This window comes from Simochromis diagramma, unplaced genomic scaffold (genome assembly GCF_900408965.1).
Source record: "Simochromis diagramma unplaced genomic scaffold, fSimDia1.1 OVJJ01000293.1, whole genome shotgun sequence".
Classification (NCBI taxonomy): domain Eukaryota; kingdom Metazoa; phylum Chordata; class Actinopteri; order Cichliformes; family Cichlidae; genus Simochromis; species Simochromis diagramma.
The window spans coordinates 24,025,730-24,097,818 of record NW_024386801.1 but is presented as its reverse complement, the minus strand read 5'-3'; the positions used below and the strand labels follow the sequence as shown (position 1 = coordinate 24,097,818).

General features: G+C 39.7%; 2 protein-coding genes and 1 long non-coding RNA gene across 3 annotated transcripts; 1 reads left to right on the top strand and 2 right to left on the bottom strand.

Annotated features, from left to right (window-relative positions):
• Positions 1–2,712: 2,712 nt before the first annotated feature.
• Positions 2,713–9,422, bottom strand: il17c (interleukin 17c). Its single transcript, XM_040026695.1, has 3 exons — positions 5,046–9,422; positions 4,676–4,911; positions 2,713–3,097 (listed from the first exon to the last, which is right to left on the bottom strand). The coding sequence occupies exons 1-3, from the start codon at positions 5,058–5,060 to the stop codon at positions 2,854–2,856; spliced, it is 495 nt and encodes a 164-aa protein (XP_039882629.1). The 5' UTR covers positions 5,061–9,422; the 3' UTR covers positions 2,713–2,853.
• Positions 9,423–13,009: 3,587 nt separating this feature from the next.
• On the bottom strand, positions 13,010–66,085 carry zc3h18 (zinc finger CCCH-type containing 18). Its single transcript, XM_040026694.1, is given in 21 exon segments — positions 13,010–14,166; positions 15,886–15,973; positions 17,462–17,561; positions 19,172–19,273; positions 19,275–19,387; positions 22,725–22,930; positions 23,020–23,028; positions 23,244–23,360; positions 27,681–27,947; positions 30,500–30,592; positions 30,775–30,900; positions 32,590–32,769; positions 41,709–41,983; positions 42,599–42,713; positions 44,411–44,440; positions 46,741–46,883; positions 48,919–49,014; positions 49,215–49,363; positions 60,423–60,507; positions 64,092–65,047; positions 65,648–66,085. Coding segments are annotated over 20 exon segments (3,420 nt in total). The 5' UTR covers positions 65,007–65,047; positions 65,648–66,085; the 3' UTR covers positions 13,010–13,955.
• Positions 27,931–31,926, top strand: LOC120730348. Its single transcript, XR_005695089.1, has 3 exons — positions 27,931–28,279; positions 31,291–31,292; positions 31,915–31,926. It is a non-coding gene; the product is annotated as an uncharacterized LOC120730348 (long non-coding RNA).
• Positions 66,086–72,089: the final 6,004 nt, after the last annotated feature.

Here is a 72,089-nt window from a genome sequence, read left to right as displayed (position 1 = left end):
CTGCTATAGATTTAGGCTGCTGGGAGCTTAGAAGTAGAATGGGAGGGAGAGTCTTCAGTTTTCAGGCCCTTCTGCTGGCGGTTACTTCCTGTCAAATCAGAGTTATTCCTTCCTACTGTTGCCATTGTGCTTGCTCATAGGGGGTCATATTGGGTAGTTAGTTGTATGTATTATTACTGAGTCTACCTTTCAATATATAGCGTCTTGATGCGACTGCTGTTCTGATTTGGCACTATATAAATAAAATTGAACTGAAACATCTGTGCTTCGGAAGCTTGATCCAGTCTCGAAACATTAGTTTCGAGCTTCCCATCCCTACTTTTAACTTCTTTTTTCCCCCATATTGTCCACTTTAGATATTGTGTTAGTGATTTAACCCTGGTCCTGCTGTTATCATTGGGGTTTTCTGGTAACAGCCGGCAGGTTGATGAAGTTTTGTGGTGGAAACTGGTGTGGTAGTGGAATTGTGTGTAGTCTGTCTGGTTGATTCCCAACTGAATTCATAGTAGAACCAGTGGACACGTTTCTTTGTTAATTGATTTACATTTTTTAAATACTCAATAGAGTTGCTTGTAGCAGCAGTTGAAATGGGCATTTCCGACTGCAGTGTTTGTCTTAACATTAAAAAGAGTGACCACCTCTCTGCAGGGCAAGTAGTGTTGTCAGTACCAAAAGCTGAAAGGTCACAGTCTCGTGCAACAGCTCCTGATAGAGTGGTCTATACTGATATTTTAATATTTAGATTCAAAGTGATGCAGGAGAATGTTCTGTTTTATTGGTGTTGTACTTTACCTTCTGCATTGGTTCAGATCATAAAATGATTTTCTAAGTAGGAGAGTAAGAGTTCCTCATCTATTTCTCTTACCTATGGTGTGCCACATTTGGCTCTTCTTGTTTCTATTATGTCTGCTCCCTCTTCTGCATATTCTGAGCACCTTCAAGGACATTTAATATCACTGCTATGCAGATGAAATTCAAATATACATCTCTTTTTAACCCCAAGATGTTTCTAAGCTGCTGATCCAAAATAAGTTCTTAGACTCTCTTCAAAGTTGGATGGTTGACAACTTCCTGCAACTTAATGAAGAAAAAACAGAAGTTCCTGTGTGTGCCCTGACAGATTTCTGCCAAAGGTAGCTCCTTTGTCCCCTTAAAACATTTGGTAAATCATCTATCAGGAACCTTAGAATTTTGACTCTTTGTTCATTCTTGATGTTCATGTGTAATCTCTAGTTTGCTCTTTTTGTTTTCACTTGCCAAGTTAAGTCCCATTGTGTCACGCTCTGAACCTGAGATTATTATTGATGCATTTTTTCATCTTGTGTAGATTATTGAAATTCATTGTTCACTTGTCTAAGCAGAAACTCCTTGGAACACCGGCAGGTTGTTCAGTGTGAGGGACCAAGCAGCCCAGGCACAGAGGACACAGGAAAAAATGGTTTTCTTTCTTTTAACCCTCAAAAAAGTTCAAAAGACAAAATTTAAAAACACAACTAGCAGGCCCATAAAAGAGGTCAACTAAATATAACTCTACAAAAAGTATTTTCCAGAAACTTAAACAAATCGGACACAACTTAACTCACAAACTGACCTAATTACAAAGACACAAGAGGGTAGCTTTTATGGTGGTTTGGCCAAACCATTTAAAAATGATTAATGAATTATAGTAATGAAGAAAACTGCAAACCAAACTAATAAAGTGAACAAATGGACTGATTTACCCATGTGTGGCTGATGCCATCACATTCAGAACACTATATACTGTGAGGCTTCTGGCTTATTGTTCTAAGTACTTTCATACCTCACCATTGCTGACCCAGCTCCACACTGAATTCTGGGTCCATTTTAAGATTCTGTTTTTGACTTCCGGAGCTCCTCCATACATTCCCAGCAGCTCCTTGAAGTCATGTGATCAGGGACTACTTGTTTTGAATAATACGAGACTGAAAACTGGAGCTTTGCCACAGTGTCCCCCAGACTCTGGAACCCCTCGCTCCGAGCTTGAGATCTGTGGACTCAGTGGTCTCTTTCAAGAGGCAGGTAAAAATGCATCTTTTTAGACTTACATTTGGAAATTTTTTAACAATTTTTAAAATTAAGTTCTGTAGTTTTTTTTCTTTCTGTTTTTTTATTGTGAAGCACGTGGTGGCTATAAGACTATAAGTGGAAATTCCAACATTAGAATAAATACTAGAGATGTGTTAACAATAGTAAACATGTTTTACGTATTCAAATCACTGAAACCTACTGACACTGGGTATTTTGGAAGATTGTGTGGTTGTTTTACACGATCCAGTAACAGAAACACATACTCTTTTTTTTTTTTGAAATGCAGACATTTTCTTTATTTTGCTTCAAAGAAGCTAAACTTGAAGTCTTCACTAGACTTATATAGTCCCACTAGGACAAAACCTTGAGCATAAATAAATACAAAGTAGAGTAGCAGACCAAATAAATAGATCATTCTTCAAATACCATTTGAAGTTATTGTTATGTAACAAAACTATATAATAGCTTTTTTCAATGAGAAGGTCATCAATATGAATTAAATCAAGTAATAAAATACCCAGATTACATTTACTGCACTATGCAGGAGTCTGTAAACAAAACTAAGAGAGCAAACATCTACAAAACATATTATTGATAAATAAACAGTAAATAGCTAAGTGTATAAATAGGCTTGTGTGACTTTTGAAGCCGCATTAAATATTCCCAGCGATGTTCCTTCTAAGTCACAGCCTGCTCACTATGAGCATGCTGCAGGACTTCACACCGCTGATTAGACTTGGTGCATTTCATGAACTTCATGCATTTTATGTGTGTCATGTGATAGCAGGTCTGGATGGTTCTCCCCTAGGAGCTCTGGGGTCTGACACAGGTACACCCCACAGCTACTTCCACATTCACTGGCCTCAGACGGTAAGTCTTCTTATCGTCACAAAGCTCCTTTTTGAGAAACACTCTGTTCTGAACGATGGGAACTGAGTTGTAGTCATAGTCCTCAATCATTTTATTGTCTTTGAGCTGGATGCATCCTGAACACAGGCACTGAGCACCAACATATGTCGAAGGAAAGTGATCTTCCTTGATGTGAGTTCTGTTAAAAACAAAAGAGGACTCGGTGAGTTACAGTTTATTCAGACATGTGGAGTGTGTGGTTCTACATGTCAGTAACAGCAGATGGTCTTAGTAAATACAGAAGCCCCGTCCAAAATGTTAGGAAAGCAATCCTAAGAACAGGGCACATTCATCCTGTGCTATTTTCTTTCTTTTCTTTTCTTTTCTTAAAACAAAACAAACAAACAAACAAACATCAAGCTGTCAACAAAATTTAATCAAACCATTCACCACAAGATGGCAGCGTTTGGCTTGAAGGTTTTAGCGTCATTTGAGTCAGAATTATACTATTTTGTTCTTTTGAAGTGACTTTTTTATCGTTACCTGAAGAGACGACTCGTAAATCTCATTTATTTATCTGTTTTCTGTTCTCTCCAGTTATGGTTAATGAAGACACAGGATGCAGTCATTCCCGGCAGCTATGTACCAAGAGACCTTCAGTCGCAGTAGGTGACGCAAGCACTGGATGAATCGGGGAAAATCCCTGGTTCATCCAATGCTTGCGTCACTTGCGCTGGAAGGACCAGCGCCAATTATCACTCAAGGCCAGTGTTGCCAACTTAGCGACTTTGTCGCTATATTTAGCGAGTTTTCAGAACAAAGTCGCTAAAAAAAAGACGTGAAAGCGCGTATCGCTTTTACTCTCAACAAGCAGCGGGTGCTGTAACGCAGTCAGTTCTTTTACTCTTTTACTCTTATGCTGTTTTGTGGATCACAAGGTTTAAAACTGCTTATAAACACACACACACAAAGTAACTCCACCAGAGTGCCTATTTCGGGTCACTTTTGCCGGTCCAAGCCCGGGTAAAGGAGCAGGGTTGAAATTGTGACATTAAAAAAACAATAATTGCTAAATAAATTTAATTTGTAGTTCTAAATAAACTCTAAATGCATTTAGGACGTTTTTTACTCACTTTATATCTCTTCCACGATGTTATTTCTCTCTCCAACAACATAGGATTAGTATGACCAATTATGCAAATTAGGCGATGACGTCATTTGGCGACTTCTAGCGACTTTTAGGACAACCAATAGCGATTTTCCTTACTGAGGAGTTGGCAACACTGCTCAAGGCACGCAAATAAGCTCGACTGTGCGCTGATTATGGCTTTATTTTACCGTGTAGCCGTGTGATCCCCGAGTTATTTATTCTCTTATCTGTTTAGCTGTTATGTCTCTTTCAACATTCAAAACAAGAAGTTCTAGTTTCTAACTGCTGTTCATTTATATTTGCGCGCAGTAGACCGGTTTGTAATTAGCTGTTGTTAAGGATTTTACTACGTCATAAAAATGAAAATCGAGCTTCTAGTTTTTGCGCCTCACTCTGTGTAAAGGTTTGACTCAAGTCTGACGTGACAAAGACCCCAAACAAAATGTAAAGATGGAATTTTTATAAAATCTCTTGACACTTTATTATCTTTCGGGAACTTCTCTCACCCGCTGTTTGTGCGAGGTTAGAAAGGACTTTTATATCCTTTAAAACATCATTTGCTTCATATGCTGCATGTTAAATACTGAATAACATCGGGATTTAAAATGTGCTGAGGCTGCTGCTTACACGAATCTCCAGGGGGACAGAGACCTGTCTCGCTGCTCATCTGACAGCGGCGTCTTGTAAAGTTCCAGGGGACAAGAGTAAGATGAGCTGCGAGCCGTTGTCCGCGGAGCCTCTGTGGGCCGCAGGTAGTGCGTCCTCAGCTTCCTGTCCGCCGCTGCCTGTAGCTCCTGGTCGTTATAGCACCGGAACATCTTGGACGACCACATGGGCACGATGAACAGTACGAAGATGAAAACCTGGGGAGACGCAGGCAAACCATGTCATTTCATTCATACAGATGTGAAAAAAGCAGTAGTCTGGAGGTGAAAGCAGAAGCAAAGGCAAAACAGTGATGGAGGTAGCAGAGGCAGATGTCCCGCATTCGACTCACCGGTTTATAGTCCATCCTCCGACTCTGAGCTCTGTCTGACTCTTTCCAAGATTAACCGGTCGGTTCATGACATCCAGTCATTCATCTCTTATTTATGTATACAAAAGATGGGGGCGTGGGAGGGGAGGGGGGGGGTGCTTTAACTTCCTTGTTTCCGGCAGTGAAGCAGCTGTAGCACCGGCAGTAGGTGAGGATACTGTCATAGAGAACACAGACCTGGAATTTCTTCTCTCTCTCTCTCTCTCTCTCTCTCTCTCTCTCACACACACACACACACACACACACACACTGACAACTGAATCACCTGTGTGGTGCCTGTTTTCACACCTTCTATTTAATGTTATAACAGTAAACATTAGAGAAACACAAACTAATCCTTCGAGCAGGGGTATCCTACTATCAGATTACTGTCGAAACAAATAAATGTTATAAATATTTATAGAAGATCTTGGTGAAAAATATCAGCAAACATGTTGTCACTCAAATGCATCTATAAATGTTTATACCTGCGCAGGGAGAAAGACTCTGACCGGAACTGTACAAAGAAAAACCATCCCAGTTCCTGTGATGGTTGGGTGTAGTTAGGTTTTAAAGACATTGTAAATTACTCAATAGAGTTATTCACTTATACATTTTTAATTTCAGAAATTCACGTCCACACACTAGGGGGCACTACAGGGATTAAACAAGTGGGTCAATCCGACATTCCCGTGGGGCTATCCACACCAACTCACCTGGCGATAAGTTGTAACTTTTTCTTTTGAAGTTAATGCGACTTTATAAAATCTCAGAGCTACAGTAGACACAGTGGACATTTGTGTGATTCCCCTAAAGCTTAACCAGTAGCTTAATTTTTACATGGGACTGAAACGTGTTTTTACTCTAACAAAGTCTAAATGATAATTTACAACTAAATTCTTCCTAAAGCTTTACAATGATAAATTAAAAATCCCCTACCGTAATGAAGAATCTTTATTTTTCTCCAATTATTAGCAAAAATAATAGAAAAGAAATAAATGAAGAAAGTTGACTCTTGCTATAGCTTTTAAGATAAAAACCCTAAACACACACTGCTGATCCAAAGTGCTGTAGTGAAGTGTCAGACTACCATGCTCTGCCAGAGTAGCTTCTAGTACTGATTCCAAGTCTGACTCTACTGAAGGGATGAACACTATTGTTTCAAAAGACATTTCCTCATGTGGGTTTTTGATGATGCTGCTGGAGAGGACTTTCTAATTTGTCATAGCTGGGCTGAGATCTGGTTGTTGTCATCACCTTTTGTATGCTATGGATGTGTGCAGTGTCATGCTGGAAGAGAACACTCGCATCAGGACATACAGATGAGGAAAACCCTGTTAGCCCACATCTGAAATTCAAAGTTTTTGTCAAAAAGTCTTTTAATTTTATTTAATTAATTTTTTTTGTTTTTTAACAGAGCAAGGGATTTTCAACACAGAATTTCTAAACATAGCAGTTTTATTTAGAAAGCATAAATTACTCAGTTTCATACTTTTATTAAGACAAAGCACAAACCACTGCTGTGCAGTGAAGTTCTTTAACTTTGTAACGTCCAAAGCTTCTAAAATCAAGTGAACACGCTTTGCTGACACCCTTTTTGACAAGGGGAACCACCCCAGTCTACCAATCCAGAGGCCCTGTCCCTGACTGTTGCAGTCAGTGTTGCAGAGGTGCGTCAGCCATGACAGCCCCACAGCATCTAGAGCCGGGTGAATCTCATCCATCCCAGAAGCCCTGCCACCATGGAGTTGTTAACTGTCTCTGTGACCTCACCTCCATTGATGGACAAATCATTCCTTTCACTGCCTGATATAGTTGGGCGAGTGGTTGAAGGAATAATATCTGGAATGACAGAATAGTCCCACCCCCAATATACACAGTGTAGAGAGGAAGCTGCTTTTTCTCCTGGATTGTCTAAAGGCTTACCAGAACCACTTCGAGCCCTGCTCAATTGCTTCACCATATTTGTTGCATTCTGCTTGGCCTGCCAGTAGCTTCCAGCTGCCTCTAGAGTCCCACAAACTAGCCATGCTTGATGGAACTCCTCCTGAAGCTTAGCAGCTCCTTTCACCTCCATTTGGTTTGAGGATTACTGTCATGACAAGCACTAGCTGCTTTGGAGACACGACTCAGCACAGACCCAAAAGCAATGGAGATGCAGAACATGGTCCATTCAGATTCACTGTCCCTAATTTCCCTCCCTTGTCCTGTGTCTCAGGGATTCTGACAGTTAGTATGATTTATGATGATTCATTTACATTAGCATATTACAATGTTGCAATCAGGACTTTGTAAGGCACAATAATTAAACACTTTGATCAGTTATTAAATAATTTATTTAACAAGAACTTAGAAGTGAACAACATAATGTTTAATGATCCACATTTCACTGTTTACTACTCTTTGCATCTGGGGATTTTATATTGTTCTGTCTATGTGAGTTTTTATGCTTAAATTGTTTTTTGCTAATTTGAAGTCTCTGATCACCATGTTGCTTTTTCCTTTGTAAATGCTCCTTAAAGATTGGTATTTTGTCTGTCGCCGTGTTGGGTAACCAGGAGTGGTAACACTAGCAACCTTGGTTAGCAAGCGGCATTCATAAAATATGCCAGTACAACACCTAGACAGACATACTAAGTTCTGAGCAATCTTCTTGTAGTGTCTGTACTGCACAGCAAGACATATCATTTGTCAGATAATTCCATTGACAAGTAGAACTGGTCATGCCCATGCTATAAAATTGGGTATTTAACACAGGAGTCTATGGAAATCAGCTTACTTTTTGAGAGTAATTTAAGTTTATGCCACCTCCAAACTGACTTCAATTACTAGTCCCATAGGTTGACACATGCACCTACCCTTTAAGCTTCAGTACTAAACTCTGTCTAATTATTCTTAGTAACATAAAAAAGAAGGCTCCCTGGAGCTGTCACTGTTTGGACCTCTAATAAATAAGGCTCTATCCAATCACAACCAGCAATGAAAGCTCCTACATTCTCCTGTGTATTATGCTGATGTACTTTTGATTTCCACAGTTCCTATTTGCCTCAGCACAAACACTACCAATGATGTCTTCTTGTTTTTCAGGAAATGTGCAATAAATGTAAGAAAGCACCTGCCAGCCTAACCACAGTGTCCAGAGAGCACATGGTACCATGCCGTTATGTCCATGTAGATTCCACTGTTCCCCTTTCTTCCCTCAAGGACATTCAGTGTTTTCAAACAAACCCCTTTCCAACACATGAATTATAAAACAAAACAAAACAAAACAAAAAACAAACAAACAAAAAAAAACCCCTCCATTTAAACTTCCCATTAAAAGATGTAAATATAACAAGTCATTATATCTTGGCATGAATGAGTGTCAACAAGAAAATGGGAAACTATCACTGCCCTGCCCCATAAAAGTAAGTGTGAAGTATCTTCAGTGAATATTTTTGCTCGCATCTTAGCATCATCTCCTTCTCATATTTCCTCATATACTCTTATGACATGTCATGAATGCTACTGTAATAATTGTTATTATTACCCAAATAGTAAAGACAGTAGAACAAGAAAAAAAAGTATTCACCTTCACCTTCTCCAGCTGACCTTGTTGCTCATGTTGTCAGATTTGGCACGAGTCACTTTTTCACGAGTTATTTTGTCTTTTGATGTTGTTTCTGTCCTGTTCAGTTTCTCCCGTAGATGAAAGGTATGAAGACATGGATGCTGTATATTAGCAGTAATATTGAGTACAGCATGAAAATAAAAAAGTGTAGTTTCATGTCCAGTTTAAAGAGATTTAACAAAGACTCCAAATGGCTTAAAAAAAAGATGTGTGTGGTTTCGTTTTGTTTTTTTAAATTAACTATATCTACTCTACAAGAGTACTCAAAATTTGTTGTATTTTGCCTGGGAATCTTACTGTCACAGTGTCTGACCGCATTGGGGCATTTTGTCGATATGCTGGTTCATTTATCAACATAGGGGAATGTCCTCTTATCTGCACAAGTGTTTCAGGGGCATTTGCAGGTAACTTTCCAATGGTCATTCTACTTAGAGGCCATTCAACATCCCACATAGCAAGCAGGTCTGGCCCGGATCTGGTATCAAGCCGGCACTGCTGGCTGACTTCTGGCATGATAAGGCGTATGTCATCCAGATATGGGCCAGGCCTGGCATAGATGGCACTGTCTATGTGATGACATGCCACATCTGCCTCGATTGTGGTTTGGTTCATGTGGCCCAGGCTTATAGAAAACAGGCCTGGCCTGGATCTGGCATCAAGCTGGCACTTCTGACTGACTGGTGTCATGGTAGGGTGTATGTCAACCAGATGTGGGCCAGGCCTGGCAATGATGGCACTATTTATGTTCCTATTTTATTTAGAAGACCCAAATGTCATGTTGCAATACTATACTGCTATAGTAACCAACGTTTCAAATGCAGGTTTGACAGGTTTGTGAGTGTACACTTTATCCAAAACCTAGTTAGGGTTTACTCGTGTTTTCCACTGTGTGGCTGTAGCTCAGGAGGTAGAGCAGGTCACCTACTGATCTGAAAGTTAGTGGTTCGATCCCTGGCTCCTCCAGTCTGCATGTCGAGAGTGTGAATGTGTATGAATGTAGTTAGGAAGCACCCAGTTAAGAGAAAGTGTGTGATTGGTGACTGTGGCATATTGTATAGAGTACTTTAAGTGGGAGACTAGAAAAGCGCTATATAAGATTAAGTCCATTCACTGTCTGAACAGTTTCGTCATGTTCCGACACATGTTGTTATTACATGGCTTGATTAAGGTACACATTAGGATGACATCTTGGGCCAGCACAGGACCACCAGTTTGTCTACAACTGGCCCGTGGCTGCCCACATACTGCAAAGAATGACGGCCCTTTGGTGGCCCAGATCAGGTTTGCCAGAGGTAATCCACACATGGGCCAGCACAGGACCACCAGTGTTTATGCAGCTGGGCCACCAAAGGGCCGTCATTCTTTGCGGTGTGTGGGATAGATCCGGGCCATACCAATTTTGCTATGTGGGATTGAAAAGCTTTTGCAGATGCAAACGTGAATGTCTCTAGACATCTGCAAATTACAAAGAGCCAAAGAGACTTCACTACTAGTGCCTAGTGACTTCACTAGAGTTGGCTGTTTCACTGACTTAATAATCCTGTCTGCACCCATTTAAGTTAATGTTATAAATGCAGGCCTATATAGCCAACCTTGCTGCATAGTTTGGCCATGCACACTATTATTACTGCAAACATTAAAATATCTCAGCTGGCAGGCACTCAGATCTTAATGTAAATGTTTGAAGTTCATTATGTTTTCAGTTTTACAACCATTCGTTATATATAATTTGCTACCAGTTCTAAACATATTATTGCTATTGTGAATTTTTAATTGACATGGTTAGTATGTAAAACAATGAAGAATTAATTGTAGACTTTAGTAATGACTTAAAACTTGACAAAAGACTTTGGGGTCTTAACTTTGGACTCATAAGTCATGATTTGAGAGTTAATATCTTGATTTGGGACTTGATCACCTTAACTTGTGTCCTCTAAACAACAATGCATGACATCACCCTTCAGACAAACTTCAAAGAAGTATAACAGGAATAGCGACTCTTCTGTGGTGTTGGCAGCAGTCCATGTCCAAAAACAATATAATATTTGCATAACAGAGCTGCAGCCAAGGAGACTCACAGGTTAATATGGACATCCATCAGCCTAAATCCTTAAATTCAATGACAAGTCATAACCATGTTGGAAGCATCACTTACCTGTTGACAGATTTGTTTGTTTATTGTGGTCTGGTATTTCCCCTAAACTATGTGCTCTGGGTGCTCAAAGTAGTTCCTATTTATGACTTCCTCCAGGATTATTTCTTGAGTCTGTAGGCAACTTTTTCCCATGACTGCAAAGTTGATGTGGTTCATTTTTCTAAAATTTCTCCAAAAGTGCAATAAAAGTGTTTCCACTACATGCCAAATGGGGTGTTCAATGTTAGAGAGTTGTTTATTCAGTTATGTCGACGTTATGGAAAACTAAACAAATTTTTTGGTTCAGATACAGGTCACATGTTTGGAAGAGGAATTCCTAAATGCAAAACACTTCATGCATCCAGAAAATACCCCACATAGATCACATAGCTTTGAATATATCTATCTATCCACACACACACAAGGTACAACACACCTATCTATCTATCTATCTGTATGAATAAATAAAATTCCCCTCTCGCCCCTGTGGGCGGTCTATCCTTCAAGCTCGAGTCCTCTACCAGAGGCCTGGGACTTAAGGGTCCTGCGCAATCCGGTGCAGTATCTTTGCTGTTCCCAGGACTGTGCTCTTCTGGACAGAGATCTCCAATGTTGTTCCTGGGATCTGCTGGAGCCACTCGCCTAGCTTGGGAGTAACCGCACCAAGTGCTTCGATTCCCAATGGGACCACTGTTACCTTCACCCCTCACATCATCTCGAGCTATTGGTACTTCTCTAGCTTCTCGTGTTCCTTCTTCCTGATGTTGCTGTTATTCGGTATCGCTATATCTATCACTACACTGGGATGTCGTGCTTGGAGAAAACTCCTGAGTTTCTCTGATTGTCATCCCCTATGTAGCCGGTGTATCAGAGAAACTCAGGCGAGTTTTCTCCAAGCACGACATCCCGGTGCATTTCAGACCCAGCAACACGCTCAGACAAAAACTGGTTCACCCGAAAGACAAAACTCCAAAACACAAACTTAACAACGTTGTGTATGCTGTACAGTGCAGTGAGGATTGCCCAGACCTCTACATTGGAGAGACCAAACAGCCACTTCACAAGCGCATGGCACAATATAGAAGAGCCACCTCCACAGGACAAGACTCGGTCCATCTGCATCTAAAGGATAAAGGACACTCTTGTTCACCAGTGTTCACATTTTGGACAGAGAGGACAGATGGTTTGAAAGAGGAGTGAAAGAAGCCATTTATGTCCACTGTGAGCGACCATCTTTGAACAGAGGCGGTGGTTTATGACACCAACTGTCTGCCATCTATAATCCAGTTTTGAGATCCCTTCCCAGACGCCTTAACGCCCACTCACATCCTGGGCCATCTGACCTCAGGAAATCACATGATAGGGTGGGGCCAGGTTTCACAATGAGCTCACCTGAAACCCTGGCTGACTGTGACCCACACCCGTTTTCACACCTTGGCTCATGTGATTAGGTAGAGGATCATCAGGGGGTCCTTTGTCCCTCTTTGGGGGGTTACTCCCACTGGGCTTAAATCTGGGTCTCTCCACCATTTGACTCTTAGAACTGAAGAAGCTTCTCGGATGAGAGGTGAAACGTCTTCAAGCAACTTAAAGAAGTCCACACGCTTTTCTTTGCAAGCTCCTTTGACTACGATGACCTGGAACACTGAGAACCTTCACAGACATATGGTGCACTACCCATTAATGCAGTACACCATAGTGTTTGCATCTATCCAAAAGATCGACATAGCCAATGTGACATCAGTCACTGGTTGTTGCACGACTGGCCACTGGCGAAGTTTAGACTTCGATCACTAGGCTCACTTTTCCTCCAGCACCAGGTTTTTCTCTTTGTAGAACTGGTAGTTGCTGAGAAATTGCAGTCAGGACCGCAGTGGTGACTGACACTGCCCTGTCAAAAGCAAAACTATGATAAGATCAGGTATGACCTCACTGTGACCTTAGGAGCAATGCAACGGCTTAACAAAGAAATCGATAGTGACTTTATTAGAGATGGCAGATGGGAATTTCTCAACACTCAATTGTGATGGTTCAATGCTGTGAATAGATTCATGATAATGCGCTAGCTTAAAAAAACATGGACGTTCTTAACAAACATCTGTATGCTGTTTAAACTGAACAATGCCCCTTTGAAATTATTATACATTACTGTGGATCTGTACTGTAACACATCTTTTTTCAACAGTCGACAGCACACAAAGGAACTTGTCTTATCAAAATAGTTTATTTAGAGGCTTTTCTCACAAAAGCAAGACATACGTTGTCTCTAAATGTTCCCATTCCACCTCAGACTCCTCCAACAAAAAATGTGACAGAAAACATTGTTTTATCACTTAAGAGCTAAGAAAACAAAACGTTGGAATTTTTTTAAAAAGCAGTACTTCACATCAATGTGGTTTATAATGATATGCTTGAAAGGTTCTGAGCTGTGAAAATGACCACTATCCTAAAACACAGTAAGGAGGCGAGGCATTGGTTAAAGAGGGAGCTGGGCCGAGTATGGATGCTTGTGAACTTGGAGATTTGTACAAAGAAACGCTCTGAGGTCCTGTGGGCTGTTGGTACCCTGTAGAGCTGAGCCAACAGTCACACCACTGCACATACAGGAAAAAGGAGAAAAAAAATGCAAGAACAAGACAGTAAAAGAGATAGAAACGGCTCAGTGTTCATAGATCTATTATTCACCACACCATGAGGAAAATGCTTCCATTCTAGTGAGGGAACAAAGTGAGCAGCAGGTAAACACAGTACCCCTTTACTATCCTGTCTCTGCATTATGAAGTCTAAACATATTGCACTCCATTCCTGAGACGTCCCTTTCCTTGCCAAATGCCCAGATGACCTCTTCTATTTGTGAGGTAATATGTGGCTGAGACATTAAAAGGATTTTAACGGGAGCAAACTCGGGAACATGGAAGTGATCAATGTTCGAAAAATGAAGCAGAGCCCATCAAGCCCAAGGTGGTTTTTGTGGCAATTACTTCCTGTTCACTCACACAACAGCCTTTATAACCAAACCATACAACATTTTTACATGTCCATTGGAGATTTGAGAAAAAACAAAACAAAAAACAGTCCACCCTGTGACCCTCATGGTTGCCCAGGCAGACTTTGCATGTGGATGAACAGGTTAGGGCTGTGCTGCCATTTATTTGGCAGGAATCTTTGCTCGTTTACGGGCGATGGCATCTTCCACAGCCTTCAGCTGTTTCAGAAGCTCCTCGCGCCGGGACAGCGTGTTGCTGGGTTTGCTAGAACCCGATCCGGCACCCGATGCTGGACTCGGTGTGACCAGCTTGGCCGATGGAGCTGCTGGGCTTTTCCCAGATGATTTGGGAGGTGGAGACAGAGGACGTTTTCTAAGAAGACAGACAGAGTTAAGCGTTATAATTACCAGCCAAGTGCAGATGAGAATACATGACTAAAAACTGGAAAAGAATGTCTGAGAGCCATTCCCTGCATTCACTACTTCCACTGCTGAATCAGCCTTTGTTTAACAACACTTAAGTTAGATGACAGCACACATCATGTCTTCTGTTTTAAACGGGATGTTATGTTGATTCATCAACTATTATAAACCCATTCAGTGCTTATCTACATCTGGGTCTGTTTTAACTGTTAAACTCTTTAATCCTAGTTGTTAAAGCTAGTTATCCACTACCTTTAGTTATAACTAGATCCCTGCAAGTTTCAATAAGTTCAATATAAAACTTGTCAGCTTTAAAGTAATTACATACAATTCTTAATATCCCATATTTAATAGGTTAAATATAGAATCAACCAACCAAAATCAGCCATCTATGAATTAATCTTTTAACATTACAATGATTCAAATACTGTTTAGTCTTTAGACTGCTAACCAAAGTAAAGAAGTTTAAGCAGTAATTGTGAGCTAAAAAAGGAAAACGCAAACAAAAAAAACCAAAACCCTCTATTTGCATATCAGTCAATGACAAGCAGAAACAATTCTCAGTTTTCAGAAACTAGAAGCAGTTTTGTGGAAGCTTTTTTTCATTTCTGGTTAACTGTGCAGATTGAAAACAGCACCTGCTGAGCATCTAATGAACTGTTGACACTGTCCCTGAACCATTTTAAAAATCTTTTGATCAAAAGCCTTTTGGTAAATTAGACTACTGAACAATGTTGATATTGTTTATGATACTGGCCTTTCAGTTAATTAAACAATTACTACTATTCAGGTATACAAAAGTTTAACAATGCCTATAGCATAGTACAGTATTTGATGCTTATTCACCACATAGTAAAAATGATTACCTTTTGCATTTGGGACTGTTGGTCAGACAAAACAAGGAAATGGAAATGGTCCCTTTGATCTCTCGATTTTCACAAGTCTGTTCAGAGTTTCACTAAGGCAATTCCCTGGCCCCAACATAACCCTCTCTGTTATTTCTAACTCATGTGTGTCTGCTGACATGCCTCAATTTTGCTCATCAGCTACTGCAGGCTAAAATAGTTAACTAGTGTATATGACCCAGGTTAACCTTGCTGTGTTGCTGGTAAAGTAAACATTACTATCTCTTCATGTTGGAAAAAACCAAACTTGCCACTGTCTCTTCTTTTTGAACTTTCCTATTTCCAAAACCAGGAAACAACCTAACGGGAACATTTATACTGGATGTCCAAAGTGGTATGACATGAATCCAAACATTATTCATAATGGAAGTCACAATGAGAGTTTCATGGTGGACAAAACAAATTGTTATTTCAATTCTCTCATTGGTTCTGCCTCTGTGTTCAGTACAAAACAGGATGCTTGATAACACAACGGAATTATTTCATAGAGGGGATTTTGCACGAGAGACAATGCATACTACAACACGTGCAGGGAAGGTTAACTATCTGTGGCCTGTTCCTCATTTTGGCTTATGAAGTTTGCCAGACCACATGACATGACAGACATGTGTTTGGCCTGAGTCACCATGATCACTGCTGCCTATACAGAGGCTGTACAACATAGAGAAAGGTGATTTAAGAAATTCCACAGTTCTAGCTGAATGTCTTTTGTGTTCAGTGAAGGTTTAAAAACCACAGGCCTTCAGCAACAATAAGCCACCAACCTGTCTCCCTGTGGGGGCATGGGTCGCCCTCTGGGTCGATCTATTCGAGGAGAAAGTGGGAGTCGGCCAGGTATCCTCTTATCGCGGCCTAAAAAACACCAGATTAAGAGATAATGAGGCAGACAGACTAAACTACATTTAAGCTGTTCATATGAAAACAGTAGGGGTGCAACGATACACAAAATTCACGGTTTGGTTCGGTTCGATACTTTGGTGTCACGGTTTGATATTTTTTCGATACAAAAAAATGTTCATGCATTTTTAATTTGTCATTTATTAAAATTATAAATATATATTTTAACTCAAAAGTACAGTTTTTAAATTTAATGTTGCTGAAACAACAAAGTAATAAAAAATTAAATCTATCTGATCGAGAAATCACTCATCTTTGGAAAAGAGAGTTTATTACAGAGAAATGGCTCTTTCCAAAATAAAAGCTATACTATACGCTTCTTCTGGGCTATATTCTCAGCAGCATATTAAACATATCAGGTCCCATAAGGAGAATCATGTGCTAACGGCTGTCTAAATGACTCGGGTAAAGTTTGTAGCATGCGTGCTTGTTGTTTTTGTCTGCTTCCACTTGTCTTTGCACTAGGATGATGTCGGAGTAAATGTGCAGCCATATTCGTTGTGTTCCCACTAGTGCTGTCAGCGTTAATCGGAAATGACGTTAACGCAGATCCACTGAGCTCTCAACACAGACGGCATCGACAGAAGAAAAGTTGATAAAATAAATAAAAAATGTTGTATTGTTCACACATATGCGTACCGAACCGAAAGCACTGTATCAAACGGTTCAATATCGATACGAGTATCGTTGCACCCCTAGAAAACAGGTGCAATTTTCTGGAGCTAATAATGACTGGGCATTCGGGGGGATGTGCAACGATGTGTCTTGTCCTGACTGTTAGATGGTGAACCAGCCCGGCATTCCAAAAGCCCCTTCATGCCCAATACTTCTAACGGAGGTCCCTTTTGAGTGTATGGACCTCATTGGGCCATTTCACTAGAGCGCACAAATCATGGACTTTAAAATCTTATTCGGTTGCTCCACCAACCCGTCAGTCTGAGGGTGATAGACGCTGGTCCAAAGAGATTTAATGCCCAATAATTCGTATTGTTGACATGAACAGTGTGCCCTGGTCAGTCAGTATCTCGGGGAGATGACCTGAAAACTGCGCTTGTACTACACTCTTTAAAGAAATGGTGCGCAGCGGCACTGCTTCGGGATATCACATTGCACCAAAACTAATACAACGCTAATACAAAGATTTTAAAGTCCATGATTCGTAATTTCATTCATGAAGGATGAACGCAATTGGAATCGCTGGTTAGACTGGTTCCCCAGTTAATGTTTGGAGTTTTAGACCAAATTGAAGAAAACTGGAAGGAAGGAATGAAATTCAGTATGTTCTGGACCTGAGAGCAAAGCTAGACACACTGAGTAGGTTTTCCTGGGAGAATTTGCTCCAGGCCCAGGAATGTTGGCAGCTCCTGTACAACAGAGGGGCTAGGCTCAGGCAAATTTCCCTGGGAGACAAAGTGCTTGTATTTAGTCAGTCATGTTTCTTACCTTTGTCTGGAGACATAGCCATTCTTTTGTTGAGGGGGGAACCTGGCCTGTCTTTGTCTCCAGGCAGGTACCGCTTCCTGTTGCCTTTGTCTCCCTGCTGCTGAAATTGAACAATTAAAACATTCAGGAAAAATTACAGAAACGCAAGAAATGGGTCCATACTGGAATGGAAATGAAGCTCAAGTAAAGAGTCAAGTTGTCTATTGTTTCATGCAAAAATGCAAATAAACTTGCTGAGATGACACTTGCTGGGAGCATAGATACTCTATCAGATACAAGAGGAGTGATTGAAGTTGATCAAATTTTTAGGTTAGTTCCTTATTAAGATTAAAATATTTTCATTTATTCTAATTTTAGGATTTAAACCACAGGCCCAAAAGTGCCACTAAATACATTACAGTTGGAGAAAAATCAGTGTGTTCAAAATGTAAATTTTTGGGTAAATGTGGAGCTCTTCAGTGTGCAGGCTGCAGATCTTTGGCTTTTAAAGAGTTGTTTCAATTCTTCTGATGAGTTTCAGCCAGGATTTAATTCATCATAGCACAGAAACAGCACTAGTGAAGGTTACTAATCTTATGGCCTCTGACAATGGACCGGTCTGTGCTTGGTTTCACAGTAACACCTGACACCACTGAACATTTTACTTTGGAGACTGTAACAGACAGTGAATTAATTCAATATTTATTTATTTTTTGCGTATTTGTTAGAAACATTTTTTTTTAAATTTTCCTTGAACTGCATACTGTGAAGATGAACGTACTTTCTTCTGTTTGGTTACAATTGGCAATGAGGTGCGTTCAGTGTGTCTCTGTTAGTTTGAGTTTCCATGTAAAAAGTGATAAAACAGGAATTTATGTATGTACACTCGTATTTGCTGCGTTAATCTTGGTAACAATGTTTTTTTTTATTTTTTTTTAAACCATGTCTCACGTGATGGTGTAAATCATTTTATTTTCACTGAGTATGTGAGACAGGCTAAAAGAACATGATTGTTTTATGCTTAGGAAACTGTTGAGATTTCTAAATACAGTTGCTTTCATTTTATTTGTCCTCACAATAACAATGCTGAGTGATCCTGTTGGTGAGCTTGGAATAACTGATCTGTAAACAAAAAACTTCTCCTTGTGGTAACTAATGGCAGTAACAGAGACTATAATACACCATTTGGTTTAATGGTAATGCATTCCACTAGCTTGAATCATCATTTTTTAGATAGATTCCAGTCTGTAAGCATACTGCTTTTTCTTAAACTCAAAAGCTAAGTGACAAGTTGGTCAAGATTCTTTTCACGTTGTACATACTTTCCTTATACATTTTTAATTAAAAACATTGTATACATTCCATTTATGATGGAGATGACACCCAGTTATGTTTATCAAGCCAGATGCCACACTGATAAAGGTTATAGTTGGGCCTGGATCAGGCGACCCTAAACCATCTATTAGTTATGCTGCAAAAGGTTTGTGTTGTTGGTGAATTTCCATGATTCACGGAGTCATGATGTCTATTGTGTTGATGCTAGTATGGATTGTCAGAGTGTGTCAATAGAGGCTAATTTTCACTTGTATAGATGTCAGAAAGTACATTTTCTTTAAGGACTTATTATTTTGAACATTAAAGGTTCACAAAAAGCCATTAGAAACAAAAAAGGTGAGGTTTTCTGATTGAGATAACCAGACTCCTTTAAATGTAAGAAAGCAGAATATTAACCTTGTTAAGGAGGGTGAGCTTGATGTCTCTGTGGGAACTTGAACTGCCATAGTTTCCAGGGGGGCCCATGGTGCCAGGTGGAGGATGTACTGGGTGCCCCCCCCCTGTTACCAGGCCCTGCTCTGGGCAAGGGATTTCCTTCTCTGGGTGGGGGACCAGACTGGTCAATCTTTCTTCGATCTTCTCTGAAGGGTTCATCCTTTTTCGATGGTCTTTCTTTAATGATGAAAAAAGAAATATGAGAATGTCATGTGTGCAGACCCAACGTCTGATTGAAACACATGAGGACTTACATGTAAGCTCCCAGTTTATCAAACCCCACTGAGCAGTCCTTCCCTTTAAATCTAACCTCTCTTCTGCCTCTCCTGCAATGTCTTTCTTATCTTTCTCCATCTCTGAGTGGTTAGTGGAAGCTAGCTCTCTTTCTTTTCTCTCTCTGTGAAATATAGCAGCTAGACCTTTAGCTAGCAGTACACTGTGCGACAAACTGCACACAAACAGTTTGTGTGTTTGCTGATGTTTGTTGAGCTAATTGCTGCTCTTCAGTAGCACTAGCTAGATGCTGAAGTACCACAACCGCAATTTACAGAAAGAGCTGTCTCTATTATCTGAGGTGGCAGACGTCTTTTAATATCTGTCAGACAATGCTCAGGATTTTCCCACAACCTGTTGTGGCTAGTGCTATATCCTCTATGCCAGGGGTTGGCAACCCTGGGCATGTGTGCCACAGCTGGCATGCAAAGGGTTAACTGATGGCACGACCATAGCTGGACTGGCCATCAGGCATACCGGGCATTTACCCGGTATTTCGTATTGAGGTGAGAAGGAACACAGTTTGTCCCGGACTTCAAGACACAAAGCTGGAGTTATTCTGTGTCTTTGCTGCACAGCTGCCTCTTCTTCTCTCATTCTCTCCCCCTCTCTCTCCTGTTGCTACTTCAATCATGACACTGATCAGCTGATCAGCTTTTCTCTCTCGTTTTTTTATCGCCCACTTTGCGCCAGAAAGAGGAAACTGCCGGATGTCGCGCTAAACAACAGCAGCACGTTTAAGCTTGATCAGCTGTTGTTAGAATTTATTTAACATTAACTTCTAGTATCAGCTGATGTTTGCTGGAGCCACAGCTGTAAAAGCTGCTGGTCATGATGTCGGTTTGGATATATGGTGAGAGGGAAACATGAAGATGAAACCAGGAAATGTCCTTACTGAATCATCAGAGCTGAACAGGTGATGGAGAAACAGGTTTACCTTTTAGGTGACATGAATGAGTTGAAGGGAAGTAATGAACTGTTTCTGAGAGACAAATAACACCAGGATCTGTTTCTAAGTAGCTGACAGCTGGTAACTGTGCAGGGGTCGATCTAGCAAAGTTTTGCCAGGGGGGCCAGGTAGGGCATTAACAGGGAAAGGGGGGCACAAAGAAATACTTTTCTTTCTTATTCTCATTTAAAATATCTAGCTTTTAATAAATAATTATCTGAATCTTACAACCAAAGTTTTTGTGATGATGATGTAAAATGTATAGAAATCATACATATACCAGCAAGACTGTGTACATCACTGTCACAACAGCATCTGTTTTTATTCAAAGGCTTTATGGCTTTTCCTATAATACCTGGTGGGCCGGTCTCTAGTCAAAATGCCCGGGCCGATTTTTTGTCCCAGTCCTGGGCACGACATGCAGTGAATTAATCTGAGAGGGTGCATTAAAAAATAAATGGCGGTGCACATCGCAAATTAGCTCGCATAGATACATTAGTTGTGCTGCTTCTTAATGATGGTATCTTAGCTAACAACCCCAACTACCAGATTCAACTTGTAATTGGCTAAAAATAACTTAGCCTACCGGTAAGAGGGACGTTGCTAGCTGGCAGTTTTTTCAAGTGATGTTGAAATTTCCACATTCCGACACTTCAAATGCTTCAGGAGCTGTCCGCTCAGCGCAGCATCAGCACCACGGAAATACACGGATACAGCCAAAGACTTGAGACAGAATTCACAATGCGTTTTCAGGACTTTTAGGTGTATGGACCAATGTTTTGTTTTCTGATCAAACCAGAAAGCTTTAATGAGCAGCTGGATTTGACTCTCATTAACTGGCTGGACACAGAGGACATCGAAATGCAGCTGATTGAACTGAAAAGCTCGACTCTGTGGGTCAAGGTTTGCAGAACTACGAACACAGCTGGAATCTACAGCTGTGCATGTTCATGGAGCTGCATTTTCACCTGCTGTGCATCACTACCTGACAAGTTTAACTGTCTTCAGAACATTGCAGAGGCCTTATTGACAGTATTTGGCTCTACATATCTGTGTGAGCAGATTTTCTCTCACATGAGTGTCCTCAGGTAGCCGTCTGAATGGTGGACACTCAGTGACCTATTTCTCTGAGTGGGAGACTAGAGATCACATTAACATGTGTATTTCTGTATTAACAAACATGCCATATTGGCTCAGTTTATTTTTCTTATCATTATTGCGAGGAGACCATAAATAGCATTTGCACTTTCTGTTGTATTTGCTGTTATGGAGTTCTTGTTATGGATAAAAAGTGTCTTTTTGTGTTTCAAAATAGCTGATAACTATTCGATGATAGCTGCCAACATCTGCAAACAAATACATTTGTATAAAGTTGTTCTATATAGTGTGTAACTGTTAATATAGAGCATTATTAAATTTATTACTAATGCAATCATATGGCATATTGACTTCTGAGGAAATTGTAGATGGCACTCATCATCAGAAAGGTTGCCGACCCCTGCTCTATGCTGTTGCAATGCTGGGGAAGCAGGTTGAGGGGTCACAGATGGCAACAGACTCATTAAACTGATCCACAAGGCCACTAGCATTGTGCGGATGGAGCTAGGGTTTCACAAGATGATGTCATAGAGGTGGATGTTGTACAAGATAAGGACAATGCTAGACAAAGAGACTAAGATGACCTAAATGTGCATCACAGCGTCATAGGAAATAATTTCTGCCTGTAGAAATACACGCCCATAATAGGTGAGTGTACTTCCTTTTTACCTTGACTGTGTTCAACTAAATCTTTTGTCTCCTTTCAACCATAGTGTTTGTTCTGGCCTCATCTCTCTGTGCTCTCCTTCTTTCCCTCACCCCCCAACTGGTTTCAGCAAATGGCTGCCCCTCCCTGAGCTTGTGTTCTGCTTGGGGATTGTGTCACTGGGGTTTTTCTGCCATTACAGGTCTTTGCATCAGACTGTTGTGAGGAACTGTCAGCTACATAAAAGTGAACTGAATTCATTAATTCCAGTTGTATTTAGTAGTAAACCATTTTTTAACGTTAAGACCAACCGTTTCAGATTTAATTTCTAGCTGTTAGATTAAATAAAATTATACTTAACAAACTTTGCTTAAAATTAGACGTATGAATATGGGCTACGTAAAACTGAGAAATGTCAAACTTTGGGAAGAAATTGGGGGTTGAAAAGAATCAATCTGTTATTTCCAGCAGCACTACATTTATGTTTGCATGATAGGCTGTTGGGTCCTGTGTTCCAGTTGAATGGGTGTTAGGTGGCTTGTACTAACCCCTATTCTTGTCTCTTCCATGTGGGGACCGATCGCGTGGAGGCCCTCGCTCCTTGCGAGGGTGATTTGGTGTGGGTGAGCGTGAGCTGGCAGAGGATACTGGGCTGGCCAGGTCGGCATACATGTCATCTGAGTCTGCACTGCGTACAGAGCTGCTGCTGGATGACGCTGATGACACAGACGACACGCTGCTCACACTAAGTGATCTGCAACAAGAATTGACAGGTTGCCCCGTGAATACACAAAACACCATACCCAAACACAAAATACAAAGCTTGAACAACAACTGTCATACCTGGATTTTCTGTAGGATTTTCCAAGAGAGGCAGAGCATGAAAGCAAGAGAAGAGAAAATATAAATTACTGAAATATAAATTACTGATATTAGGTTGCATTGCGAGTAAATACAGATCACTAAGGGCCAAGGCAACAGATAAATAAGATATGATAGTAATAATAGTACTCAACTCTTAACTGGCAAAATGCAGTACTCAGGGCAATGACTGTGTGAATAAGTACCTGGATTTCCTGGATCCAGAGTGTGATCTTGAGAGGGTGTTGGATGAGGATCTAGATCTGGAGCTGGAACCAGTATAACTGCTACCACTTTCACTAATACTCCCACTCATAGTTCTCCTGCAGCACATACAGAGACAGAGCTAAGAATGCAAAAAGGTTTTGTTTTTTTCTAAATAAACGAAAACCAGAGTAAGACAGGAATTTATTCAGCAGCTTTCGCACGAGCAGATCATCACCAAAAAAAGAAACCTGAAGGAGAGTACATGCTAGTACATCTAATTTATTATTGACAAATGTTCTCTTGTTAATGTTCATTCTGGGAGACTTATCAAGTCACCACCCTCATTATCATCAAATAAATCATTGCTTATTGATGTATTTTTCTAACTAACATGCTGGATAATCATATTGGTGATTTTGCAAATGATGTCAGTGTAGCTGCTGTCAATCAAAGCTCCCAAAATGAAGACCAAAAGTAATTTTTCAATGAGATTTTAAGGATTTCTGTGAGCAAGTTTTAACATTTTTGTGCGCAGAGTTAGGATGGAATCGCACAATGTACAGTGCGAGCTGAAATGATCAGAACTGATTATAATGCAGAAGTTTAAGCCCATTTTAAAGGAAAATAGCTTTTAGTGTGACTGTTTTTAATGTTGCTAATAAAGGTTATAGAAAGCAGACTAACCCTCTAGAACAGGGATGTCAAACTCATTTTACACCATGGGCCACTTACAGCTCAGTTTGATCTCAACTGGGCTGGACCAGTGAAAACTTTTATGAAGAAGTTGAACTACACATTTAATCCCTGAGATATCTAATATAAGAAAAAGTGCAATTTCAACAGTACATCTCAGTTTTTCAACATGATAAAGAAATGCTGTTTTTTAAGATAAATGAAAGAAATCTGTCAGTGACTCTTTGGACTTAGATTGTAATAAATAAATGTGTAAAATTCCAGTGAAGGTTCTGGTAGTTTATTCTTGTAATGATAAAACAAAGGTTCTGTTAATTCACATAGAATTTCCTTGTGTTAATATTATTATTACTTTACAACAAACAAAAATGTATGAATGACCATTAACAAGGTCTTTATCAGTAGGAAAAGCTGTAAAACAGGGGTGTCAAACTCAAATACGCAGTGGGCCAAAATTCAAAACTGGAACAAAGTCGCGGGCTAACGTTAATATTTATTGAAATATATTTATTCCTCCAGATATAAGAATGAATCTTTTCTTATGGACTCAAACACGTTTTGCTGAAAAACTGAATATGGAACAATAATAGTAAACAATATATATATTAGCTGTATATTACCAGTAGGCCAGCTCTAATAGTAATTTGGTATGGCTTCGCGGGCCAGAGTTTGACACCTATGCTGTAAAACCTGTGAAAATGGAGTCAAGGTTATAATTGGCCATTTTTGACATTTATATTTCACCTTTAAAAACTGTTGCCTCGCCTTGTTTGCTGTCACTCTTTTCAGCACAACCTCACAGCTGACTTTTTAGGGTTTTTTTTTTTCTTCTTTCATTTTGACATACTGTTTTAGCACAATGGACATAACATCAACAAAAATGTATCAGTTGGAACATGAGTTCTTTCTGAGCTAAATAGGTGGACACAATTATCTTGCTACTATCTCCCTACTAAAAGTCAACACTGGACAATGTTTGGCTCTTAAACAGCAAATCTTATTCCTCTGCATCATTTTTTCCCTCGTCAAATAAAACCAAAATGCTGTAAAATGCAGTGCAAGTAGGGCTGCAGTTACCGATTACGTTTTGTGAGCGTATTCTACTGATTATTCCATTGATTAATTGGAATAAATACTTCCTAAATAATAGAAATAACAATAAATAGTATTCATATAAATAATATATTCAATATTATTTAATATTCGATAATGAGCAATAATAGATATTCACCAGAGAAAAGTCATAGGTCTTTCAAAATGAACTGGTCATTGCTTTGTATTTTAGAAATTGAGTGAGCATTTTAGAAATTAAAAGATTTTAAAGACAAAGGCAAAAAAAGAAAAAAAGAAAAAAAAGAAAAGCGCACATGCAATTTAAACTAACGCATTAAAAAAATTGCCTATACTCTGTCTTTAATTGGAGGTAAAAAGAGTTTTGACAGTATCACATCTCCTGGATGAGCTAGATTTGGTGTATGCTTGGCACCACTTTACTTGTGTGGGTAAGGAGGCGACCACACGCCACATGACCGGAGAGCAGCAGCCAAGTCCTTCCCATACAGTAGGATACAATATGAGCCCACCTTTAGCTTTTCTGTTCCATAAATACACTACTTAAAGCGTAGTCACTTACAAGTGATACAAGCAAAAATGAAGTGGTGGAGTCATAGCAAATGCTGTATGGTACAGTCTGTACAAGACGTCTTTGTGACAATTTTTCGTAATTAGATTCTAGTAATGCCTTTTTAGTCCTGTACTGAGAACCAGTTAGTGAATATCTTTGTGTAAACTTCAATGTTGAGGCTTCCAATCTCCTCAATGTGCACAGCACAGTCCAGAAATGTCAAACTATTATCCTTTGTATCTTCCCTGGTGAAATTTATATTTCTATCCAATGAGTTGATGTGAGCAGTGAGGGTTTCTGCTTCTTGGGTTTTGATTATGACCCAGGTGTCATCTATGTGTCTGTACCGGTGACTAGCCTTATTTTGTACACGTACATTTTACTCAGCCAACTTGATAGTCAAGCTTGCTAGCCTTAGCCAATACCTTAGAACGACACTAAATATAAAACGAAAAAGGTAAATAATAAAAATAAAAGATAATATAATTCAGAACCCCTGAAACTAATCTTTTATATACAGTTTAATCTAAATTTAAACATCTAGGTGACCAGTCACGCCCATCTATACTCTTTTTAATACTGCAAGTTTAAGTTTAAACCATCGTGTTGAAGAGGCAGACAAAAAAATTACACCCCTAGTTACATCATATATATATATCGGTTCATCAGAGTGAAGTTAAAGGAAGGGAAGTAAACATAATAACAAGCACCTGAACTGGTTTTCCTGGATTATTTCCACATGTAACTCAATCAGCCCACAAACTTGCACCCACCCACACACACACACACGAAAACAGCCTTGCACACACAGACTGTTCTTCCCTGCCCTTTTACTCTTCTTCCGCTTTGGCTGATGTTGCTCTCTCACACACTCTCATAAACAAACACAAACATAAGCGTACAAAAGAGAGGTTTTTCCTCAAACTATGTACCCACTCACTCGCCCACGTGTGAGCTCTATGGTCTTCCCCCAAAGTGGAATACATCTGCATTATCACTTACATTACAAAAATATGCAAATAAGAACACAGTTCTCCTTACTGCAAATGAAACTTTTAAACAACGCCTTTCACTGTTTGTGCACTTCCTTGAAAACGTGAGCAAAATAAACATGGTGGGCCAACATGCTGCCATCCACCTACACACACATGGAGAACATCCAAAATGTTTTATGCTCACTTGAGAATTTGGCAGGAGCCACACATTTAAGTAAGTAACAGAATGACAAATCTAAGTACCATAAGAGTTCTGGAAGGGCCTGAGGATTAATAACTAAGACTAAGAACTAAGAGTTCTTTTTTGTTGAACTGTTGCAGTCAGACTTCACTTAACATACAATTTCTTCTTCTTTTGACTGACATCTTTAGGGACTGTCACAGTACATCATCTGCCTCTGTCTCTCTCTTTATTCTGTGTGAAATAAAGAATAATATGGGCTACTCTTGTTTATGTTTGTGCTTTTGCTGGTCATTTCCTTTTGCACCCCCCAAAAAAGAAAAAAAGAGAGTAAAACAACAGACTTCAGAAATTTTTTTTTTTAAATACCTGGAACAGAGTATTAGCTCTTTGGTTTTTGTTTTTTCTTTGCCTTTCTTCCTTGTCATAGTGAACTCTGTCACATTCGTTCCTGTTCAAGCCAACTTTTCATATAATTTTTTAGTTCCTAATCACCTAAATCTGGAGAAACACCATAAAGAAAAGTATAGCAACACAGATTCCAAGCTGTGTTTAAATTTTAACATCAACAGATTAATGCAGTCCTCTTATTTTATGCTGATTCATTGACATTGCATTGCCTTATAAAGGTCTTGTATCTAGTTAAATGCCAAATCAAATTAGGTGTGCAGACAACTTTTCCTGATTCTTGAAATAGCTTAAATTCCTTTTTCAATGTCATCTTTTTTATTTATTTATTCATTCATTCTAAATAAGAAGCAGAATCCACAACAGGCCCTCCATGGGTTTGTATCCAGGAGCCTCTTGCTACAAAACAACACTAGTAACTTCTCCTAAAGCCAATAATCTTGTAATAGATCATGTCAAATGTATAAGTGTATAACCATTTTTGTGAATTTCTGTGTCCTGTAAAACAAAACAAGCTTTAAGATGAGATGCTTACCTTCGAGGAGGATGCTGCTGTCGCTCCTTCCGCCTGCCTTCCCTCAAGTTGACAGGTTTTCCAGGTTCCCTTGGTGGCAGGGGTTTGACTGCTCCACCAGCTCCTGCACCTCCAGCATCTCGTGGATTGTTAGGAGGCTTTCCTCCATCTGGCAAGGGTTTGGATGGTCTGGACTGCAGTCCGGAAGGCATAGAAGGGCTGGAAGCTTTTTTCATGGGAGGCCTGTCCCTGCGAGGAGGGGGCATGGCATCCTGCTTCAGTGGTATGCTAGGGAAGGAAAAGGGATCTTATAGGTATACAGACAGTAATGGCAGGCGTGTGATAGTAGCTAGTAGTGGTGCAACGGATGAAAAATCTCACGGTTCGGATTGGATAACAGTTTTAAGTCACGGATCGGATCAATTTCGGATCAGCAAAAATGGAAAAAAAAAAAGACAAAAATTCGACTTGCCATTTACTTATTTAAGTATTTTTTGCCTATTAAAAAACATTCAACTGAAGACTCATTCCACGCACTTATATAAAAACAAATTAAGGTGCAATATGGACATTATGGACCATGCTGGGTAGCCTCTGCATCCTCTGCACACGGCCATAAAGTCTGTTCAGGGAGAGGTTGGTTGCTTCTCCCAAAGTCAAGAACCAGCAGACTTAAAAAGTCCTTTTTTACCACAGGCCATCAAACTGTTTAACTCCTCGCTGGATGGGAGAGGGAGGGGAAACGGGGACAAAGGAGGGGGGGAAAAGTAGCTGTAGTGCCTTTTCACTGTGCAATAGTTTTTGTTAATATCCAACGGTGTAATAGACTCACAATACTTGAAATGTGCCGTTCCCTTGTATTCTTATTCCTATTTATTGTATTTATCCCTTTTGTGTTCTCTGTATTTATATATGTGTATATGTGGTATATTTCTGCTCACATTCTGCAACTTCTGTCGGTGCTGTGCTACTGAAAACTGAATTTCCCGGAGGAAACCACCCGAGGGATAAATAAAGTTTCATCTAATCTAATGTAATCTATAGGGCAGTACAGGGCTTTGTATCTACCACTCCACTGTGATATAACGAGCGGTCACGGTCACGTGGCTTTCCATTGCCCTGGAGGTCCACCCATTTGTAGTTAGAGCAACAGAAGATGCCTGGGACAGTTCAGCCATAACTTTAAACTTCTACTGCTCATTCATGCTTGGAACGATCTTGTCACTGAAGTGGACGCGCAATGAGATATCATAGCGTGGCTCAAGCACGTTCATCACAGTTTAAACCCCTTGTTTTGCACAACAGAATACGACCTCCCGTCTGCAGCTAAACACCCCAATAGCTTTTGTAATAGCTTTAGCCCGGTTGGATTGGGCAGCAAAGGACTGCTTAAATGCCGCAGACTCCTGTACTCCGCTACTTGGACCGCTAGCGCTGACCATAACTACCGCTTGACAGACTGACAACACGCACCATACACATACTTTTTTTTTTCTTTTTCGAATCTTCGGATGACGTGTGTACCGAACCTTGGACTGGGATCGGTTCGGATTTCGGATCAGCCGTGATCCGTTGCACCACTAGTAGCTAGCATGCCACCATCCAATCCAATCAAATCCAACTTTCTGTATAAAGCACTTAGAGTTAAGTTGAGAACAGTAGATAAAATGAAACAAAAAAAAACCCCAAAAGAAAAATAAACTAAGAAAAACAACATCTCACAAGGTGTCAAAGGTCAGGGTGAAGAGATGGGTTTTCAGAAGTGATTTTAAAAACAGGCAGAGAAGAGGCCTGTATAGAGGCAGTTTGGGAACTGCTACAGCAAAAGCAGAGTCTCTGAGTTTACGCTCAGTCCTGGGTACATTCAGGAACAGTTAATCAGGTAACCTGAGAGAGCGCGTGGGTGTGTAAGTCAGTAGCAGCTCAGAGAGATAAGATGGGGCTAGGCCATGGAGGGCTTTAAAATGAATCCTAAAAGGAATGGGCAGCCAGTGAAGTGAAGCTAAAATAGGGGAAATGTGCTCAGACTTTAAAGTGCCAGTTAAAAGACGAGCTGCAGCATTTTGCACCCTCCGTAGATGAGTAATGGATGAAGCACTGACCCCTATATAAAGTCTGTTACAGTAATCCAGCCGAGTGGTAACAAAGTTGTGAATAACTGTCTCAAAGTGCTGCCGTGAAAGATTTGGCTTTATTTTAGCCAACTGCCTGAGCTGAAAGACGCACGATTTTATGACTGCCTTAATCTCACTGTTAAGCTTAAGTTCAGAGTTCACTTTGACCCCGAGCTTTGTGACAGTTGGCTCATTATACTGGGCCAAGGAATCTAAAGACACATTGGAGGTCTCAGTGGGGATACCAAAAAGCATAATCTTAGTGTTTTTGTCATTGAATTTTAAAGTTACAAGACACCCAAGCTTTAATGTCATCAAGACACTGAAGAATTCTGTATAGAATGTGTGCCTTTTTTCTTTACATAGATCTGACAGTCATCAGCATAAAAGTGAAAAGCAATGCTGTATTTGCTCAGTATAAAACCAAGACGGAGCACATACAAAGAAAAGAGGAGGGGGCCTAGAACTGAGCCCTGTGGGTCACCACAGAAGAGAGAAGCAGAGGAGGACACATGGTTACAGAGATTGACACAAAAAGTCTGCTCCAACAGTAGGACCTGAACCACTCCAGTGCTGTGCCTCTAATGCCCACTGCATTGCACAGCATAGGAATGCAACCTTGCAGCTGCCGATCAACAAGAAGCCCTTCAAGTGCAAACCTCCGCCAAAGCAGCTCACTCTCTGCTCAGGATTTACATTGAAACTTTTAAATTTTTTAATATTTACCCTTTGGCTACAACAGGCTGAAGGTCTGCTTTGTTCTTAGCGTTCCTCAGTGCTGCTGGACTTGGTGAGGGAGATGTGGAGAAAGACTGAGACCTATAAATTAGATCAGATCAGATCACTCAAATGCACAAAACAATGTGATTCATAGTCAGTTGCTTGTTTTCAATTGTAGAAATTCTCGAGTGGCTTGACATATCTTAGCAGAATGTGTCAAAAAATGGTGTTGGAGAGCAGAAACACATTAAAAACACAAACACACTATAAGATTTATGTACCTAGAGTGGCTGCCGCTGAAGGAGCTGCGTTGGGACGAGTGGCTGGAGTAGGAGCTGAATGAGGAGGAACGGCTGCGGGAACGGGACGATCCGGAGCCTGTGTATGATGAAGAGCGGGACGAGGACCTGAAACGCACATGGAATAAACCCAATTAAAATTCTGAGTGGGCTACTGAAGAATTATCAAGCAATTCCTTTCTACCTTCTACACTAAAACAAAAAGTAACCAGAACAGGACGAAGGTTGTTTTTGGCTCTCAGTGCACTCCATTTGTGTAACTTCCCCCCTGACGGTACTGAGGAGTGAAAGTATGAGATGCAAATGACCATTCCTGCAGTTAATGGGTCGCTTCTCTGCAGCTGTGACCTCCCTGACATCTCAGTCGTGGGGCTCTCCGGCCTTGGAGGAGCCCGACAACTCTCGCTGCAGGGGTACCTCTCGGGGCAGTATCATCCAGGGTGACACTGACCACAGATGCATCCCTGTCAGGTTGGGGTGCAACTATGATGGGCAGAGCAGTGAATGGCGTTTGGTCACAGAGACTGGCTCTGAATCACATAAATGTGCTGGAGCTCCGCGTGGTGCTCCTAGCCTTACGGCATTTTCTGCCATATCTCAGGGGACGACATGTTTTTGTGAAAACAGACAACTCCACTGTAGTTGCTTATATCAACCGCCAGGGCGGTACCTGTTCCCGGCAGCTACACAGGTTAGCCAGGGAAATAATTGTGTGGAGCAGCACACGGCTCCTTTCCCTTCGAGCAACTCACGTGTCAGGAATTCTGAACGGGGAGGCGGACCGCCTTTCCAGAGGGAATCCACTGTTCGGAGAATGGAAGCTTCACCCACAGGTGGTGGAGCAGATTTGGCAGAGATACGGCCGGACTGCCGTAGATCTCTTCGCCTCACAAGAAAACACTCAGTGCCCTCTGTTTTTCTTGCTGTCAGACGTAGATGCGCCACTGGGCATGGATGCACTGGCCCATCCATGGCCAAACACACTGCTGTATGCTTCTCCTCCCTTCAGCCTGATCTTCCCAACACTGATCAGAGTGAGTGATCAGGGGCTGTCACTGATTTTAATAGCTCCACGGTGGCCATTCAAACAGGTGCATGGGGAGATATACGATCCCCATCCAGACCAGGAGGCTCTCTGGGCCTGGCCTGTGAAAGGTGGAATTTGAAGGCAGCAGGCATGCCTCCGAAGGTTATTGAAACCATTCCGAATGCCAGAGCCTCCTCCACTCGTTCCATTTAAAACAGTAAATGGCGGGTTTTTGAAGAGTGGTGCCATGAAAAGCAGATAATCCCTTTCCAGCGTTCAGTGGTGGAGCTGTTGTGTTTTCTTCAGGACTTGCTGGACAAAAGGAGAGCTTTTTCTACCATAAAGGTCTATTTGGCAGCTATTTCAGCCTGCCACGTGGGGTTTGGTGATAAACCTGCTGGGCAGCACCCCTTGTATGTCGCTTCATGAGGGAGGCACGTCAAACGCTCCAAGTCACTAGACCACTGGTCCCTTTATGGGATCTGTCAGTCGTTTTAGATGCCCTCTTCCACCACCCCTTTGAGCCTATCGGGGCAGTGGGGTTGAAGTTTCTCTCTCTTAAAACCACTCTGCTGTTGGCTGTAACCACAGCCAAGCGAGTTAGTGAATTAAAGGCTCTGTCTATTCACCCCTCTTGTCTACAGCTGACCCCGTGACTCACTAAAGCGTGTCTAAGGCCTAACCCAGCCTTTGTCCCTAAGGTGTTGGAAACTGGATAACACCTTTCATTATTAGGCTCCATGTTAAGCCTAATATGGAGAAATCCCTACCTTGAGGAGTTGGACACAGAGATTGAAGAGCCTGATGGTCGATGACGCCGGCGGCCCCGTGGGGGTGAGCCCGGTGCCGGACGTCTCCTGGGGGATTTGGACCGTCGCCATGGGTCCTTCCACTCATCTGGTCGTCTCATGATTGGAACAACCTCCTTCTTTGATGGGGGCTCAATCGGCCTGCTGACAAAATTGAAAAGTTGAAATCCAATTGAATCTTTTATATATATATACCTTATATAACTATAATCTTAATGAAAAAGAAAAGTTTTAAGCCAAATCTTGCAAGTAGGGACTGTGTCTGTCTCCCAAATCCAAAATGAAGGTCGTTCTACAGAAGAGCTGCCCTGAAAGCTAAGGGCTCTGCCTTAGGAACTACAAGTAAGCCTGCAGTCTGACAGTGAAGTGCTCTGGTTGGGGTGAGGTATTTAAAATAAGATGCGGCCTGATTATTCAAAACCTTGTATGTGAGGAGAAGAATTTTAAAAAGATTCTGGAATTAACAGAAAACCAACAAATAAAAGCAAGTATGCGAGAAATAGGATCTCTCTTTCTAGTCCCTGCAGCATTTTGGATCAACTAAAGGCTTTCAAAGAGCCGAAAATTAATAAATTACAATAGTTGAGCATGGAAGTAATACATGCATGAAGGCATTCAGGGGGGGTCACGTGACCAAGACAACAGCTTAATGGAGAAGCTCTGGGAACCATGGTCTACATTTTTAAAAACAACCCTTGCAAACTGTCAATCTCTCTGTATAAGGACACAGTATGTCAAAAACCTACAGCAGCTAGGCGTCCCACAAAGGGAAATGCCAGTGTTCAAAACAGGTTCTGTGTTCAGTGTGTGTGAGTGCTTGAATGTATAATGTATGTGTAAATTTGTGGTTTTTGTTTGTTTTGTTGGGGGGTTTTTTGTGCACAATCTAAAAGACACCAGGATAATATAATAACAACATATGGCGAGGACCAAACAGGAAAGTTTCATTGTTAATATAATGAGCTGGAATGTCAGCGCAAAGAGAAAACTAAATGAAACAAGTATTCAATAGAATACAAGACTTTAAATCTAAGATGATCTTAAATGCGATAAATGCATCTGACCACATCAGACATAAAATTGCTGACTAAATGTTTATTTCACATTTGTTTTAACAGTTAGGCTAGAGGGGTTGCCATCCCTATACACTAGTCAATGCATTTCAAACTCCGCATGGGAGTTACATTGTCATTCAAGTTAATATTCTCTCACAAAAATAAATTATATGTCTGTCTGTGTGTAGCCCCATTGATGACAACCCGTTTTTTTGAGAGAATATTTTTAACTGTCTGCTTTAGAAGGAATCTACACTGTAGGAAGGGACTTTAACTTTACTCAGTAATGGACAGATCCACCCAGACTGACAAAACATACAAAAAGAAAGAAAGAAAGTGCCATTCATGCACTATTTTTTTAAAAATATCCAAAGAGTTACAATCCCAAGTCAAAAAATGCTTCTATATTAGATGTAGTATTGTGATTAGTGATCATGCTGCAATCTCTATGCAAGTTCAATGAGATGGAGACTGCAAACAATTTTGTTAACGGATCAAATTTTTGGTGAATTTGTAGAAAGATGCATAGACAAATACTATGAAAGAAATGAATCTGAAAACAAAGCAAGTATTATGTGGAAGGCTTTTAAAGCCCAATCTTATCCTTAGTCAGCTGTCAATGTTGCCCACTCTGGTTCCTGGAAGACAATAAACATTGGTTGCTGTTTCTTTCTATCTACTTTATTATTTTTTGAGAGAAACCATTCATAAAAGCCAGACTAAACAAATCCTTTTTTCGCTTCTTATCTGCTAACCTGTTGTGCATCAGACATGTAATAATGGCTGAATAAAGCGTAAAATATACCCTGTTACTGTTTTGACAAGTCATTAATGTGACCTGCACATTATTGTGTGTATGCTGTATTTATTCAAAGCATGAGATGTAGAGGTTTAATCTAAACGTTCCAATTAGTAGGGAACATGCTCTAACTCCTGAGTCACAGCTCTTATGAAAACATTTAGTCAAGAAATTGATATGGACATGAGAATTATATTAGGAATTAAAAAGCTAATAATTATAAAAAAAATAGTGAAAAGAATAACATGTCATAATTTCAATATTTATCATCTCCCAATATGTTCTCGTTAAAACGCACATTTGTGTTTTTGTTTAGCTTATCTGTGTACGCAATTTAGTTAAAAAGTGTATACATAACGTCTTATTTTATAGTGTAACCTTCATGTGTTTTATCTAAAGCACACTCTGTGGATTTACATGCTAATTATATTGACAGGATTCTTTCACTGTCTTTTTAAAGATTCACTAGCTTAGCTTGTAGCCAACTCGCAAGCAGCATGGCCTCTTCACCTGTCCTTGCTGCACTTCCCTGCTCAGTGTGCCAAATATCCTGAGCAGCCAGAAAAACTGGAGAGCTGGGTGACGGTAGGGATGAAGTACTGTCCTAAACAGAAGCCTACAGTACACCACCAACCTCTTCATGTGTCTGAGGTAAATTGAAAACAGCTGGCTAAGGGGCAAATGTAAAATCTGTAAAATTATAATTCACATTGACAATAATGACACCCGGTAATTTGAATCGGACACCAAAATTGATATTGAATGGCTGAGTAACTATGTCAGTTAAAGTCTAACGAGCTTGGAAAGAAAAAGCGTCTGGACGTCTGTTTCTTGAAGACGCCTCACCTCTCATCCAAGAAGCTTCTTCAGTTCTAAGAGCAACTGGTGGAGAGTCCCAGATTTTTAAGCCCTATTGAGAGTGTCCTGGACCCCCTATTGATCCTCTGCCTAATTCCACGAGCCAAGGTGCGAAAACGGATGCCTTGATGATGACATTTTATTACAGCAATTCGAGGATGCTGAAGGTATTACAGGTACTGCACTGCTGTGGTTTGTATCATATCTATCTAATAGACTCCAATGGGTTCAGGTATAAGGAGAGTCCTCTTCACAAACTAAGGTTAATTATTGAGTTCCACAGGGTTCTGTGGTAGGAACAATTCTATTTACATTATACATGCTTCCCATAAGCCCCTTTTCGGTTTTCCCTGATGATGATGAAAAAGAAACATTTTGATCCAACACCTTCAAGGCCCTTTGGACCTCCATGTCATCCAGAGAAGAAAAGCTGAAGGGTTAAACCGCAGATTCAGTTTAAATGGCTGCAGAGAGAGCATGCTGCTCATTAAGCGTTATAAATCTAAAAGAAAAATTCAAATAGATACCCTGAAGAAAGAAAATGTTCATTACAGCAGTTAATACAGCTAACATTAAAATGTTCGTGGCAGTTTAACATTTCGATAACTGTTCAATACTGACATGTGAAGTTATTTCAGTGGAAGCACAAAGACACCGCAGATGATACTTATTTGCAACAGTATCAGTAGCTAGTCAAGTTAATTTTTAATATCAATTAGTGTCTGAGAATTTAGTTTTTCACAGCCCTAGTTTAGCAAAGAGTTATCTGTTTCACATTCACTTTTTAATTATCATTTTAAATTGTTTTACTCTGACTTTGAAATATTTATTATTACCAGATTTATTAACTGATTTGTTGACTAAGCATTGGGAATGATAACTGGTACACTTAGACTTACTGCAACTTAAATTTATTAACTAATTTTTTTCTTCTCTTCAGTTTTACTACTGTAATTTGAATACTGTGATAAAGCAACAGTTAGGATATGAGCATGCTTTCCTACATTAGTCACTGAGGTCATAAAACAAGCTCTGCTAGAGTGAGATAAAAAGCTGCTAAATGCGTTCAGACATTCAGGTGCAATGAGCTAACTTCCTCCTCATAAATGACTGAAAGAAAGTGGAAAAATGTCAATGGTACATCATAAAGTATTTTTAAAAATGTACAAAAGGTCACGCTTGATGAATGACGGATGAACAATGTCCTAGAATAACAATTTTGTCCTTGTATTTTTAGAACTAGTACTTAATACCTAAGAACATTGTCAAAGCTGATTGATTAAGTTGAAAGAGCAGAACTAAAAATCAAAATCGGCTTATTAACAGCAAAGAGCACAACTCAAAATCATTTCTCAAAACAGACCTGGGAATTTTTTCCCTTCTTTAGATTAAAATGGGTATGATGCAAACAACACTTCAATCATCACTCGATGGAGCTCAAAAATTTCTCCATTATGACATAAAGATGATCATTTTTCCACCAAACAAAACAGAGGAACCCACTGTTTTCACACAACAATATTGATGTATGATATTAGTATTTATTATTCCCTAGCTTACATATCCCTATTTCCCACATTGTTTTGGACAAAGGTATTAAAAAGGTAAAATGACTAACTGTTATCGTTTGTGTAGCCCATTTTACTATTATGTCAGAATCAGAAAAATATTTGCCAATAAACCAAACTTTGTATCAAATGAAAATTTTTACTCTAAAAAATTTATATCAATCCATAAGTAAATAAGTCAAGTATCAACTGTCAAAATATGTCATTTAATTTTGTTTTATATTATGTGTCTCTTAAATAGAGTTAAACACCTCTAATATATTTATATTTACATATATAAGTTTTCATGCGTCGATAAAAAAGATCTTCCATGATGACATCCCTTGACTAGCACAAGACAGCTACAATATTTAAATACATAAGGGATTTTCCCTATGTTAGTTTAGTTTTGTTTAAACACTGCGAAGGTTCCAGTGATCTTCTTCAAGTGTGTATCATGTAAATATTTGTTGGAGGAAATGAATACTAGTGGATATTCCCACTAAAGGGGAAACAGTATGCTGGCATATAGAACTCCTTAAAAATGCTCACAGGAAGCCTTTTGTGATTTATTGTTATACTATATGTGTACCCTGCAAACAGTTTGAAGCAGTTACCTAAAATTACATTGGATAAAAATAAAAAAATAATGACTGCAGGTTCTTTGCACTTGCAAGTAAACAAAAGGTACACATCGCCTAGGGAACGAGAAATTCCACTGTGATGTGATGCAAGAGCAATGAAGTCATGTTACGAGATTACAACTCACAAATCTAAAAATAGAACTACAACAAAACACAAGTTATTTTTATCTCAAAATTCTTATTGACTTAATGTTTCCCGTGAGAAAGGATCGAAAAAAGGAAGTTGGGCAATTAAAGCCAGGAAGCCCATGGTGTACACCAAAGGTTATGGGATATTTCCAGAACTTTATAAGTGTAATTAATCAGATCTAAAAAGTCTTCTGGAAAGCACAAGCCAGATTAGATTTCCATTTTCATTAATTAATTTGATTCTACGTCTATTTACTTACACATTACTTATTGCTTATTACTACTCCCAAATTTCCGCTTGTGGGACAATTAAAGGATTATTCTAATTACTTGTACATCTGTGATCTTTTTAAATTTGTACTTGTAATTTGTACTACTCTTTTGTAATTTTCATGTTTGCATGTTAAAAAGGCAGAAGGCAATAATCTCACTGAAAGTCATGGCATTAAGAATGGGAGTTGTAGAACACGTTTTTGTCTATTGTTTTTACAAGAATGGTTTGCCTTTATCTGGTTTATCCAGATGAGTAACCTCAGACTTAAGAATCAAGATGGTTAACAAAAAGAGAAGGCAACTAGACATGCCTTTTTATTAAAACAGTTGCTGTTACAGAATAGATAGTACAAATATGCTTGGCAAAAGAGCTAAAAGGCTAGTTCTGTGGTTTTATTTATGGTATGGTTTGTCTGTTAGCTTATTATTAACTGTCCTTATATGCGAGGAATAGTTTTGCGTTAAATCTATGGTCTGGCAACCCTAAGTTGAATTAGTGAAGGAGATACAAGAAAAGAAAGAAGGAAATAAAAGTCCCATGATTTACTCGTTTTCTCAACCATGATAAAGTGAAAGCAGCTCTTTGAACACGATGTTGTTGAGATTCCAGGACACAGAAAGGTCATCATTATTGCTTTTGAGGCTGATGAGGAGACTTCCATAATTTCAAAACTAGAGACTATGAGTGGGGAAAAACAACACACACACACACACACACACACAATATATTTATTTACATTAAATTTTAAAACTAAGAAACCTTAAATATTAAAACTAAATAGTAATTTCATAATAACAAAGTAGTCTTTGTAACTTTTCTTCCTTCTGTCACCTCTGCCTTAGCTGATGTAACAAAAACAAACAAACAAATAAAACAAAAACAAAACAAAAAAACCCAAGATGAACTGGGAGTTGCTAGTAAAAATATTAATACAATAATTTTCCATTGGTAACATCTCTCCACTGTGACTTACAAATAAAAATAATCTTACCAATCATTCTTTAATGAGTCATTACGATGATCATTGTGAGGAGTCCCCTTACTAAATGTTTTGGATGTTTTAATGTGCTGTGTGCACATTGTTGATATTATTACATTGTCATGTTTACTTTAACAACGCACAACATTGTATACTTTTAGACAATCTTTCCAGGGAAACACCAACAGTGCTACGAAATCATGTACTCATTAAAAGTGTCCCAAATGAGGAGCAGAAAAGAAAAAAAAAGACAACATAAACTACTACTACTACTACTAATAATAACATTGGGATTAGAGCAGGGCGATATGGCCAAAAATATTTATCACGATATATATTTGAAAATTTGCGATAACGATATAACTGACGATATAATTGATGCGAGACAAATTACAACTCCACAACATTACTAGCGCAAAAAGACAACCTTCCATTTACTTTATAAAAATGTAACAGTGCAAATGCAAATTCCTTGCTGAAAGTTTAACCAAAAGGCATTTCCAGTAGAAATGGGCTAACATATCCTGAGCATAACCATGTATAATATCCACTGAAGTTAAAAAGAGGTGCTTTGCAACATTAAACTGCAGTGTTCAGTACGTATTTTTCGGACCATAAGGTGCACGGGGTTATAACGCACATTAAGCGAAACAAAGCAGTCAGATAAATCAAACTTTATTAAACTCATTCTTGCTTCCTCCACTTCTGTACCATTGATTCATTAATGTTGAATTCTCTGGCAGCTGCTCTATTCCCATGTTGTTGCAGTATATTAATGACTAACCTTGTATTGTGGATGGATTATCTCAGTTGTTCTCCTGACTGAAGTTTGGTCCGTTTACAGCATCCTGCCATGCAATTGCATTTGTCTCTAACCATCAGGAACCTTCACGTTAACTTTTATAAGTGGAAAAGTGTTAGTGTTCGTCCTCCAGCTTCACTGTTTATGTTATGCTAACATAGCTGTGTCGATAGCGATCACGTAGCACATCATTTTATACCAGCTAGCCCAACTTCAGTAACCCTACAAACGTCACTGCTGTTTAGTTTTCTGTCTTCATTTATGTTGGAAGTGATAGCAGAGCTGTACGTTTGAATTTTTTTTAGAAATCTCTCAGTCAGAACATGCAATATCATGCTTAGGTAACTAGCGAAACTAGCGAGCTAACTTCCGCTAGCTTCCTGCTAACTTCTAACTCCGTTAAATGTAATACATTTTGTTTTCATGGATGCCTGGAAGTTAAACTTCATAGTTACACCTGGTAAAGCAGCAATGCTGATCGTTTTATTAAAGATGAAAGAATTTAGACAGTTTTTAACTCTCAGTGATGCTGCAATGTTGTTTGACCTGAAGCATACAGAGTTTAGGACCCAGATTACTCCCAGATTTAAGAGCATCTTAGTCCGACAAATACGACAATAACAACGGCCGCTTGCATGTTCTGCAAAAAAATGTGCTTTGTTGTGTATCTGACGGACAAACACCAAACCAGTTCCACATCACTGAAGTTGCACCATTTTTACAAACCAATTCTGGTTCATCTGTTTCACTCAACAATCGGCCATGTGCGTATGAAAACAAAGGCACTGTGCATGCGCGTTTTACTCCCATTCTATCGCGATATTTCATTTTCCTATCGTTGCCTAACATTATACCGGTATTACCGTGAACGGTATAATATGGCCCAGCCCTAATTGGGATATTAAAGAGATGTAGAAAAAAGATCAAGTTGCAGTTGAAATATATGAATTAATTATTAAAATAAACTTTCTATGGAACATTATTTTTTGTATTATTGTACATTTCAATTTCAATGTGCCACGCAGGGTTTGACTGACAGATGATTTTCTGGGGAACTTAATGGTCATAGTAATCGCTAACACAATGCTTACTAAATATATTAGTATAACTATCATCTAATACAAGGTTTATGGCACAGCTGCACTAAATTAACAGTATTAACAATTCCCCAAATAATTCTTTATGTTTCTGTAATGGTCAATTCACCAGTATGTGCAAGCCCTTTAATCAAAATTTTTATTTTAATGCTAAAATAAAGTAAATTTTAATTGAAACATTTAACAAATTAAAAATATATAAATAAACAAAATAGTCAAGCACATTGTAATGTTATGCTGTAATAATGAAATTATTGTATTTTGATTTAAGATTGCAAATGACGCACACACACACTGACACACTCACTCACCCTACTCCCACCTCTGTGTAACTATGTTGGTCCACAATCATTTTCACATTGCTAAACAAGAGAACAAATATAAGGTTTCGCTGTGACCATGACCAAACACTCCAGTTTAAATGTGGGGGACAGAGCCTTGTCACATGTGAGAAGTTTGGTCCAAGTTGGACAATGTACATGTGAATAGGAGCAATATAAAATTTCATGGTGAATAATTGAAGTTCGCCATGGCGTTACATGCACTTAAAAGTTCTGCAATTTAATATGACCTAGGTCATAACTTTAGACTGACCAAATGTAAAGTTGATGAAATAAAATCCCTAAGAAAAGTTCACAAAGGTGTAACGAAATTGCCAAAATGGCACAGTAATTTTAAAATGGCCCACTTCCTGTTGGGGTTGGGTCACAGGTCCCATGGGCTTTTTTCTGCATTGTGGGATGTTACATTTGTGTACCAAATTTCAATCATGTAGCTCAATCTATGTGCTGGCAATACTTTCATAGGTGGCGCCATAGAGCCATTTTGCAACACCCATGCCGGAAAACAATAAAATACATACATTTCAACTAGTTTGCCTGAAATATGTTACTCACTTCGGAGGAAGGCTGATTGGAGAGCGTGGTTTCAGTTTCTCCTCATCTTTCTTCTCCCTGGTGTCTCGAGGAGGACGCATCCTTGGCCTTTCCTTCTCATCTCGCTTCATCCGGTCCCGCTCCCATTCTTCTTTCCGCCGCATCCTCTCCTTCTCGCGCTCCCTTTCTCTCTCCCGCTCCCTTTCTCGCTGGCGCCTCTCCCTCTCGCGATGGTCTCGTTCCCTCTCTCGATCACGGTTCCGCTCCCGAGGGTCGCGATCGCGTTCACGCTCCTGCTGAGATGGGAGTTTTAAAAAACGAAAAGTGGTCCTTAACAATGCATATGTTCTGATAGAACACACACACACACATTCAAATATAATTATTCTACATTATTTTTGTTGTACTTCATCTTTCTTATCGTGTCTCTGAAGAATATACAATTAATGTTTTACAGTAATTGCATACCATTTCCAATTATAGTGTAAAGTAACAGTATGATAACAGATCACACTTGACAGTATGAATGATTCCTTTTTACTATAGGGAGGCTACTGACCTCACTGTGGCCCTTCAAACAAAAAAAGTTTGAGATTACTTTAGTCGCAGCGAAGCTGTGACCAAAGAGACGTTTGCATGATCCGATACAAAATTCAGGCCATTGCCAATGGTAACATTTTGCGCAGCCCTCCATGGAAAGAAATGTCTAATAAGGCAGCAAAAAACAAAACGGTCTATGAAAGAGATATACTTTGACACACTCTTAGCTGGCCTCATAGGCCACATAACAAACTAGGAAGGACCACCAATGGCACAGCAGCCACACCTGAGGTAAACTGTTATGTTACAGTGCTCCAGAAGACCAAACTACAAGTGTCTGGCTCTGCTTGTATCGTGGGGTGGATACTCACACTGTAGTGATAAGGAAGAGGAGCTTCAGTGTACTGCACTCTAAAATTTTCATATTGACCACCTCGCCACAGGGCTTCCATTTCATAGTCATAGTATGGGTCAGCATATGGATCTCTGCAGGAGGAAGAAAGAAAGTTAAAAAACTTTACAGAATATGCCAAACTTTTATGAATGATTTTGCTTCCATGAGCAATAATTTCATCTGCTACTACTTCTTTCCACTGGTCCCTTTTGGGGGTAGCAGATCAGCTACGTTGAGCTCACCCTATCCTAATTCAATTCAATTTTAATAACATAGCACCAAGAGGATGCTATACATTTTGGTCTATACATTGATTCCATGATTTCTTTTTTAACTCCAATTGCTTATTTGTACTATGCTTTCATTTCAGACTGAAATCAAACATCAAACTGCATAATTTTCAATAAAAAACACACTGGAAAAAATTGGGGTGTCCTAAAACTTTTGACCGATAGTTCACTTTCAGACTGGTGACTTGTAGTTCCTATTTTTTTTTTTTAAACTGGAATGGGAGGCAGAGCCTTCAGCTTTCAGGGCCCCTGTTCTGTGAAACTAGGTCCCATTTGGGTTAAAGACACCCTCCCTACTGTCAAGAACTTCCTTATGTATAAAGCTTATAGTTGGGGCTGAATCAGGTGACCCTGAATCCTCTTTTAGTAATGCTGCAATAGTCTTAGGCTGCTGGGGGATTCCCATGATACACTAAGTATTCCTCCTTCATTCACCCTTTTACTCACATTGTATTTCATCATCATCATCACCTTTATTTATAAAGCACTTTAAAACAACCACAGCTAATACAAAGTGCTGTACATTGGAACTATATAATAAAATTACATAAGATATAAATAAAAGCCAAATAAAGGAAAAAGTAAAATAATTAATTAAATAACTATTTAATTATAAGAGGAACTCAGTCTCACTGAGGTTAAAAGCCAAAGAATAAAAGTGGGTTTTAAGACGTGATTTAAAAGTGGACAGTGAAGGGCCCTCTCTAACGTGCAAGGGCAAACTATTCCATTTAGGACCCACGATAGGAAAGCCTCTGTCCCCTTTGAGCTTGAGCTGGTCAGCTGACCTGAGAGACCGACAGGGTGTGTGGGGATGAAGAAGCTCAGACAGGTTAGGTGGGGCAAGATTGTGAACAAACATAAGAATTTTAAAATGAACTCTAAAAGACACAGGCAGCCAGTGCAGAGAGGGGTTATATGCTCTCTTTTACGAGTTCCTGTTAGGAGTAATGCAGCAGCATTTTGAACCAGCTGCAGACGTGAGAGCAACGACTGATCGATCCCCACATAAAGTGAGTTACAGTAGTCCAGATGGGAAGAAATAAAAGCATGGATCACTGTTTCAATGTGCTGCCTAGAAAGAAAAGATTTCACTCTTGCCAGTTGCCTTAAATGATAAAAACTGGACTTTTTATACACAACCCTGCATTTAATGAACAGCCCTGGAACTTTCTTCCTGCTAAAAGTGAGTTTTTCCTTCTCACTGTCACCAAAGGCTTGCCCAAAAGGATTTTGTTTGATTGTTTTGGTTTTCTCTACTATTGTAGGGCCTTTACATTGCAAAATAAAGCGCACTAAGGTGACTGTTGTTGTGATTTGACGCTATTGACGTGAATACTGTTTCTACCCAAGTATTCAAAGAAGGCATGACCTACTGTGACAAATTCATTAAAACCATTACAAATCTGCTCAGTTGACTAGTGATAATATAGATTCTGAAACATATTCAAACTGAAACTGGTTTGAAAGCTCTGTGTTATGAGTTTTATTAAACTTACCCATATATGGGATCTCTGAAGTCCATTTCACTAAAAAGGAGAAGCAGATCAGCATCAACAGAAAATATTATGATGTGTGTACTAGGAAATAATGGTGTTTATAGTTAACGGTAAACTGGTACGAGTTTTGCTGTCTTGACAGCTACACTATATTACCAAAAGTGTTCCCTCGTCTGTCTTCAGACATATGAACTTGAGCAGCATCCCATTCCTAATTCACAGGGTTTAATATCATGTAGCCCCTCCTTTTGCATCTACAACAGCTTCAGCTCTTCTGGGAAGGCTTTCACAAGGTTCAGGAGTGTGTTTATTCTTCCAGAAGTGAATTTGTGAGGTCAGAGACTGATGGTGGATGAGAAGGTCTGGCTCACAGTAGGGGTGGGTTTTTATAATCGATTTATCGATTAAAATCGATTCTGGCTTGGATAACGTAAAATCGATTCATTAAAATCCTGAATCGATTTTTTAATATAAATTTATTTTGCCCAAAATGCCAGAATCTCAGGTGACATCTCACAAAATTTCAAGAACCACCAAACAGTTAAGACCGTAAATGAGAGCAGGAACACGGATTCTGCACACAGACTTAAACACACAGCGCGACCCGCGGATCAGAATCAGTTAGATGTCGCCTTTCTCACAGTCGGGGCTGAAAGCCGACAGCTCGCTGATTCTGATCTGTCGGCGGGTCCGCGCTTTGTGTTCACGCCCTTTATGAGCCGATTCTAAAGCTGTTAGTTTGATGTCTCTCCAAACAATATTGACCGAACCAGCAGCAAAAGAAGATCCAAACGCTTCACATAAACATCGTCATGAATTCACTCTGACTTTTACTGTTTTGCTTCCACCGCAATGCACAGCTCTCTCTCTCTCTCTCTCCCTCTCTCTCTCTGTACTTCAAGAACAGTTTTCCTTTCTTCATTATTCGCTTGCTTGTTACGCACAATTCTACCGTTGTTTACAGCGCTGTCGGCCGCTGTTTTTTTCCCTTTTACATTCTTCCGAAAAGTAAACCTAATTTCTGCCGTTCAATACTGAACAAATTTAAACTTTTTAAAATTATGCAAAATGCAAAACGCTTAACCGTGTCTCTAATAAAACCGCTGTAACGTCAGAGGTGATGTTCATATGTTGATTAATGGTTTTCTTTCGTTTTTGATGTACTGCAGAATATTTTTATAAAATCCCAGGCCAGGAAAACCACCTTCATGTTTTTCTGTGTTTTATCTTCAGCTACTTTGACACAAAGGCATCTGCTGTGACGCTCACACCTTTGATAAAGTCTTGCGTGTGTCAGCTTCCTTTTTATTGATACAAAAATATGTAAATGTACTGATCTGAATTATAATATTTCTGACTGTCAAAATTTCCCAGATTTAAATCGAATCGAATTAAATCGAATCATGGATCGAATCGATTCGGGACCTTGTGAATCGGAATTGAATCGATTCTAGAAATCAGTAACGATACCCAGCCCTAGCTCACAGTATCTGCTCCAATTCATTCCAATAGGTTGAATTAGAGCAGATAGGTTCAAGTCAGGACTCTGTGCAGGACAGTCAATTTCTTCCATGCCAAACTCACCTATCTAGGTCTTTATGGACCTTGCTTTGTGCACTAGTGTGCAGTCATGTTGGAACAGGATGGGACCTTCCCTTTGGGAGCATGAATTTATTAAATTGACTACCACTTCTTAGCTGACTTGCTTTTGTTTCCAATCACCTCCACTTTGTTATCATACCACTTGTAGTTCACTGTGGAATATTCAGTAGCAATGAAATTTCACAATTGGACTTGTTGCACAAGTAGCATCCTATTACGGTACCATGTGTGAATTCACTGAGTTAAGATGAACCATTGTTTCACAAATGTTTGTAGAAGCAGCCTGCATGACTGGGTGCTTGTTTTTATACATCTCTGGCCATGAAATTGATTGGAACACCTGAATTCAACAATTTGGATGGTTGAATAAATACCTTTGGCAATATAGAGTATATTATGAGCACAAGATAAGAAAAAACAGACAGTAGTCAGGGTTTCAGGATAACTTTAGGAACTTTCTGAAAAAAAAATGAGTATAATCAAATACACCAATATCTAAAATCCCTGTTGGGATGGGACTTGTGGCCTATGGAGGTGGGCTCAGGTGTAATCAGAGCAACACTTGACTTTCTGTTTATCATCTGTTTTTCTATCGACATCAACAAGCCTAACATTCCAGCTAAACTCCAGGGGGGTTCTATTTGAGACTTATGCTTTGTGTGAATGTTACTGTCATGTGGGCTACTTTTAGGTGTTGACAGAAACTACATGAAGTGAGTAAGTCATACTCTCTGATAACACGGTAGCTGCGTTCTCTGAAGAAATCATTTTCTTTGTCAAACTCTCTCTCATCCTCTCCAATCGTCACATTAAACCGTTTCTCCTCAAAGTCAGGCTCCTGCTCCTTACGAATGGTGGCCTTCTTCAGCACCTGTGAGATCCAAACACATACAGAACAATCTGAAATACTGACAATCTGTGATTGATGTCATCAATTAGCCCACATTAACACACAAAGTTTTATCATGACAGGAATATCGGTGAGACTATGTTCCAAGTTCAGTATGTCTAATATTATGAATGGCTTGCTGAAACTGGTCAGTTCAGAAGTTAGGTACCCCCTTGTATGTAAAATAATTACTGTCAAAAGTGTCTGTGAAGGTTCTCAGTCATCCAGGTCATCGTAGTCAAAGGAGCTTGCAAAGAAAAGCGTCTGGACTTCTTTAAGTTGCTTGAAGACGTTTCACCTCTCATCCGAGAAGCTTCTTCAGTTCTAAGGTCAAATGGTGGAGAGTCCCAGATTTAAACGTAGTGGGAGTTTCCCCCCACAGAGGGACAAAAGGACCCCCTGATGATCCTCTAATCGCCTGAGCCAAGGTGTTAAAACGGGTGTGGGTCACAGTCAGCCAGAGTTTCGGGTGAGCTCATTGTGAAACCTGGCCCCACCCTATCATGCGATTTCCTGAGGTCAGATGGCCCAGGAGGTGAGTGGGCGTTAAGGCGTCTGGGGAGGGATCTCAAAACTGGATTATAGATGGAGACAGTTGGTGTCGTAAACCACTGCCTCTGTTCAAAGATGGTCGCTCACAGTGGACATAGATGGCTTCTTTCACTCCTCTTTCAAACCATCTGTCCAAAATGTGAACATTGGCATCCTCGAAAGAGTGACCTTTATCCTTAAGATGCAGATGGACAGCTGAGTCTTGTCCTGTGGAGGATTGCCCAGACCTCTACATTGGAGAGACCAAACAATCACTTCACAAGCGCATGGCACAACATAGAAGAGCCACCTCCACAGGACAAGACTGCCAATGTTCACATTTTGGACAGAGAGGACAGATGGTTTGAAAGAGGAGTGAAAAAAGCCATCTATGTCCACTGTGAGCGACCATCTTTGAACAGAGGCGGGTTTCACACACTGTCTGCATCTTAAACCCCCCCAGACAACCACGCCCACTCATGCCATCTGACCTCAATTCCAGTTTTGAGTTCCCTCCCCAGACGCCTTAACGCCCACTCACATCCTGGGCGATTACAGGATCATCAGGGGGTCCTTTTGTCCCTCTGTGGGGGGAAACCCACTAGGTTTCAATCTGGGACTCCCCACCATTTGACCTTAGAACTGAAGAAGCTTCTCGGATGAGAGGTGAAACATCTTCAAACAACTTAAAGAAGTCCAGAGGCTTTTCTTTGCAAGCTCCTTTGACTACTGTCAAAAGTCTGTTGATGTTCTTCCAGAAACAAAAAGAGCTTGTTTCAACAGGACTGTTTATATAGTGCACCTATTTTTGTCCAAAATGATGTTAACATCTATGCAAACTAATTTCCAATACTTGACCCCGCAAGTGATTTTCCCTTTTAACTTCACTCTCTCATGCTCAGCGGGATACGTGGTAAAAACCTTACATTTCATTTACAGTAATGTTGTCATAAACTTGATTATTATTCATTATTAATTGCACCCATCTTGTTGATTTCACTCTACATGAAAATGTGAAATTATTAGCAGTAAAGACTCTCACTATGCAAGAATTTTGTTCACACATTTAAGTTCAGTGTGAGTGTCTTCACTTTCACGCTTGTAACTCAAAACTGGCACCTGAGCAGATTATCATTTTAGTTTTTTGTGCTTAAGCTTCAACTTTTAACAAACACCTTGTTGGCAAAATGCAAGACATCAAAACACATTTGGTTAACAAATTAGGCTTTATAAATGTTTACCAGGCTAAAGGGTAAGGCTTTCCAAGCTGCCTACAGGAAAATACAATAAATTCTATTTGTAAGCATTTGCTTGGAATGCCGTTAAACAGACTATAATGGCAGGTAGTTAACACACACACACACACACACACACACACACGCACACACGCACACACGCACACACGCACACACACCGCAGTGTGATTGGCTTTCCATTTGGCGGAAGCTCAATTTAGTTTTCAGTGACAAGCAGTGGAACTGTTTACCTCTTTAGCATGGCGCAGTCCTCTCTCCCAGGCACTCTCCACAGGAGGTTCCACTGGAGGTGGTGGTGGAGGCAGTTCCTCCACAGCAGGAGCAGCCTGAAACAGCGAAGAATCATTAATTTATCTTACTTGCAGAGAGATACAGAAGAAGCCTGATGAGATTCTCAGCAGAATTCAAGCTAGTGCAGAATTCACAACATTGATTCACTTTCCTACAATACAAAAAAAACAAAAAAAGCATGATAGATGGGTCTTAGCAGTACTAAGTACAGTCACTGTAACAGAGGCACACATACCCAAGGATTATTGGGTATGAGTGGGTGTGGTCCTCCAGGAGGTGCCCCATTAGGTGAGAAGAGGTCTGGCTTACTGATGAGGGAATAGTTTCCTTTGTCATTGACTCCAGGGTGGATAAAGCGACAATTCATTCCCCAGGTACAATTTCCTGAAGAAGGCACAACAATATTTATTATTTATTACTGTAACTTTGCTTGGGGTTTACAGAAATTTTTTTAAGTATTATATGTCAACACTGATACTCTTGAATTCAGACACCAATATGAGAGAAAGACTCTTGAAGAAGTACTTCCGATAGTATTCCATTTTCTTAATCTGACCAGTATTCTGTTATTTATGTTAGGAAGTATGTTGTGGGAAGGGCTACTGTTCAGTTCAAAAGATAAATTACAAATCTTTATTATCATCTTGCAGCAAATTAAGGTGATACTCAATCTATGTGAAACTTTAAAAATGAGACAAAAATTTGCAGTCAAAGATATAATGGATCAACAGTTTCACTTAAAAGTTTCTTGTTTTCAAAGTTTCTTATTAAGTACATGCCTGTCTAAAAGCAGAGGGGAAAACTTAAAGCTGAATAAAGTTTAAAGTTCAATAGCTCCCTCTACTGTAGATAAACTGAAATAATCAGACAGATATTCTTAATACATTAAAAAGGCTAAAAAGTTTGTGGGAGTTGACAATTTCTCACAGCTGGTACTGTCACATGGCAACAGCCATCATTCTTTTGGAGACTGTCACTGTCACTAAAGATGTCACTTTAAAAACTCATCTGTGTAGACTATGCCAGAGGAAAAACAGAGTTTAGGGTGTTTTCTTGAAGTTTAAAACAATGATTTACTATGATCAGATGTAGGAATACTTTGTTACGGTTCTTAACTAGAATTTTCTGGTATGTGTACTTCAAGTACTGTATTTTCGCGACTATAAGGCGCACATAAAAGTCTTAGATTTTCTTCAAAAAGTGCGGCGCGCCCTATAGAGATTGAAAATGTGACGTCACTCAGGGGTAAAACCGCAAAGAATTCTGGGAACTCGTGGCAAGAGGTACTAGCGCACGCAGGCTTTCAATTGAAATCAGTTATACAGCGATAAAAAGAAACACAAAAAATGGCAAGAAGCTGTTGTATTATTAACTGCAATAGCCGGACAGCCACGGGAAGCCGACGGGTAAAGAGATCGGTTGTTATCAGATTACATCGTTGAAGAGAAATTGTTCGAGCCATGTTTCCGAAGTAACAAAGAGGCGACTGGATTGCAGCCATTCAAAGACCAAATATAACGTCCCAGAACACTCCAGCTCACAGGTTAGTCTGCTCCAAGCACTTCCACAAAGGTCAGTCTGCTGTTGTAGTTAATGCGTCATTTTTCTTAACATAATTGGTGATATAGGTTACAAGCAAGTTTGGCGCTGAACAGAAATTGTCGCGCTATGCTCCTTTATTTATTGTGCATAAATAGTAGATTGTCCTGACACAATATTGTGTTTCGCTTCTGTTATTATGGTACATTGACAAAAACATATACTTTTATTCACAGGATAAAACAGTTTTGTATCACTAATTGCCCAGTACAATTACAGCATACAATATTATTGTCACTGCTACATTTCTGTGATGCGTACCAGAAATTATTTCCACTACTAATTAATTACCATTGAGCTCAAAGGTCCTATTAATAAACGGTTAACGAATGTGTATTTATGATGACGATTTGTGAGACTGGTAAACTTATGATACGTACGATGGTCTTTACTTTCTACACGGTGCATTTCAAGGTCCTGTACCCATCCGTCGGTAAACTGTACCTGGGCTTGTTGCAGTGACCTGAAGTTACTAAACTTCACGAGTGTATGCACTCACTCCAAGAACCGTATAATTATAAATATGAGCGTGGTGAAAGTTGGGCAGCACGCTAACGTATTTTGTCCCTCTGTTTGCTCGTAAGGGTCTAACCCTTTCACTGGTTTGATTTTTTTCCTCGTATCTTTTCTTTGACTTTTCATCAAGTCTGTCTTTGTTCGGACCGGCATTGTTCTCCTTCGTTTTGTACATACCTTTTTGGGGGGCAAAGAAAAAGCAAGAATTTATTGGAACCGAAGAATGAACATTTTGCGGTGCTACAAATGCTTGCATTTGATGCAGGTACTTGGATTGTTTTGCCACGAGTTCCCAGCATGCAATGCGCGAAAGTCACGTGGTCTGTCAATCTCTATAGTGCAGTGCGCCCTGTGTGTGTTGTAAGGAGGACGTAGTAGAGAACACCATGAGAACGCTAAAGGGTGAAGTGTGGGCGTTGATTGTATATACCGGTACAATCGCACATACCTGTATAAAAGAACAGGTATGTGCGTTATGCAGAACATCGTTGTTTTAACAACCCTGAAAATGGCAAAGAGACACGCTTATGAAGCACAGTTTAAACTGAAGGCCATCAGCTACGCAGAGGAACATGGAAATCGAGCAGCCGCGAAAGAATTTAAGATTAACGAATTGATGGTTCGCAAGTGGAGGAAGCTGGAAAACAAGCTCCGACAGGTCAAGAAGACGCAGGTGAGTTTCCGCGGACATAAGGCGAGGTGGCCCGAGTTGGAGAAAAGACTCGAGCAGTGGATCATCGAGCAAAGAACGAGTGGGAGAAGCGTTTCGACGGTCACCATTCGACTAAAAGCAGTTTTGCTAGCAGAAGAAATGAAAATTGAACATTTCCAAGGAGGTCCATCTTGGTGCTTTCGTTTCATGAAACTGTGCCATTTTTCCATCCGGACCAGGACTACGGTAGCGCAGCAACTTCCAGCGGATTATAATGAAAAGCTGGCCATCTTCCGCTCCTACTGCAGCAAACGCATCGCCGACAAACACATCCAGCCCAGCCACATCACTAACATGGACGAGGTGCCGCTCACTTTCGACATCCCAGTGAGTCACACTGTGGAGAAGAAGGGGACCAGCACGGTAGCGATATGCACAACGGGGCACGAAAAGTCTTCTTTTACTGTTGTGCTTGGCTGCCATGCTAATGGACAGAAACTGCCGCCTATGGTGATTTTTAAGAGAAAGACTTTGCCTAAAGAGAAGTTTCCAGCAGAAATCATCATTAAGGCAAATGAAAAGGGCTGGATGGATGAGGAAATGATGAAAGAGTGGCTGAGGGAGGTGTATGTAAGGAGACCAGGTGGTTTTTTTCCACGCATCACCATCGCTGTTGATCTGTGACTCTATGCGTGCCCATCTCACAGCCGATGTGAAAAAACAAGTGAAGCAAATGTACTGTGAGCTTGCTGTCATTCTGGGAAGCCTGACAAAGGAACTCCAACCGCTGGACATTGGTGTGAACCGGCCGTTCAAGGTAAGGCTGCGAGTGGCGTGGGAGCGATGGATGACCAATGGAGACCACAGGTTCACTAAGAGTGGAAGGCAGCGCCGGGCGAGTTACGCCACAATTTGCGAATGGATTGTAGATGCTTGGGCTAACATCTCTGCTGGCACTGTTGTTCGAGCTTTCGCAAAAGCCGGCATCATTTCTGAGGAGCCGCACGGCACGGAAAGTGACTCTGACGGTGAAGAAAGTGAACCTGGCATGTTTGATGGAGATTTAGCGCAGCTGTTCAATTCAGACAAAGAGGATGAGGACTTTGATGGGTTTGATTTATGATGATTACCGGTAATAAAAATGTGAGTAACAAACTCAGTTTTGCTCCCGCTTTATTTTTAAATACGCATACTTGTATGCGCCCTATAATCAGGTGCGCCTCATGTATGTGTTAAATACAGTAATGGCACACATAACTGAGACTGCGCCTTTTAGTACGGTGCGTCTCATGGTCGTGAAAATACGGTATTTATTTTTCTGAAAATGTACTCCCTATGTTTTACACAAACATATGTAACTTTCTACTTTTTAAATTTTCATAACAAGCTTGTTTTGCCTGAAGTTTTAATTACTATTATCATCGTGTTGGTGCATATTGTCCAAAAATCAAACCAATCTGAGTCTGAATGAAGGGAAGAGCAAAACATTAAAAGAAAATTCTGATAAATCCAGGATATATCCTGCCTTGAGTTGGTCCCCGGTTAGGCCCTCCTGACTCGATTTCCTGAATGCTGCAGTTTTATCGTGGGGGATGTTGATTCCTGTGCATGAGAGTTTCTATAGATAGGTGTAAATATGGGCTGTCTGGATACACGAATGTGATGAGGTTGAGAGCCATACAGGGGTAAAGGGGTTGGGGGATGGTGGGAGGGGTTCACATGATGTGTTTTCTGTCTTGCTCACATTTTTTTTCTTTTTTTGAGTTCTTTGTTTTTGTTGTTGTTTGTTTGCTTTTAAAAAAAAATTCTGTAATTATCAATGTTGTTATGCTGTTATTATTATTATTATTATTATTATGCTTGTATTTTCTGTGTTTGGTTTTCGGATGTCTGAGGTTATCCTTGAAAGGCATAGATATAAGTTGTGAGTTTTCTGTTTGTTTTTTTGCTTTGTTTGTTTGTTTTTATTTGTTTTCCAATTTAAAAATGAAAATAAAGCTTGGGGGAAAAAATCCAGGATATATCACACACAATGACATGAAAGATTCAAAAAGATATAGTTTATACATAATTTATAGAGCTATAATCAGGGGTCAAAGTGGGTTGCAATGGCGTTTGTGGTCACGCAGCTTCAGCAAGTCTGCTAGCTAAAAGGTACGGTTGCTGTATTTATGGAGAGAAAGTGTGTGAAATAACTTCTCACCCTGGTAAAGAGATGTTTTTTTTTTAGTTTAGTGCTGGAAAAACACGCGATCTTAAGAAAGCTCATGAAATATTTTCACATGATGAATTCAGTTGTATAAATCCACAAAGAACAATGAACATCAGAGCAGCAGTACGCACTAAGAAAATTTCTTTCAACTCACAAAAGAAATTATGATGAGTTGTGATTCTTTTCCCCCCACACCAAGCCATTAAAGCTGATCTTAAGGTTTCCACATCGGCAGAATCACACTTTAACCCCAGACTGCACTCATTGCTCTGTTTAAGTTGCGGCAGAGTCACCCTTTACAATGTTGGCAATAGCAAATAGCAGTTTTTGAGAAGCTAATAATATTTCATTGTTACATCAATATAGCACAAAGTAGAGATAGCTTAGCAGAAAACTAGCTAGTGTAAATGTCCTCCAAATAACCATTTTACTTTCTTACTTTGAGTAGATTTAACTGAACTTTTTCACTTTTACTTAAGTAAAAAAAAAAAATAAAAAAAAAGTATAGTATAGTATTATTTTTTAGAAATAGGATATGGCATTGCTCAGAGAAAGAATTACAAAATGTACATCTTGACCATAGCTACTAGGGGTGCAACGTTACTCGTATCGATATTGAACCGTTCGATACAGTGCTTTCGGTTTGGTACGCATGTGTATCGAACAATACAAATTTTTTTTATTTATTTTATCAACTTTCCTTCTGACGATGCTGTCTGTGTTGAGCGCTCAGTGGATCTGCGCTCGACAGTGCAGCCTAGGCGGAGTAGTCGAACGCAGATTCACTGAGCGCAGGGCAAGCTAGCGAGACAGAAGCTAAGCTCGTTGCAACATGGCAAATTGAGCCTCCCCCACCCTCATTCAGATGTGGCGTTTGGAACTATTTTGGTTTTCATGTGATGTATGACCCTGAAGGTAAGCGCGTCATGGATAAAATGCTCAATTACATTGGTGGGAACTAGTGCGTTAGCGCAGTTTGCTCGTTAACGTGTTGGCTGTCCAGCCCCACGCACGGGGCGATCCGCGGTAACTCGTTAACGGAGATTTGCCGTGTTGTGGCGTTAACGTCATTTCAACGAGATTAACGCTGACAGCACTAGTGGGAACACAACGAATATGGCTGCACATTTACTCCGACATCACCCTAGTGCAAAGACAAGTGGAAGCAGACAAAAACAACAAGCATGCATGCTACAAACTTTACCCGAATCATTTAGACAGCCGTTAGCACATGATTCTCCTTATGGGGACCTGATATGTTTAATATGCTGCTGAGAATATAGCCCAGAAGAAGCGTATAGTATAGCTTTTATTTTGGAAAGAGCCATTTCTCTGTAATAAACTCTCTTTTCCAAAGATGAGTGATTTCTCGATCAGATAGATTTAATTTTTTATTACTTTGTTGTTTCAGCAACATTAAATTTAAAAACTGTACTTTTGAGTTAAAATATATATTTATAATTTTAATAAATGACAAATTAAAAAGGCATGAACATTTTTTTTTGTATCAAAAAAGTATCGAACCGAACCGAACCGTGAATTTTGTGTATTGTTGCACCCCTAATACCTACATATGAAGGTTTTTCACAGGTCATTAAATAGGAACAGTCACTGAGTGAATCCGTGTACCGTATTTTCCGCACTATAAGGCGCACTTAAAATCCTTTCTCCTTTTCTCAAAAATCGACAGTGCGCCTTATGTATGAATTCTGGTTGTGCTTACTGACCTCAAACAGATTTTATATGGTACACGGCGCTCAAAAATCTGTCAAGAAAATGTTTTATTACGACTTTGGTAAGCTACGAAGCCGCACCACTTGATTGATCAGGAGTCTCGCGGAGTAATCTGGGTCCAAAACTCTGTCCCCTTCAGGTCCCAAAGTCAAACGAACACTGCGGCATCACTGAGACTTAAAAACTGTCTAAATTCTTTCATCTTTAATAAAATGATCGGGTTGCTGATTTACTATGTGTAACAATTAAGTTTAACATCCAGGCATCCATGAAAACAGAATTTATTAAATTTAACAGAGTTAGAAGTTAGCAGGAAGTCAGTGCACTAGTTTCCACCTAAACATGATATAGCATGTTCTGACTGAGAGATTTCTGAAAAAATTAAAACGTACAGCTCTGCTGTCACTTCCAACATAAACGAAGACAGAAAACTAAACAACAGTGATGTTTGTAGGGTTACTGGAGATGGACTAGCTAGTACATAATGATTTGCTATGTGATGGATAGCCACACATCTATGTTAGCATAACATAAACACATAGACTAACTTTTTTTCCACTCCATAAAAGTTAACATCAGGTTTCCTTATTGTTAGGGACAAATTCAATCGCATGGCAGGATGCTGTAAACGTACCAAACTTCAGTCAGGAGAACAACTGAGATAATCCATCCACAATGTGAAGTTAGTAATTAATATACTGAAACAACATGAGAATAGAGCAGCTGCGAGAGAATTCAACATTAATGAATGAATGGTAAGGAAGTGGAGGAAGCAAGAAGAATCAGTTGAGTAAATTTTGAATTATCTGACTGTTTTGTTTCGCTTAATGCACCTTATAATCCTGTGCGCCTTATGTATGAAAACAGACGCGTTCATCGACAGTGCACCATATAATCCAGTGCACATATGGTCCAAAAAATACGGTACACCAAAAATCAGGACAAATGTTGAATAATCTATACCAGGGGTGTCCAACTCCAGGCCTCGAGGGCCGGTGTCCTGCAGATTTTAGATGTGTCCTTGATCCAACAAAGCTGATTTAAATGGCTAAATTACCTCCTCAACATGTCTTGACGTTTTCCATAGGCCTGGTAATGACTGAATCATTGTAATGGTAATAATCATTTGAGTGAGGTGTGTTGATCCAGGGTGATGTCTAAAACCTGGAGGACACTGGCCTTTGAGGCCTGGATTTGGACCAATGATAAGTGCTTTATCATTTGATATAACTGATCATTACATGGATGAAGAAAACTGTTCAGACATTATGTAAGTTGTGTTCAATTAAAGCACACTGATAAGCTAGGTTCTAATTAAAATACTTTTTTAAAATACATGACAACAAGGTATACAACAAGAGACTGTTTAGTCTAGTTAGTCCAAATATTTTTCCTCATTTAGTCAACTAAGAAATTAGTCTCCAGGAACATCTCTAATGGGAAAAGAAAAGTATGAGGAAGAAGAGAAAGAGCCCATACCACATTACCTTATCACGGTGGACGCAGCCTTATGGTACGGGTATGTATGGGCTACTGTTCAATTCTATTTATAAAGTGTCAAATCACAAAAACAGTTGACTCAAGGTTCATTATATCGTAAGGTAAAGGACTTTACAATAATATAGAGAAAACCGCAACAAATGGCCCCCTATGAGCGAGCAGTTGGCAACAGTGGGAAAGAAAAAAAACTCCCTTTTAATAGGAAGAAACATCAGACAGAACTACAGTGCAACTGGCTGGGGTTGATGGGAGGAAGATTTAAAACAAACAAACAAACAAACAAACAAAAACAACAAAAAAAAAAAACACTATGGAAGAGAGTCAGAGATTATGATAATGATCGGTGTATAAACACATCACAAATGAAAAAGGTGAGTGACAAAGAAATACTTACAGGGAGTGCAGAATTATTAGGCAAGTTGTATTTTTGAGGAATAATTTTATTATTGAACAACAACCATGTTCTCAATGAACCCAAAAAACTCATTAATATCAAAGCTGAATATTTTTGGAAGTAGTTTTTAGTTTGTTTTTAGTTTTAGCTATTTTAGGGGGATATCTGTGTGTGCAGGTGACTAATACTGTGCATAATTATTAGGCAACTTAACAAAAAACAAATATATACCCATTTCAATTATTTATTTTTACCAGTGAAACCAATATAACATCTCCACATTCACAAATATACATCTCTGACATTCAAAAACAAAACAAAAACAAATCAGCGACCAATATAGCCACCTTTCTTTGCAAGGACACTCAAAAGCCTGCCATCCATGGATTCTGTCAGTGTTTTGATCTGTTCACCATCAACATTGCGTGCAGCAGCAACCACAGCCTCCCAGACACTGTTCAGAGAGGTGTACTGTTTTCCCTCCTTGTAAATCTCACATTTGATGATGGACCACAGGTTCTCAATGGGGTTCAGATCAGGTGAACAAGGAGGCCATGTCATTAGTTTTTCTTCTTTTATACCCTTTCTTGCCAGCCACGCTGTGGAGTACTTGGACGCGTGTGATGGAGCATTGTCCTGCATGAAAATCATGTTTTTCTTGAAGGATGCAGACTTCTTCCTGTACCACTGCTTGAAGAAGGTGTCTTCCAGAAACTGGCAGTAGGACTGGGAGTTGAGCTTGACTCCATCCTCAACCCGAAAAGGCCCCACAAGCTCATCTTTGATGATACCAGCCCAAACCAGTACTCCACCTCCACCTTGCTGGCGTCTGAGTCGGACTGGAGCTCTCTGCCCTTTACCAATCCAGCCACGGGCCCATCCATCTGGCCCATCAAGACTCACTCTCATTTCATCAGTCCATAAAACCTTAGAAAAACCAGTCTTGAGATATTTCTTGGCCCAGTCTTGACGTTTCAGCTTGTGTGTCTTGTTCAGTGGTGGTCGTCTTTCAGCCTTTCTTACCTTGGCCATGTCTCTGAGTATTGCACACCTTGTGCTTTTGGGCACTCCAGTGATGTTGCAGCTCTGAAATATGGCCAAACTGGTGGCAAGTAGCATCTTGGCAGCTGCACACTTGACTTTTCTCAGTTCATGGGCAGTTATTTTGCGCGTTGGCTTTTCCACACGCTTCTTGCGACCCTGTTGACTATTTTGAATGAAACGCTTGATTGTTCAATGATCACGCTTCAGAAGCTTTGCAATTTTGAGACTGCTGCATCCCTCTGCAAGATATCTCACTATTTTTGACTTTTCTGAGCCTGTCAAGTCCTTCTTTTGACCCATTTTGCCAAAGGAAAGGACGTTGCCTAATAATTATGCACACCTGATATAGGGTGTTGATGTCATTAGACCACACCCCTTCTCATTACAGAGATGCACATCACCTAATATGCTTAATTGGTAGTAGGCTTTCGAGCCTATACAGCTTGGAGTAAGACAACATGCATGAAGAGGATGATGTGGACAAAATACTCATTTGCCTAATAATTCTGCACTCCCTGTACAGCCAGGAAACAAACACCCTCTCTACTTTTAAGATTAGGCTTAAGACTTTCTGTTCTGACAAATCATACAGGTAGGGCTGGATCAGATGACCCTGAATCCACCTTTAGTTATGCTGCTGCTGCTGGGGGCTTCCCATGATGCATTGAGCTTTTCTCCTTTTCTCACCCCTTTTCACATAACGTGTTTAGACTCTGTATTTTCACTTTTTTCCACAGCATGTCTTTAGTCTCATCTTCCTCCTGTCACCCCCAACCTATCGCGGCAGATGGCTGCACCTCCCTGAGCCTGGTTTTTCAGTGGTTTCTTCTTGTTAAAACAGAGTTTTTCCTTTCCACTGTTACCAAAGTACTCAGTCATAGAGTCTGATTAAAGTGGTGGGTGGGCTCTCTAACATTTTGAAAGAAGCCAATTTAGCCTAGCGTTAGCCTCAACGTGCTTTGAGCCACAGTGGCTATATACAGTGCCTTGAAAAAATATTTGCCCTTTTGAAATTTCTTAGATTTTTTTTTTCTTTGCATATTTTTCACACAGAAATGTTTCCTATCAAACAAATTTTGATATTAGAAAATTATTCCAAATAAATACAATCCAAGTAAATAGAAAAAATGTAATTATTAAAACATTATTTATTAGAGGAAAAAAAGCTATCAAATACAGTGGTCCCTCGTTTATCGTGGGACTTACATTCTAAAAATAAGCCGCGATAGGTGAAATCTGTGAAGTAGCCAACTTTATTTTTTACAATTATTATAGATGTTTTAAGGCTATCAAACACCACACTACAAACTTTATACACTTTTCTCAGACAGGCATGAACATTTTCTCGCTTTTCTCTCTTATTTAAACACTCTCAAAGTTCAAATCTTCGTAGAAAAATAAGTCCAGTATTATAGAATGAAACCAAAGGCGCCTGCGGTTGCCTTTGACGATGCAAAATGTTTTGTCGACATTGTTGTGTTTGTTGGGGAGAAAGCTTACTAACATACAGTACAGCACTTCAGAGTCACACTGCTAGTGATCGAAGATTTATGTAAACAAGATTGATTGACAATGGTCTACAGCCAATCAGGACGCAGAACACAATGTGCTGTAAAAATATTTTTAAAAAGCATGCAAAATTGCACCCAAAAAAAATCCGCAAACCAGCAAAAGGTGAACTGCGTTATAGCAGGGGACCACTGTATATCACTGTATATGCCCCATGTGAAAAAGTAAAAAGGATGAAGGTAAATACTTTACTACGACACTTCATCTGCTGTTCACCACCTACCTTTAATGAAAAACCTGCAGATGGGACGTGGTCGGATCTTCCTGTCTGAAGGATCTTTGACCTCCCCCTCCTCCAGATCATCATCCTGCATACACATACACAAGCCAAATCATGACACTTCACAACACATCACTGTATCCAGACTATTGTTGTGAAGTGTGTGTTATTTGTATTTCAAGTGCAAAGTAGAAATTATTTTAAATGTCTAATGAGGAACAATCATTGGGGATGGGTTTAAAAAAAAAAGATTTCCTAATTCAAATCAATTTGAATTTGAATAATCCGATATCGATCAAATCCTGCAATCATTTTTTTTTAATTAATGTATTTTGCCAGAAATATCAGAATCTCAGCTAAAAGCTCACAAAACTATTTCAACAACCACCAAAGAGATAAAATAGAAAAAATTAAAGAGCAGATAGACAGATTCTACACAAAGATGTAAACACACGGCTTGTTCACTCGATGGCACGGGTGCTGAAAGCCAACATCTCATCACAGAATCCAAAAATGCAGGTTTCGTCACTGCGAACTCTGAATTTTGCAGCATATTTTCAAGAGGGTTATGTGCTATAAAAGATCAGGCCAGTAAAAACTCCTTTATATTTTTCTGGGTTTTAGCCTCAGTTACTTTGACACAAAGGCATCTGCTGTGATGCTTACACCTCTGATGAAGCCTCACAAGTGTCAGCATTGTTTTTATACCTAGATGGTTTACACCAAGTTTGTAATTGCAGAGAAATAGTCAATTCACTTTGGGCATGTCATTTTCCAGCAGGAACCTCAGAAAAACCCCTGAGGCTTTACGGATTAAATAATAAGTCCAAGACTGTAACTGCTTTAGGAACCGTTTTCCTAATTTGGAAATAAATATATTTTATTTACAAGGTTTGGAGGGTTCTTTCAAAAGTACATATCCAAGATAAATTATCATAATTATAATATTTCTGACTGAGTCAAAAACGGAATTGAATCGAACTGGGGCCTTGTGAATCAGAATTGAATCAGTTAAAGAAATCAGTGAAAATACCCAGCCCTAACAATCACTAGTGTGTGACATTCTGCTGATCCAGGCAGTTATAAGATAAAGACTTTTAGTGCCCATTCTGCCTCTCCACTAGAGGCAGAACATGACATCACTTGGCTGGTTGGTACTAACAGACTTGTTAGCCCAGTCTGTTGACAGAACCGATAACTCAGTGGGGAAAAAAAGAGGACACTAAGCCGTCTAATAGTAGCCACTTTTGGCTACTATTAGACTTCTCTTTGCTGCAGCAATCAGTTTTATGTTTAAAAAAAAAAAAAACCCACAAGTACATTCTGTCCACTTTTACGCTCTGTCTTTTAGGCAGTAAGTGCCTCCTCACTGTTGGCTAGCTAAACTGAAACAGGAAAATCCACCTGTTAGCTGTAACGTTGGGGTTTGTAGAATACATTATGAATCAGGTACAAGCTGCATTTCAACACACTGATTTTTTTTTTTCTTGTCAGGTCAGGTGTACAGGCCGAGGAGCGCAATCACCTGACGTCTTCATGATGTGTCCTTCGGATGCTCATTGCGCAACATGTCTGACAATCCCTGTTATATGAAATGCTGCCTTCAATTTGGAGACAGTACTAGGGCTCACTCCAAACAATGTTAGAACTTGTTTTTTTGAAACATCAAAGCCCATTTTCCATCAGTACCTACTCAGATCAACTCATGACGACTCAACTGGTTTTCCATTATATTTCAGTACTATCTTATGTGCATGCTCGTCATCATAGCAACAGTGCCAAGCATCCTGTGACGTAATTAACATGCGACACGAATGCTACAACAAAGGTGGACGCTGAGAAAACAATATATTTGGTGCTTGGTCTGTGGGGTTTGTTTTTTTTTTGGTCAGACTCGGGGAACATTACGTTGTTTTTGTGTAGCCATTTCCCTTGTTGCCGGGTTTCAAAAATAGTGGTTTTGACTTTCGTGAATGAGAAGCTCTCATGACTCATTGAGTGATGCCACTGACCAACCAATAGGTGGCATGCAATCTAATGACGTCACATTTTAGTACTTGCTCAGATCGCTTGGAACCCCGGCTGAGTAAATACCAAAAAAAAGGTACCTGGTACCAGTTACTATGACCTAATTCTAATAATCACACCATTAAAACCTTTGTGTTTATATTCTGTAGTGCGCAGAACAAGACATACCTAGGCATGTCAGAGAACAAGAACCCAACCCCCCCCCCCCCGAAAAAAAGAACTAAACCAAAACACTAAAGTTGAAAGCAAAACCTTTTTCACCACTTAAGGCAGAAGCAGAAGCAGGCTACAAATACACATAGGGCTATGGTGGAGCAAATGTGTTGTCCAGAAGTTGTTATGGCTGCCTATGCTGTGGTGTGAAAAAGTGTTTTGCCCACTTGCTGATTTCCTATTGTTGTATATGTCAGTCACACTTAAATGTTCAGATCATCAAAAAATGTAAATATTAGATAAAGATAACAAAAGTAAATGTGAAATTCGGTTTCTACGTGAAGGTTTTTATTATTAAGGGGGAAAAAATCCAAACCTACATGGCCCTGTGTGAAAAAGTGATTGCTGCTAAATCCATTGCAATAATTGGGAATAAGTATCTTGGAGGGCTGTGGAGGAATTTTGACCCACTCATCTTTGCAGAATTGTTGTAATTCAGCCAAATTGGAGGATTTTTTTTAACAGGAACCACCTTTTTAAAGGTCATGCCACAGTATTTCAATAAGATTCAGATCAGGCCGCACCATAGTCTTCATTTTGTTTTTCTTAAGCCATTCAAAAGTGAACTTGCGGGTGTGTTTTAGATCATTGTATTGATGCAAAAGACAATTGTGCTTCATCTTGAGGTCATAAACACATGGCCAAACACTGTCCTCCAAGAGCAGAATTAGCAGTATCTTCCCAAAAGCCTTGGGGATCATAGAGATATTTCCTGCCAAAACTTATTCACCCCACCCAAACACCTTCATTTAGAAATGTAATTTTGTGTTTACTTGTGTTATTAGTGTGTAACATTTACATTTGTTTGATGATCGGAAACATTTAAGTGTGACAAACATAGAAATCAGGAAGAAAGTCAGAAAGGGGGAAAAATACTTTTTCACACTAGTCTATAAAACATTCAAAACTGAAAACATATTTCTAGTTTTAGGCTACGTCCACGTACACAGGGTATTTTTCCGTTTTCGTTTTAAAAAATAATCCCGTCCACACGTAAATGCCGAAATGAAGGAAAACGCTGCTAGGAACATGCCAAAGCAACAGGTGGCGTTAGATTCCTAACCGTGTAGAAAAGTTGGCCAATCAGAAGTGTAGAAGCCTCGATGGGAAATAGTAAACAAGGATGGGACAGTAACTGTGTGTGTATATGTAAGCATTTAAACACTACAGAGAGTACAATTAACAGTAACAGTATTGTAGAAATTCATTTCACCGAAACAATAATGTGGCGCACAGTGTGACGTCAAAAAAAGGCGCAACACCACTCTTTATGTTTAAGGCTATTTGTTCTAAAGGTTTATCAATAAAACAAAAACACAGTAGCAGTGCTTCCTGACTAAAGGCTTATTTTCAAACACAAGGGATTTTTACGATTTACCTGCACTCAGCAAATCAGGCAGCACTACTACCAACAGAACTACAATAACTTACATCAATCTCTCCTTCATCAATTTCTCCATCATCCTCATCCTTCTTCTTATCTCTGAAGGATTCCTGGCGTATCCTCTCCGGCCCTTTCGACCCATCTGTCCTCCTGGATTCGCTGTGTTTAGGAGATGGTGGAAGGATTGATTTTTTCTCCTTTTTACTGCTTTTGTCCTCGCTTTCCTCCTCATCTTCATCTCCCTCTACTTTTGTGTCTTCCTCATCTTCCTCCTCGTGTGTAGGGATGCCAGGCTCCTCTGGGACCTCCTCATCATAATCAAGCTCATGTTCGTCCAGTTCCCGGGAAACTGACACAGAGTCATCCTTCACTTCCCTTAGCGCAGCAGCTCTCCTTGTCTCTTCATCTCTTATTCTTCCATCCTCTTCATCTTTGTTTTTGTAATCCTCCTCTTGATCATCCACTTCAGCTACCTCACATTCTGCAGAGGCAGCTTTTATGTAGTCATCATATCCTTCCTTCCAGTCTTCTCCATCTTTTCCAGCACTAAGGCTCTTGACATGTTCTGGCTCAGAGTCTGGGGATAATGGAGTGCTAACAACTCTCTCCTCATCCTCCTTTCTTTCCCTCTCCTCCGCCACCTGAGGACTGTCTTCATTCCCCTCCATAAGCACAATGCTCTCATCATCCTGTCCCAACTCTCCCATTTCTCCAAAAGGTTCCTCATCCTCTGGCTCCGACACAAAGTCAGGCACCACCTCATCCTCCTCTTCCTCTAATTCCACATGTTTTCCATGGCTTTCCATCACTTCTATGTCCCCTTCTTCATTGAGGATCTCGCTGTCTGAAACGACCCCATCCTCCTCTTCATTAGGAGACTCCAGCAACTCACTGTCAGAAAGACCCTTCTCCTCCTCCTCAGGAGACTGAGGGGACTGGGTAGGGCTTTCAGGAGTATCCATGTGAATCCACTCTGGTGCAAAACAAAAACAAAAAAAGCAATCTGTCAAAAAAAGAAAGAAAAGACAACTGTATGTCACCAGTAATCTGATAGCAATTAATTACTGTTCAATGTAATGCTACGTGCCTTTTGTTAATCGAATTAAAAACAGTCACAATTAACCAATAAAATGTCTATAATCACAAATTAAATTTAAAATGATGCACCACAAAAATATGTTAATTCTGCTACCCACTGAAAGAAAGATGGTACAGTTAACTTTTATAGTAATATATAATTGTCATACACCATAACGTTAAATACTTGTTTTTGTTCATTTGGTGATTGCTGACACAAAGAACGGAAAAGAACTAATTTCTATTAACTTTGATAACACCTTCCCTGAGATTAAGACGTAGCTATATGTTGGTCACAGCAGTATATGTTTTATATGAAATTATAGTTTCCGGCGCTGCTAATTCACCAGCAAAGTAAACGTTAGCTATAACAAGCTAACTAACAACCACCATTTAGTTTTAGGTGTATATAAGTCTCCATATAGCTCCATGGTACAACTACATGTGTATACATAATTAGATAACATGCTCAAGTTTATAAAGACTACAGGTTTCCCTGTAGCATAATGTCACTGGTAACACTTACAATGGCTGGGTCGCGCTAGTTCGCAACAAGGCCCATAACTTGGCGGCGCGAAGACAAAGCTAATAACGAGTAAAGTGTCCCCAACCTATGGATCGTTTTCTTCAGCGATTATAAACGCTTGGCTTAACCGTATAAATAAGTGGACACTACCGGTTTAGTACGAAGCGTTCGCACCAGTACACTTGGCCGTCTTACGGTTAACAATGTAGCCTCCCCTGAAGCTAAGCTAAAAGAGCAAGTACATTGTGCTAGGAGCTAACAACACATTTTTAATCACCTTGCCGACACGAAGCTCTATAAAGACCACGCCGCTACCTTTTCAGCTGCACTCTCTCGCGGATATAACTTTTTACAGTCTGCAATAAATATTAGACGGTTTTATTTTTAGCCGCTGTAGCGATGAAAATAAAACACCCTGCACGGCCCAGCGAGAGCGGCCATTACCTCAACGTCATCAAAATACGACAACCGTGTGGTTGGAACCGCGCTGAAAGCTCATCAGGGCAGATCTGAGATCAGTATGGTCCAACGTTGACAGGAGAATATTTGTAATATTTTAACAATGTTGTGTGAATGGGTGGATGACTGGATATGTAAAGCGCTTTGGGGTCCTTAGGGACTAGTAAAGCGCTATATAAATACAGGCCATTTACCATTTATTTACCATTTAGACATACATGATTTTTAACCAGTTACTTAGAAATCATGGAAGACATTTTTGGGGAGCAGTTACGTCGTTCCATGTAAGTATTATTTTTGAATAATGTTTTCTCTTCAATTCACTTGGTGACCTCTCATCTCTGTTGACAATAACTGTAATATGGATACAATGTTTTACCACTAATTCTTTTTGAATTAACTATTTGAGTTAACTCATCTAATTTCAGTTCTCCATATCCAAATACTTTTTTAAACTTTTCTTTAGTTCACTAAAGAACAACAAAGTAATCATATCAGTATTATGACCAGTGACTATATAAAAGTAGATTTTCGTCAATGATGTTGATTGTTGCAGTTAATAAACTTTTTAACATAATTCTTGATCATTGTTATTTTTTTATTTTTTTTTTGCCTTGAAAACAGTAGCTCACATTAAGCTCACAGGAAGTTGAGTGGCTGAGTGAAAAACTTAATACTGGTGGCAGCCAGTGCTACCCCTCAGCCCCCTAGTAGATGCACTTGTGGCATAAATTTGAAAATCTTAAATAAGTCTTAAATGAGTTGCTGTGTTCAATAGGAAACCAATATAAACTGTCTAAACAAGAAAGGCCACTTTGTTTGAGCTAACTAATCGTTTGTAGATTATAAAAAATTATTTGCTTTTAGTTTGATTAAACTTAAAATGTCTGTTTATTGGCAGAAACGTTTAACTTGAAAAACCTTTCCCAGGACTTTGTAGTGGGAAGCAACCTCTGCAAAGAAAAGGTAAAAGAATTGAAAACTATCCTCCAAAAACAACAGTCTAAACAGACAAAGAACGCTATCGCATCAACCGAGGCATCATTTAAAGTGGTACACATCCTCACCAAGCACAAAAAAAACCCTTCATCAATGTCGAGATCATTAAAGAGGCAATGGCAGAATCATTGAGAAAATAAGACTGAGATTCTTTCTGCTATCGCTAATGTTCAGCTTGGCTTGAACACAGTCAGCAGATGCAGAGAGAAAGCTAGATTTGGACCTGCACAGGTGCTCCTGGTATTTACTTCAGTGTGATGAGTCTGTGGACTACAGTAATACGGCACAGCTAGCTGTGCACACATGGTGATGGCTTTTCTACAAAGGAGGAATTTTTGACGTTGCTGCCACTGAAAACCAAGGAAGTTGGCATTTACAATCCAATGAAGCGTTACTTGTTGGTGGGGAAAAAAATCCATTGAAAAACTGGTTTCTATAACAACTGATGGAGCAGCAGAGGTGACAGGACCTCACTCCAGATTTATTGCACATGGCAAAGTGTGCAATAAATCTGATTTTTAACCAGTTTTTTCCTAAATGTTTCCTAAATGTTCGAACTATCACTGCATCATTCATCAGCAGGCATGACGTCACACTTTATGGGAAGTAAAAAGTACTTTACTACTGTACTTGAGTAGAATTTTCAGGTATCTGTACTTTGTTTTACTATTTATTTTTCTGACAACTTTTACATTACTCCACTACCTACATTTTTACACAAATGTAAAAATGTACAGCAGGCAAAGAGGGAGCTGCAGGGAGGGTTTAGTGGTGTGCTGTCAGGAAGGCAGACCAAAACGGCTGATCTCCATCGTATAATCATTCATCCCCTATTTGAATAGGATGAAGAGACCAGACAAGAGAGCTGTGTGGTGTGCTGAGCTGGAAGAAGCAGCTGGAAAGCTGTGTGAAATAAAAGTGAAAAGCATTTGTAAATAGCTATTCATGTGCATTGGGTACATTGATTACAATATTTTTACCTAACAACATATAGACATTAAATTTTTTTTAAATTTGGAGACATCAGTAAATGACAGCAGCTGATCTGTTTTTCTTCCTCACACAAGACGACTGACTGCATTACCGAAATTATTATACATACCACTAGAGGGAGCCAGAGCATCAAGTCAAGTCAAATCAAGGGGCTTTAATGTCATTTTAATCATATATAGTACACAGTGAAATGAGACAGAGTTCCTCCAAAACCCTGGAGCTACATATAACAGAAAATACACACGGGACTACATAAAGTGCAAGTGTGCAAATATCAATGCAACACCAGACAGAACAATACAGACACAACAACACACAAAAATTTTCAGGTCGATCGAACCTCGGTTTTCATTTTTAAATGAATGATGAAAAAGTAAAAACAGCTTCTTCATTGGGCATTAGCTTCAGTCCAGAACATTCTTCTTGTTTTCTTCAACCCATTTAATGTTAGTGATGGTTCTCTCAATGGATTGATCCAGTGCTAAGGTCCCAGAGCCAAAACCAACATCGGAATTGTCAGCCTTGAACTGCTTCAGCTGATGCAACAGACACAATGTAAATCTGTGAGTAGTTTTAAACACAAGACATATACTGAAAATGCATTGCTTTTTTCATATCACTAATCTCTTTCTCTCTTTTTTATATTAAAATTATGTTTTTTCCCCCCAACATTTTACTATTGAGACATGTTGTTTGTCATTCATAAAATGCTACAAACACACAAACCTTTTGTTATAGTTATTGGATGAATGTTCTTCTTTCACACAGTCACTGCAACTTTTTATAAACTGACCAAATATTGCAGCTTGGTTATGGCACAAAACTGCACTGCTTGCATGTTGATATTAAAGTTGTCATAGTCCTGGGTCTCAGTCCAAGTATTTTTGAGTTTTTGTTCTGGACTTCTGATTCTCTCTTTGGACATTTGAGATAAATCATATTCAGGGTTTTGTGTATTGATTTCCTATTACTTGTTTATCTGTTTTTACTCATATTTCTTGGTTTCCTTTTTGATTATGTTAGTTCCTTTTGGTGCCCTGTCTGCAGTGTTGGGGAGTAACGGAATACATGTACCGCCGTTACGTATTTAAAATACAAAATATGAGTAACAGTATTCCGTTACAGTTACCGTTTAAAAAGGTGGTATTTAGAATACAGTTACTTTGTTGAAATAAATGGATTACACTGCGGTACTTTCCTGTTTCATATTGTGGTGGGTCAGGACTGTTTGGGTTTGTTTGACAGCTACGTTCTGCTGTTCCAGGCGGCAGCGTTACGGTTGCCATGGTTACAGGGCGACGCTCTCTCTCTCTGCGACTGTGTTTCCTGGGTGAGAGAGCGCCTTTTCGTTGTTGTTGTTGTTGTTGTTGTGCTAAGCTAACAGGCAGAATGCTACAAGCATAGCTCTAAAGAATGTAGCATCATGGGCAGTGTAGTCCGTGTTGCAGGGAGAATGGACTGCCATACACGTTATGTGTCTGTGAGCGCGAGGAGGGAGAAAAAGGGGAGTGGAAAGGTACGAGTTGTCATCGAGCAAAAACGGGAGCTGGAAGCATGTAAATATAATAATAACCACTGCAGCCAAGAGTGCCTGACGAGCCCAGTTGTAAGTAAGCTATTAAGACTCGACTGTACACCGTGTTCGTGTTTTCCTCCGAAAACAATAAGTTCCGTTGGAGCAGCCTTTCAACGCCTCTCTCTGTCTCTCGCAAGAAAAGTTGACCCACACAACAAAGTAAAGCTATTTTTCGGCTACGAGCCGACAGGGACCCCGGCGTATTAGTCAGAGGTCCCTTTACTACAGTTTGGAGTCGCGGACCTTCAGTAATAGTAATAAATCACACAGCAATAGTACATTCACGTTGTTGTAAAAAGCATGATAATATATTAAGTAATCCAAAGTATTCAGAATACGTTACTGTCATTGAGTAACGTAACGGAATACGTTACAGAATACATTTTGGGGCATGTATTCTGTATTCTGTAATGGAATACATTTTAAAAGTAACCTTCCCAACACTGCCTGTCTGTCACCTCTGTGTCCTGTCCTCAGTGTTCATCCATCCAATCATTTGTTTCCGCTTATCGTTTTATATTGTTTGTTTTATCTTTTATGACTTGATATCTTACATGCAGTACTTTGTGATTCTGTATAAAGAGGTGCTATATAAATAAAATTTTATTTATTTATTTTTATTTTCAAGGTTGTGGGGGGAGCTGGAGCCTATCCCAGTTATTAGTGATGGGATTTCCGGCTCTTTTTAGAGAACCGGCTCTTTCGGTTCGGCTCACTAAAAAGAGCCGGCTCTTTCGGCTCTTCAAGTTGTTTTGTTGCTTTAATTGATTTATTATTAACAATAATATAAAATTATGCACAAAAGGAATTACTAATGTAAAAAAAAAGTGGTTTTATTTATATATGTTTATATATAAATATATGCAGTGGCTCCTAGAGACAAAACACGTACAAACTCCAAAACATATTTCTAGCGTTAACTGAACTTCCAAAACAGAGCTACCTAGATCACTTAAATTACACAATAGAAAGCATATGTGTATTGTTTGTGTGTTTATACACAAGCATTCATATATAGTCAAATAATTTTAAAAAAATGTTCATTTACCTGTTATTACCACATACCAAATCCGGTCGTTGGTACTTGCTGGCTTGTGTAGCCACTAGGTGACAAAAGTTCAACACTGCCCCCTAGCATCCTGGAGCACTTCTGTTGTCTTTTGTACGTGTTTTGAGTTTTTATGTGCTTCTGAGTTTGTATGTGTTTTTGCGTGTTTTGGAGTTTGTACGTGTTTTGGAGTTTTTACGTGTTTTTGAGTTTATACGTGAAATGAGCGTGTAAAACCTGAAGATAGAGACAAAATACCGTCGCTGTTAATCTGAATATCTGCCAGTCTGCAATTCATCTCATGTAAACAGTAACGTGGCGCACAGCGTGACGTGAAAAAAGGCACATACCTTTGACGTTGCGTGACGAACTCTGTATTCCTCGTCCACACGTAAACGCGAAAAAGGAGTTTTAAAAAATCTCCATTTTCGGTGATTCGAAACGCAGTTTACGTGTGGACGAAAGGCCCAAACGCATAGAAACAGCTGTGTTTTTTTTTTTTTAAATACCCGTGTAGGTGTGGACGTAGCTTAAAAGAGTTAGTAGTTTATTTTCTTACTACCTGTAATTTATTGCAGATTACTTGTATTTACTTAATTGTTTACTAAATGTTTGAGGTGTGAAATAAACCACAATGGAGCAAAATATGGGTGTGTGTGATTAAAGGATGTGTTTGCAGAGGATAACCCAAAAATGAAAATGAAAAAAAAAATGTTTCAAGATAGATCATTTTTACCAAAATTTAATTGCAGCAACTGAAAATGGTACTTAGTAGTTTGTGCTTGTATGCACGACTGACAACGTTGCGGCATGCTCCTAATGAGAAAAGAATGGTGTCCTGTGTGGTCTCCAGGATCTGGAGGCCATCGCTGAGCTTCTCAACAGTCTGAGGTGCAACCTGGCGGTGTAAAATGTAAAGAAATATAATATTTGTGAGGCAATCTTTTGGAATTAGGTCAGGCAAGTGTGGGGCCCAGTCATGGGTATTGCTTCCTTTATCCTCTTGGTGCTGCCTGCATACATACTCTTGCCATATAAGGCCAGGCAGCACCATGTCCATCAGGAGGAACCCAGGTCTCATGTATGATTGCATGTCGTATGAACGTACATCTTATAATCCTGTCTTTATGTCTTTATTGTGTGCTCAACGTGAATGTTTGTAGCAGGGATCCATGCAGAGACCACAGAGTGGGTGTGCTGGTCAAGGATTAACTGTCAGCGCGGACAAGAGAGGTGGCAAAGAAGCAAAAACCATCAGCTGGGAGACAGTTTTTGCTCTGAGGAGGCGGCTCTGGGGTGTTTCACCACTGGGGCCTGCCACCGTGGAGCAGCAGCCACAGACTGTTACTAAGACACTTTTCTCTGTT

Coding starts and splice junctions, on each gene's coding strand:
- il17c (XM_040026695.1), bottom strand. Junction 3,098..4,675: donor CTGTCCCCCTGGAGATTCGT/GTAAGCAGCAGC, acceptor TGTTTTTAACAG/AACTCACATCAAGGAAGATC.